General features: G+C 42.2%; 2 protein-coding genes and 2 long non-coding RNA genes across 4 annotated transcripts; 2 read left to right on the top strand and 2 right to left on the bottom strand.

The window, feature by feature from the left end:
* Positions 1 to 10,545: 10,545 nt before the first annotated feature.
* LOC105018891 (angiopoietin-1) lies at positions 10,546 to 29,878 on the top strand. Its single transcript, XM_010884686.4, has 10 exons — positions 10,546 to 11,292; positions 16,734 to 16,889; positions 17,134 to 17,255; positions 17,351 to 17,592; positions 18,332 to 18,477; positions 19,148 to 19,249; positions 20,324 to 20,490; positions 23,876 to 24,006; positions 24,331 to 24,512; positions 29,792 to 29,878. The coding sequence occupies exons 1-9, from the start codon at positions 10,861 to 10,863 to the stop codon at positions 24,489 to 24,491; spliced, it is 1,659 nt and encodes a 552-aa protein (XP_010882988.2). The 5' UTR covers positions 10,546 to 10,860; the 3' UTR covers positions 24,492 to 24,512; positions 29,792 to 29,878.
* Positions 27,606 to 32,174, bottom strand: cmtm8b (CKLF-like MARVEL transmembrane domain containing 8b). The gene is made up of 4 exons (XM_010884687.4): positions 31,726 to 32,174; positions 29,779 to 29,949; positions 29,358 to 29,477; positions 27,606 to 29,118 (listed from the first exon to the last, which is right to left on the bottom strand). The coding sequence occupies exons 1-4, from the start codon at positions 31,858 to 31,860 to the stop codon at positions 29,032 to 29,034; spliced, it is 513 nt and encodes a 170-aa protein (XP_010882989.1). The 5' UTR covers positions 31,861 to 32,174; the 3' UTR covers positions 27,606 to 29,031.
* Positions 32,175 to 33,111: 937 nt separating this feature from the next.
* On the bottom strand, positions 33,112 to 36,395 carry LOC105018890. Its single transcript, XR_828611.2, has 3 exons — positions 36,282 to 36,395; positions 34,745 to 34,809; positions 33,112 to 33,220 (listed from the first exon to the last, which is right to left on the bottom strand). It is a non-coding gene; the product is annotated as an uncharacterized LOC105018890 (long non-coding RNA).
* A 12,144-nt stretch (positions 36,396 to 48,539) lies between these two features.
* Positions 48,540 to 54,720, top strand: LOC117593473. Its single transcript, XR_004574884.1, has 3 exons — positions 48,540 to 49,167; positions 49,894 to 50,255; positions 54,253 to 54,720. It is a non-coding gene; the product is annotated as an uncharacterized LOC117593473 (long non-coding RNA).
* The last annotated feature ends 2,326 nt before the right edge of the window (positions 54,721 to 57,046 follow it).

Below are 57,046 nucleotides of genomic sequence, written 5' to 3'. Positions count from 1 at the left end.
GTGCATTGTCCTGTGGGTGGATAGTCCTCTAGTGGACGGAATGAAGATCAGCTCTGGGAATGGGCCTAACAGAGTCTACAGAGGGTTATCGACGGGCAGGCAATAAAACACCTGAGGTTGTTTAGTTTAGTGTTGCTGTGCCACAGGTGTTGACGGATGTTTACGTGGTATCTGACCTTTTGGTTTCTCACCACCACCACCACCATCAGATGTTCCTTTCTTGGTCCAGGAAATGGTACATCCAGCCACAAAGTTTGTGAAATACTCTGAAATACTAATTTCACAAACAGCGACTGCATATTTTTTCCAAAGAAACCGGGTTGTTTAAACCCTCATTGCGTCTTGACCGAAATCCATGGTACATGAGACTGTATACCACAGGTATGACAAAGCTTATTTTCTGCCTTTGTATTTGTGTTGGAAACCAGTTTATAATAGCTATAAGGTAGCTTAGGGATTTGTGAGATGTGGTCAATAGGGGCTGTATCCAGGCACTCCATGTTGCCAAGGAACAGCTCTTTGCTGTGGTATATTGGCCATACACCACACCCCTTTTTGTCTTATTACTGAGTTTTAATAAAGACATGAAATCCTTGAAATGTAGGGACACGATTTGGTGAAACAGTTGGTCCTGCACGAGTGAACTTAACTCCATAGCAACAACAATAGTTGTGTTTGAATAGGAGGCAAACATTCTATTTGCAAAGTTCAACCACACAAAAGAGGTACAGAAGTCAACTGACAGATCATTTTCCCCTTCCCCAGAGTATCATGTATAACACTTTACAGAGGAGATTCTGGCCTGGAGGCTAAACTGATCTAAACTGATCTTCTGTTTTGACATTGTGAAAAGAGAGAAAAGGGAAACAAATGATTAAACACGAAGAAGTCAGTCTATGATGATTAAGATCCAAAGCTGCGTCTTATTCTCTAGATCAGAGACTCCTGAGAATGAAAACCAGAAGAACGTAACCATGCAAAGCAGGAAATGAAATGAGGAATAGATGAAAATCCTTCTTTGGGTAATTGAGAAAAAAAATTACATCTCAGTGAAAATGTTTGGTTCAGTCCCCTTAAGCACTAGATTATTCAGCTCATGCAGTTTAGCAGATACTTTTATCCCAAGCCACTAATGCGTGCATACATTTTACCCACGTAACCCGTGTTCCTGGGAATGAAACCCACTATCCTGGCAACGACCACACCTGATGTCAGTATAAGCATTGGATTTGAAACCCACTAAACTGTTGACTGACTGGCACTGGGAGCTACAGTAGAGGTACAGATTTAGTTACTTTGATGCCCTGTCAAGACCTGGCATGCATAGCTGTGTGGTTTCCAGAAGGGGTTATTTTTCCGGCCCACAAAGTGGGTGGGAAAAGAACCAGTAATCTACCAGGACTTGCCCTGGGTCCTATGGAAAGACGTCAGCGCTTGGATATTTCCCTAAGCCATACGGAATTATGTCAGAGCTTGGATCTTTTCCTAGGCCATATGGAATAATGTCGGTGCTTAGATCTTTTTTTAGGTCCTATGGAAATGTTGTCAGAGCTGGAATCATCCCCTAAGGCCTGTTGATTGATGTCAGAGCTTGGATCTTTCCATTGACCTTATGGAATGATGTCAGAATTTGGATCTTTCCGTAGGTCCTATGGAATGATGTCAGAATGATGTCAGAGCTGGGATCTGTTTCAATCCTTTCAACTGAATTGGATATTGAATTAATTATTTCTTTGAGTGCAAATTCATGTATGAATTGCCTGCAATTTAAATATAATTGCTACATTTATAAATGTAAATGTGTGCTTCTGTCATGCTGGACATGAAGAAACGTAAACAGAATAAGGAACAAGTTTATACAGTTTATGATAACCGAATTCAATTATTTAGCACCTGCTTTTTGCAGCTCTAAGTAATGAGGGAAAAAATATATTTTGCCCTTTATGTTTCCGTGATTTAAGTTGAATATTACATGTTGGGTCTTGTTGATTTGTGTTAAATGTAGACAGGCCACAGGAACACGCTTGACAACCCCTTCCTCCAAACGAAAGGAGTCGCTCCGTTTATGCACTGCTTCTCTTGGAAGCAAACTCTCTGAAAGGGTTGCATAATTCATGCCCAAACATACCTCAGACCACTGACGTAGGAATCCCAATACTAGAATAGACGTTGTTTATGATTGGATACTCGGTCAACCATTTTGGTCATGGACTGGGAGTGCCGTGAAGAGTGGAATGCTTCAATGAATAATAAGAATAGTAATACATGTGTTAATTTGCTCTCTTTTATGATAACAATAGAAATCTAATTACTCTAAAATCAGTGGGTGAAATTATGAGCTGAAGTGGTCTGGGAGTGATACACCTTTGAGATGGGGGACTAGGATTATGTCAAATATTGTGGTTGAAAGCTTGTTTTAAAAGTGACTACTGACCATCTGTGATTACTGTGAGTCAGGGAGAGCAGACCATGGGAGTGGTGCCAGGCACCAGAAGGCTTGATGCTCCACGCTTCTGGGATTTGGGGACACAGCAGGAAGTAAAAGGTTGCTTGCTGATTCAGATGAGGTCGCATATGTAGGGGGCTTAATCCATTTAAGGCCTTAAAAACCGACATTTTGAAATACATCCTGTAGTTGACTGGTAGCATGTACTACTATTTTAGGTTGACAATAATGTTAGCAATTATTTCTGCTACAGTATATCACATGACTATTATTTTCCTATGTAAAGGAAATTAAGAAATAGATCAGTCCTGCATGGCGTTCCAGTTCGACTGGTTAGCATTTCTCCCTGACCAAAATGGTTGCCACTCTGGAACTTTGAGGCATCATGACATAGCCTCTCTAGCATCTTTTTGCCAAAGACAACGAAAGACAAGACCTCAAAAATGATCTCTAAGATGATGCAACCTGATGCAAGCCAGAAACAATGTCATTACCTAATGTTTACTTACATAACATCACTGACATTTTAATTAGAGGTTGTTCTAATATTTATGTTTCCCTGATTCTATAGTTGGGTCAAAAAGCACTTTTGTAATGAAAGATACTTTGACAGTAGAATCCATTGTTCCTTCATAGACAGGGAGTTCTTTTTTCAAGAATGATTTTGGCCTTAACAGTGCTATTTATCTTGATTCCGAGGTCACATAATGGAATTCAGCAGCGTGAAGTATATGATGGAGTCTGTGTGTGGAGAGACAGAGGTTTCATATGGAATGTTTATAATGGAGTTTTCATGTACTTACCGAGGATTCTAGTTCCAGCACCCACACAGCCCACGATGATGCAGACCTTGGAAGTAGCCGGACCTCTTTGCTTTGCTTTTGGCCCGGAGGTGTGTTTAGCAAGAAGACGCTGCTTTACTTTACATCTGATACAGCAAAGGAACCATTAACACCAAAGCTGTGGTGAGCCGAAGTAAGAGATGAGGTTGTCCCAAGGCCGATAGATAAGACTGCTTTATAAACAACCGGTTATGGCAACTCAACAGTATTAACACAATTCATGAGTGTGTCCCAAATGTCACCTTGTATTCTTCATGGTGCACTAGTTTTGACTAGGGCAACTATAGTGAGGTGGCCAAAAGTATTGGGCAGCAATGAAAACAGGTCGCCGTTTTGGGGGCGCACGTAACGTGAACTTCGTAAAATCTCTTTGGGTACTCTACAGAAGGATCAGACAGCGTGACTTGTCTGTGTTTCTGTCAGTTACTGTAATTCAGTCAGTTGGCTTTGATGCAGTAGCCTATAAACGGCGTCCGCCTCAGCAACCAGTTAATACTGAGCAACGTTTCTGTGACTGTCAACCTCAATTGTACTTGTCTCTACGGTTGCTGTCTCTATGCTGTTAGTGTATATTTAGTACTGTATATAGAAGTATGATCAGGGTAGTAATGTATCCAAAATGGCACTGAGCTCGCTACATAGTGCGGAAGGGTAAGGTCATTGACCACACCACCTTGCATTCTCGGATTAATGGTGGTGAATCCAAATAGAGCATTTTGGGACCGAGTACTGGTCAGGCAGGTATTGAGTGGATCAGCAAGCACGATGAGATGTGACGTGTTGTTGGCTGGATTTAAAAGTAGGCTTTTGCTCTTTCAGGGCTCCTGAGCAGACAGATTGGAAAGCCATCGATATAGATTAATTGCCCTAAAGCCATGCTAGGGCCAGGACCAGCAAGCTAAGCTAAAAGTACCAATAGCACATCTAGGCCTGGGAAATGGAAAATAGTGAAAAAGAGAAATAGAGGGAGAGATTAAGAGAGAGAGAAAGTCTACAGCCAACCATGACTACTGATGACATTGCTGTGTAGTTCAGGGTTAGAGCTGTTTCCACGGAGCCGGGCCTGCTAACACCCTGTCATGTAGTTTGTAGCAGAGTCATTCAGTATAGATGTCTCTGGTTTGTAGTTCATCTCTGTCTATAAGCTGTAATTCCTAAAATTACAGCTCTTTTCAGCCGAAAAAGGAGAATCAGTTTCACATAGACTGATGGGTAATATCTTTCATTGTGTAGATGATAAACATTTCCTCAAACTGAAACTTTGTGGTTTCTGTGGTTTTCTATCATTTCACGTTTTGCAATGTCTGCCAAGAGGTTTAACGAGAATGTTTTTTCGGAAAGTTTAAAAAAACTTTTCTGCAACAGGTTGGCTTGATTTTGCTCATGTAAGCAAAATTTCAAATGCGACTGGAATTTGTGCCAATAGGACATATTTCTGTAGATAATCCATCTAAATGTTATTGTTCTTTGATGTCTCTGTGTTTTTGTTACACTTCCTCTTTGCATTACATTTCCAAACCAACATTCTTTAAGATAAATATGTTATATCATGTTCAGTCATTTCACAATGTATTTATAATTACTTATGTTTTATAGGTACATATAAGTACATTAGGTTCCCTGAAAACCAGATTAAATTTGGGGGTTATAATGACTTTATCCTGTCAGAAATACCAATGCCTATACATTGGCTTTGCATGAATCACCTTTATGCAAATATCACGTAAAATCTTTAGACTGTCTTCAGCTGAAGCATTTTATATGTTAATATGCTCTGACTCATCTTTTTCCTCCTCACTCATTCTCTGCATTTTCCTTCCCACCTTTGGAATTAAATATTCATCATCACTCTTTTCCATGCACTTTTTCCTCAAAATGTTTTTTATTCGTTCAGGATTGGAGGGGGTCTCTTTTGTGATTGCAAATGTGTACATTCATGTTTTTTTTTCCTTGCTCCTCTAATAATTGTAAATGCACTTATGTTTTAACCGTTTATCAGCCTCTTCCTATTAGATCCAGTCTCTCTCTGTGAATTCCCTTTAACTAAACAGTCCTCTTTCTTCATCATTACAATATAATATATAGGGATTGCATTGCCATCTAGTGTACATGTACAATATTGACCTTAATCTTACCTTCCATTGGTTGACTGTGACCCTACTTTTTAATCTTTATTAATCTTTTCAGACTGACTGTGCATTCTCTAGATTTACCAGCACAGGTGATTTTTGATACAGAGATTACTTTTGAGTCCCAAATCCGAAATATCGCTTTTTATTGCTTAGGAAATATTGCCTAAGTGCATCTGTTTCTCTGCCATGGCAATTCTAACAGCCTAATGCATGCTTTTAGTAGCAGGTTTGTTCATTGCAATGCTCTCTTGTCTGGTTTTCATCCAAAAAAAAACCAAATTACAATTAACCTGAACTGTTACAGCTTTTGTGCTGAAAAGTTCCATCAGGAAGGCACCTACACAAAAAATACAATGTTCCTGCTTTGATTGCCTGCTAGTTTTATATTTTTATTTTTATTAGGTCTTCACTTTTGAAACACTGTGTGACCGTGCAAACAACTATGTGGAGGAGCCTGGTTAGAACCACATTAGAGCCAGGTTAGAGCCAGGTTAGAGCCAGGTTAGTGCCAGGTTAGTGCCAGGTTAGAGCCAGGTTAGAGCCAGGTTAGTGCCAGGTTAGAGCCAGGTTAGAGCCAGGTTAGTGCCAGGTTAGTGCCAGGTTAGAGCCAGGTTAGAGCCAGGTTAGAGCCACATTAGAGCCACATTAGAGCCAGGTTAGTGCCAGGTTAGAGCCAGTTTAGTGCCAGGTTAGAGCCAGGTTAGTGCCAGGTTAGTGCCAGGTTAGTGCCAGGTTAGAGCCAGGTTAGAGCCAGGTTAGTGCCAGGTTAGAGCCAGGTTAGAGCCAGGTTTGTGCCAGGTTAGTACCAGATTAGAGCCAGGTTAGTGCCAGGTTAGAGCCAGGTTAGTACCAGGTTAGTGCCAGGTTAGAGCCAGATTAGAGCCAGGTTAGTGCCAGGTTAGAGTCAGGTTAGTGCCAGGTTAGAGCCACATTAGAGCCAGGTTAGAGCCAGGTTTGTGCCAGGTTAGTACCAGATTTGAGCCAGGTTAGTGCCAGGTTAGAGCCAGGTTAGTGCCAGGTTGGTGCCAGGTTAGAGCCACGTTAGAGCCACATTAGAGCCAGGTTAGTGCCAGGTTAGTGCCAGGTTAGAGCCGCATTAAAGCCAGGTTAATGCCAGGTTAGAGTCAGGTTAGAGCCAGATTAGAGCCAGATTAGAGCCAGGTTAGTGCCAGGTTAGAGTCAGGTTAGTGCCAGGTTAGAGCCACATTAGAGCCAGGTTTGTGCCAGGTTAGTACCAGATTAGAGCCAGGTTAGAGCCAGGTTAGAGCCACGTTAGAGCCACATTAGAGCCAGGTTAAGTGCCAGATTAGAGCCAGTTTAGTGCCAGGTTAGAGCCAGGTTAGTGCCAGGTTAGTGCCAGGTTAGTGCCAGGTTAGAGCCAGGTTAGAGCCAGGTTAGTGCCAGGTTAGAGCCAGGTTAGAGCCAGGTTTGTGCCAGGTTAGTACCAGATTAGAGCCAGGTTAGTGCCAGGTTAGAGCCAGGTTAGTACCAGGTTAGTGCCAGGTTAGAGCCAGATTAGAGCCAGGTTAGTGCCAGGTTAGAGTCAGGTTAGTGCCAGGTTAGAGCCACATTAGAGCCAGGTTTGTGCCAGGTTAGTACCAGATTAGAGCCAGGTTAGAGCCAGGTTAGAGCCACGTTAGAGCCACATTAGAGCCAGGTTAAGTGCCAGATTAGAGCCAGGTTAGAGCCAGATTAGAGCCAGGTTAGAGCTTCACCGAGTACGGCTAGAACCAAAAAGGCCCAAATCAAAACAGGTTAGAGCTTCCTTCAGACACTATGATTCTGTCCATTGGACAAGCCTGCTGGAGAATATCAGGGCCTCATACACTGTTGTCACCTTCTAGTTGAAAGTTATTCCATTTTAATGGGTGGCGTTTTTGGTGTTTATATTTGTCCTTATATTTGTCTGTTTGCTACCCTCTTCAACCACCTTTTGACGTCATAAAGAACCTTGCTTTGTAAAGCACCTCAAAATGTATTTCTTGTAAATATGTTATGTAAATAAAGTTTGACTTGATTTGATTCATTGCAACTTCTCCCTTAATGTCTAGCTTGTCTTTTTTGTGTGCTTGCCTTGTTGCTTCTAGTGATCTCTCAGTTTGATTGCTAGACCTTGGAGAGCCCTATAGATGCATTCTGCTAAGGGGGAGATAAGAACCAACCAGTGTTTTCTCTTCCTTAGCACCTTTCTACAGAATGAGATACACTGTTTGACCTCCACATGACTGGTGACTTCAATCACAAACAGTTCTTTCCAAATCCATCCGTGAATCGGTCCATGTGTGATTCAGCCATAGCAACACGCACACAAGCACCCTTTCCAAAACAAACACAAACAACAACAAAAACACCCTGGTTGCCATGCCAGGAGGCCATAGGACCAATTGTTGGTGATGTGTGGTGTTCTGAACCGGCACACCTTATTCACCACACTCCTAATAATAAGCCTGGATTAGTGTGTCCATGACAACGAGTAACAGTGCAGGGCTGCCTTTCTTCACATACAGTCGATCTGCGTCGGATCTCCATGGATCCCAGTGTTTACAGCCCAGAATTTACAGTTGTGCTCAAACATTTGCAATACTCTTGGAGAACTGGTAATATATATACACCATTTGTAAAGAAAACATGAGTGAGCAGGCAAAACACATGTATTTTATTTCTTATGTGATTCACATTCAGCTGTGGGTCATAACAGAATTGCACAATCATAAAACAAAACATGGCAACAAAGAAAAACATTAACTGACCCCTGTTCAAAAGTCTGCATACCCTTAGTTCTTAATACTGTGTATTGCCCACTTTAGCATCAATGACAGCGTGCACTCGTTTGTAATAGTGGTCTATGAGGCCCCAAATTCTTGCAGATGGTATAGTTGCCCATTCTTCTTGGCAAAATGCCTCCAGGTCATGCAAAGTCTTTGGTTGTCTTGCCCTAACTGTACATTTGAGATCTCCCCAGAGTGGCTCGATGATATTAAGGTCAGGAGACTGTGATGGCCACTCCAGAACCTTCACCTTTTTCTGCTGTAACCACTGGAGGGTCAACTTGGCCTTGTGCTTAGGGTCATTGTCGTGCTGGAAAGTCCAAGAGTGTCCCATGTGCAGCTTTCGTGCAGAAGAATGCAAATTGTCTGCCAGTATTTTCTAATAATATGCTGCATTCATCTTGCCATTCATTTTCACAAGATTCCGCTGCCTTTACAGCTCACACACCCCCAAAACATCAGTGAGCCACCACCATGCTTCACAGTGGGGATGGTATTCTGTTCACTATAGGCCTTGTTGACCCCTCTCCATACATAGTGTTTATGGTTGTGACCATAAGGCTCTATTTTGGTCTTGTCACTCTAAATAGCAGTGTGCCAGAGGTTGTGATGCGTGTCAAGGTGTTGTCAGGCATATTGTAACCAGGCTTTTTTGTGGCATTGGCCCAGTAAAGGCTTCTTTCTGGCAACTCAACCAGGCAGATCATTTTTGTTCAAGTATCGTCGTATTGTGCTCCTTGAAACAACCACACCGTCTTTTTCCAGAGCAGCCTGTATTTATCCTGGGGTTACCTGTGGGAAATCTTTCTTGGTCTACCTGATCTTGGCTTGGTATCAAGAGATCCCCAAATGTTCCACTTCTTAATAAGTGATTGAACAGCACTGACTGGCATTTGGATAACTTTTTAAATCCTTTCCATTACCTTATTACACAGGTCTTTTGACAGTTATTTTCTGCTCCCCATGGCTCAGTATCTAGCCTGCTCAGTGCATCCACGTGAGATTTAACAAACTCATTGACTATTTATACACAGACACTAATTGCAATTTAAAAAGCCACAAGTGTGGGAAAGTCAACTTCAATTGCTATGTTCACCTGTGTGTGTCAGTTTGTGTGTCTGTAACAAGGCCAAACTTTTGATCAGGGCCATTTGGGTGATTTCTGTTATCATTATGATTTAAAAAAGAAGCCAAACAACTATGTGATAATAAATGGCTTCATATGATCTCTATCCTTAAATTAAAAAGTTATTTTTTTGCATGATCAGTCAAATTTTCAAAATCAATGACAAAATTTGACATTTTCTGTCAGGGTATGCAAACTTATGAGCACAACTGTACCCCGCCACCTTAAGTGTTTCCATCACTGTCACTCAGTGGAAAGGTGTGATGACCAAGCAGCCCTGACCAAACAGGTGTCTGGACTGTTGTACGAGCTAGACACGTGTGAACTGAGTGTGACCCCTGGAGCCCAGCTCCACATTTAACTTTGGCACAAGCGTCTCAGTGACACAATGTCAAACTAGGCTGGGAGATAGAAGAGCCTCCCTGAGACTCTCCTGTGACTGTCTGATTGATGGGAGAGGAGCAGAGCGGCGTCTAGGGAGCCAAATAGGTGAAAGAGCAGCATTCTGACAACAAGCCCAGCATGGGGTGTCCCATTCTGCCCCATGGCTTCAGTTTGTTCCCTACACCTCCTCTTCAGTCTAGCAGAGGAGAAGGGGGTGTTTTTTACACAAACAAAGTTAGTGTTTTTCACCAGCGATTGTGTTTTCTGTCATGTCATCTGCTGCAGCCATAAGAATGCTATGACACATTTGCCAATTTATATCCTAAAAATAAAATGTGAACCTGTCTGATGAAAGCTGGGCAAAAATGTATTGGACTAAAACTAGGCTATCATGAAACCAAAAACTTTTAAACTTTTAAAGATGGTACTTGCCACCTTCTCTTAGGTGACCCAGGCTCGTCCCTCTTCTATACTGTACTTTAAAACTGAGTCTATAATCTATTGGAGACATTTGCATTGCAATGCAGCACAACTGGATATGATCGCATAATTCAATTAAGATTAAATCGTGGCGTAGGACATGTTGTAGCCTTTCTGTAGATGTCTGGATCCCATAGTCTGTGTGGTTGGCATATACTGTATATGGACCTAGCATTCATTCCATCTCTGTCTCTATGTCCCGCTCTCTCGCTCACTCACACCACCAACCCCATACACTTCCTCATTCGCATTCCATTCCAGCAGTCCCTCAGTATGGGAGGCCCAGGGCTCGTCCAGAGTTGGACCTTCCTCCAGCGTGCAGCCCCCCCCCCCCCCCCGTTAAAGCACTCTGAGCCCAGCTCTCAGACACAGACAGACAGGCAGAGTAGAACTGCACTCAATACGGACAGAAAGGGATACAACACAGATCATACTGACTGACATTCATGCACTGATTTGCTGATTTGTTTCTGGACCAGCTAGCAATAACCAGTGACAGCTGGCGGTGAATAGGGATGACTTCCACACTGAGGTTTCAGTGGACCGGTCTTCCTTTCCGCCAGACGGGAAGCTGTCATCTTTTTGGATCCACGGTCTGACTGACGTCTGGAAGACAGAACACAAGGCCAACAGCCAGTTCATGTGAAAGTTGTTTCAGAGGCCCGTTAGCCTGTCCGCTGCCATGCCGAGGGACTCCCGGCCCTGCCGGCTACGCTGCCACATGCTCTGTCTGGTTCTGACTGTCGTTCTCCTGCCAGGCCGCTTGTCTCTGGAAGAGTTGCCCAGGGGCTCCGAAGACGTGTCTGGAAGTGGCTCCGTGAGTGACCGCGCCGACACCAACCCACGCCAGTACATCTCTATCCAGCGCGGACCCTGCACCTACACCTTCCTCCTGCCCGAGAATGCTGGTGGGGACCGGCCGTGCTGGTCAGAGGCAGAGGAGGTCGGCAGCGCCAGCAGCAGCCAGGCCCAGAGCCAGTACCACGGAAACACTCTACAGGGAGATGCCTCCCCGGTAGAGCCCAACCCGCCAGAACAGGTCCGAGGGATTTCCAGCCGAAGGATCCAAAACCTGGAGCAGGTCGTGGACAACTATACCCTGTGGATTCAGCAGGTAAGGCTCAGCGGACTGAACAAACAGTTCTGTAGTAGCTGATGTAAAGCCTGAAATGTAGGGAGACATTTCAGACTGAATGGATCCTTATCAAATGGAAAATGCATTAGACAGGCATGTTGTGTCCCACAGCTGCGCGGAGGTCAACCTGCTCTCTGCTTTTAATTATATGAAAACACAGAATGCTCTCTTGCATTTAGATCACATTACCCAAAGTTGCGATCAAAGTTGTATAATATACACTGGACATGAGTGGAACGTCTGGCCAAGCTGTGTGTACTGTCATAACATAAATCTTTATCTTTCTGTAATAATTCCAGTAAGTGCACACTATCAGGATTCCACCACTGAACCACTGAAATTACAGCTACACACATTTGGCTCTGTCCAAACTAGACCTGTTTCTGCTATGGGAAACATATGGCAAAGTAGCAGTACAATTTAAAGTACCTCCTTCTGGTTTATCGTTGCTTTACGTAAAGCCCATCTCCGTTCTCCACACCCATACGGTACTGAATAGTGGGGAGGATCTGTAGTTTGAATTATTCAATACCGGACATCTGTACTTGACATGCACACAAACATAACATAAACATAAACGCAACTTTAAGGATGAAAAAATTACTCAATCTTACACAATAAGAAAATACCCCCCCCCCGCTCATGATTCATTAAAACACTGAGATTTCTAAAGAGTGAGACACTTTGATTTTGCATTGAGTGAGTGTGAGTGCATGTGAGCGTAAACACAGAGGCTGTGATGCAGGCCAAGGGCTGACAGATTGATGGCAAAGCATTGTTTTTGAACTGGGTTATGGTAAAACATGACTGACTGGCTGTGACTCTTGGTCACCAGGCTGTGATGCATGAGTGTGACTGGCTGTGACCCTTGGTAACCAGGCTGTGATGCATGAGTGTGACTGGCTGTGTGGTCTGACTCTGAACCCATTGGATCAGTGTGGCCCCATTCAAGGCTGGGAGTGGACTGGGACGGGAACATACAGGGATAGGCTCTGTATTCTGCCTGTCTGATTGTCTGTCTCCCTCACCATCTTTCTCTGACCCACCGGTAATTTGGCCAGCAGTGTTCAAATTGCATATCAGAGAGGCTGCTGTCAAAAGAATTAGGGAGGCAGCAAAAAATGCACTTGAAAAGGGTATGAGCTGTTCAAACAATAAAAAATGTGCGGGCAATTCCTTCAACCTCATGTCTTGGTTTTTGCTCTGACATTTGCTGTAAGCTGTGGGACCTTGTATAGACAGGGTATGTGCCTTTCCAAATCATCTCCAATCCATCTCTGACCTCCAATAGACTCCAGACAAGTTGTAGGAAAATCTCAAGGATGATCAGTGGAAGGAAAATGCACCTGAGCAGAGTTTTGTGTCATAGCAGGGTCTGAATGTTTTTTTGGTTGTTTATTTTGTAATAAATGTGCAAAAAAACCTACCTGTTTTATTTGGTCATTATGGGGTATTGTGTGTAGATTTTTTTATTTATTTGATCTATTTTGAATAAGACTGTAACATAATTTATTTTTGAAAACATGAAGGGGTCTGAATGTTTACCACTGTGTAAGGCCAGTAAACACAAAAGGACAACCTATTCTGGGGTTCCGTTGACAGAAGTGATGAATCAAAACCATGTGGTTTTACATGATGACATGCCTATTTCTGTCATTTTTAACTACTTTAACTAAACGAACGATAAGTTTGTTAATGTTTTGGCACCAATAGAAGTGTGTTCTTGATATATACAGTGAGGGAAAACTTTTTTTGATCCCCTGCTGATTTTGTATGTTTGCCCACTGACAAAGAAAGGATCAGTCTATAATTTTAATGGTAGGTTTATTTGAACAGTGAGAGAGAATAACAACAACAAAAATCCAGAAAAACGCATGTCAAATATATATAAATTGATTTGCATTTTAATGAGTGAAATATGTATTTGATCCCCTGTCAATCCCAGGTGTCTTTTATACAGGTAATGACCTGAGATTAGGAGCACACTCTTAAAGGGAGTGCTCCTTATCTCAGCTTGTTACCTGTACGAAAGACACCTGTCCACAGAAGCAATCAATCAATCAGACTCCAAACTCTCCACCATGGCCAACACCAAAGAGCTGTCCAAGGATGTCAGGGACAAGATTGTAGACCTACACAAGGCTGGAATGGGCTACAAGACCATCACCAAGCATGCATTCAAATTCATTCAAATGTATTTATAAAGCCCTTTTTACAACAGCAGTAGTCACAAAGTGCTTTACAGAGACACCCGGCCTTAAACCCCAAGGAGCAAACAACAGTAGTGTTGGATTTCAGTGGCTAGGAAAAACTTTTAGGAAGAAACCTAGAGAGGACCCAGGCTCAGAGAGGTGACCAGTCCTCTTCTGGCTAAGCAGCTTGGTGAGAAGGTGACAACAGTTGTTGCGATTATTCGCAAATGGAAGAAACATAAAAGAACTGTCAATCTCCCTCGGTCATTGCAACTCACCTTGTGGAGTTGCAATGATCATGAGAATGGTGAGGAATCAGCCCAGAACTACACGGGAGGATCTTGTCAATGATCTCAAGGCAGCAAGAAAACAATTAGTAACACACTACGCCATGAAGAACTGAAATCCTGCAGCGCCCGCAAGGTCCCCCTGCTCAAGAAAGCACATGTACAGGCTCGTCTGAAGTTTGCCAATGAACATCAGAATTATGGGTGAAAGTGTTATGGTCAGATGAAACCAAAATCGAGCTCTTTGGCATCAACTCAACTCGCCGTGTTTGGAGGAGGTGGAATGCTGCCTATAACCCCAAGAACACCATCCCTACCGTCAAACATGGAGGTGGAAACATTATGCTTTGGGGACAGGACAACATCACCGCATCAAAGGGATGATGGACATGTACCGTCAAATCTTGGGTGACAACCTCCTTCCCTCAGCCAGGACATTCAAAATAAGTCGTGGATGGGTATTCCAGCATGACAATGACCCAAAACACACCAAGGCAACAAAGGAGTGACTCAAGAAGCGCATTAAGGTCCTGGAATGGCCTAGTCAGTCTCTATAGACATTATCCCATAGAAAATCTGTGGAGGGAGCTGAAGGTTCAAGCCAAACATCAGCCTCGAATCCTTAATGACTTGGAGAAGATCTGCAAAGAGGAGTGGGACAAAATCCCTCCTGAGATGTGTGCAAACCTGGTAGCCAACTACAAGAAACGTCTGACCTCTGTGATTGCCAACAAGGGTTTTGCCACCAAGTACTAAGTCATGTTTTGCAGAGGGGTCGAATACTTATTTCACTCATTAAAATGCAAATCAATTTATATATTTTTTTACATGCGTTTTTCTGGATTTTGTTGTTGTTATTCTGTCTCTCACTGTTCAAATAAACCTACCATTAAAATGTAGACTGATAATTTTTGTCAGTGGACAAATGTACAAAATCAGCAGGGAATCAAATATTTTTTTCCCTCAAGGTAGTTTGGGAAAAAGTAAGAGACCACTGCACCGTTTTCTTTCCTTTCCAAAAATGTATTTTTGAGTGAGGAACAGAAGGGTTAAAATTAAGAGGCCATTGCAAATTGAACGCTTCTGTTCCTCACTCAAAACTTTCCTTTTCAAATTTTTGGAAAGGAAAGGAAAAGGTGCAGTGGTCTAAATTTTTTCTGGAGCTATATGTATTCAACACGACACAATGGTCACATTAAGGACATTTTTGTAATTCATTTTAGATGGCCGATTTACAAATAACAGCTGGTTTCCAAAAGGTAATTTTAGTGTGCCAGAAGTATTTGGACAGTTGGCTTCCCAGTTGCTTTCATTGCATACTTTGCATACTTTTGTCATAACATTTTTTTAGGAAGCACTTTTTGCAGTGTAGTCTTGATTCTAGCCTTTGCATTTGGAGTATGTTGCTGGTGATTGACAACATGAGTAGCACTGATTATTAAAGCAGTGGCAAACAAGTTGATAGACCAAGAAAGACCAAGAAAGCAAAACTTTCAGACGGATCAGGAACACTCTCCAGGAGGTTGGGGTGGATGTGGCAGCCTCTCCCACCAGCAGAGGACTTACATTGTATGGACTGCAAGGTGCCTAAAAACAGGAAGGACTAAAAAGTACCTAAAAAAGAATATGAAATTCTATAAAAGGCATGTATGGCTGCCACTGGAACTGGCCCACATGTTTTCATTGATTATGTAGCCGCTGACAGCAGCAGGATGAATTCTGGTGTACAAAAACACGTTGTCTATTCAGATCCAATCAAATATCAGACTCACAGTCTGCACTTTAACTACGTAGGCATTATATCATTTCAAAGTGCCGGGAAAAAAATGCGTCGCTGTCTAAATACTTCTGGTTATCTTGTGTAGACGGCTGCAACTTGTCTGGAATTGTTTGATTTATTAAGGAAAGGGTCACTATAGTAAGAAAACTGACAAGTTACACATGTTCTCCTGCTCAGTGTTTATGCTGTGCAATAGCCTTTCCTGTCCTTAACGTCTGCATTGACATTTACACGTAAATATACTCTGATCTTACAGATTAATGTAATCCATTTTGTTCCTGCCTCATTCTATTAGCCAGCTATGAAAATGTCTTCAGCCTTTGTAAAAATGTGCTCTGACTACACAGCAGCAGAGATAAACACTCTGACAACTGCACTTTTAGGCCACCCCTAGGCTTTCCTCAGTTAAACATCTTAGTATTCTTACTTGGAAAATGCAGGGTGATCGGTAATGTTAGGACACACGCCAATTAAGATTGCTAGATCAAATCCCCAATTCGGCCAGGTGAGAAATCTGTTATTCTCCAATTGCTCCTAGAAATTGCTGTGTCTGGATAAGACTTTCTGCTAAATGAATAAAATGTACAAATATAGGCAGCTTCCTGGGTTAGAAGGACCGAAATGAATCACTGAATAACCCAGAGATAGCACCTTACTAAGAAAGACTTCTACTCTCCCTAATCATCAACAGGATAGCGAACTAGATGTGGATAATGTAATTGGCAGCCAAGCACTGTCGAGATTACAGATTAAAAATGCATAGAACAGATTGGTTGAATAACATGGAATGACTGAACTCAGCCACCCTGAAAGATCTTGTTGACCAGGGACCAAAGAAGGTTTTAGGGAGGACTATATCAACGCGGTAAATCAAAATCACTGAAGGGAATGGATATCCGGAATATTCCCATTATGGGACCATACAACTTTATTTTACGGGTTCCTCTAAACTTTTCAGCAAAGATTTGCACCGAATTTCTCAAGCATTGTCTCTTTACCTTTTCCAATATATCGATGTTGTTTTTCAGGACAAGTCTATTTAAAAACAATTAAAGAGGAAATGTGCTTTTTATCATTGGGGCCCTTATTTTACCTTTTCGTACCCAATATGATTTCCTAGTTGTAAACATGCCTTCTAACACATTGCTATGTTTGTGTCAGATCGAAAGCTTTGTGAAGGACAGTCTGAAGGGGGAGATGACTCAGCTACAACAGAGTGCTATCCACAACCACAGCGTAGCCATCTTGGATCTGGGAATCAACATCCTAACAAAGACTGCCCAGCATACGCAGAAACTCACCGACATAGAGACCCAGGTGCAGTTGTGAAAGGACTACTAAGCGCATCAAAGTGCAAGTAATGACATCATGTAAAGATGACATCTAGTCAGGGAACTCCAGTACTCACACATTTCTTGCGTTTAGAAACTACTGGAAACTACTGGATTCTTGATAACAAGATCACTGGACTCTTGATAAGATGAATGAATCTATAAAGTACATTAAATTAGAGCAACTCTAAATACTAGGTGAACATGATAGACAATGACTGTTTCCTCAGATGTTAAATCAGACCTTGAGGCTTGAGATTCAGCTCCTGGAGAACTCTCTTTCCACCAACAAACTGGAGAACCAGCTGCTCATTCAGACAACAGAGATCAGCAGCCTTCACCACAACAACGAGTAATATTAACATGCGCTGCTTTCTTCCCTTGGGAGACTGTGTTTTGACTGGTCGGCAGACTGAACAACTGATTGTTTGTTTGTTTACTGACCAGGCTCTTGGAGCAGAAGCTGCAGGCGATGGAGTCCCGGCACCACGAGGAGCTGGTCTCCATACAGGAAGAGAGGAGAAGCCTGCAGCAACTGGTGAACAGACAGAGCGGCGTGATCACAGAGCTGCAGACCCATCTGGACCAGGCCACTGGCAACAACAGCATACTGCTCAACCAGCAACAGCAGCTCACCGACACTGTCAATAATCTCCTGAAGCTCTGCTCCAATCACAGAGCATCTGGAGGTACTGTCCAAACAGAAATCTAATATATGGCCATATATGGCCATGTACATTAAAAGACTTATATTATATTACCAATTTCAATTTGACATTTCCAAGTTCTTGTATATTTTGACATATATGTACACATGTTTACAAATAAATGCTCATATAAGACAGATAAGTTACATACATACAGTATATTGCCATATATTACATTTCTGTATGGATGGATGGAGGTTGCGGCCAATGTGTGCTTTCTTTTTACTGATAGTACAGTATATATCAGGCATGAATATCATAGCATGGATAGGAGTGGTCCTGGGAAGAGGGTTGGCCTTTTACATAGCTACGAATAGGGTTTAATACAACAGAGGGATTATTCATGCATTTGTTTTTTCATTTGGTATGTCACCTGGGACTCAAATGTTCAAATGGTATAAAATAAACTATTAAAAAACACAGAGATCAGGGATAAATAGAAACTAAAGTATAAGCTGAACACTGAATACAACTTATGACTTAAGATTTTATAGGGAATTCTGCTGAACATCAATAAAAGTGTCTCAGGATTCCAATTTAAATAAAAATCTTCCTCAGACTAAAACATGTACGCCTATTAAGAACATATAGATGATGCATACTAGAAGATAAAAACTTGACAGAAACTGTCAGAGCTGTTTGTAGCACTGAATTTTGGGTGCATTCAAATGGGAGCCTAGCTGTTAAAGTTTTTCTCTTGTGCCATTATCTGTTGAAACAGTGGTCCCAAACACCAATGTTGCCTTCAAGCAGAGAGATTCATCGCATGAAGAGAGAAAGTATCGGGACTGCGCTGACATTTTTCAAGCTGGCTTCAACATCAGTGGAGTTTATACTATTCACATCAACCCACAGGAGACCAAGAAGGTTGGTGAAACTTGACTCGTAACATTTAAATAAATATTACCAAGAATATTTATACACCATTAGCATTTTATTTTTAGAGGCTTACATTAGATGATCTATGCAAGCATGCAGAACAGACATAATTTATATTTTTTGTTACTGTAACCTACTTTAGTTTCCTTGCAAGTGAAGTGGCAGTAATTATTACACAGCTATCCAAAAACCACTTGCCAAAACATTCAATAGCAATCGTTAGGAATGTGTCAGGTACTGGCTGGCTGACTGACACACTGGAGCCAGAGCTGGAAATACATTTGGCTGCCTTCTTCAGCACAGCCACACGGCAGATGTCCCCTTCTCGGTAGTCTCCTGCCAGGTCCAGATGGCTGACCGGCCCCGTGCTCCTTTCTACTATCAGCGGTGCTATTGTCAGTGTCAGTGGATCCTCCATAGCTAAAACTGGACCCCCGGACTTGGAACTCGCTTCACATCTTCGGCCTGAGTGGGGGAGGGGGGGGCATAAAAACAGACACAGAAGAGCTCATGGCCTTGGGTCTGGGGTGGGTTATTTTACACTTAACAGTCTGTACTGTCATGATATGTGCTGTCTGTGGGAGTTTACCGTGTAGGTAACTGTGTGTAAGTGGACTCAGCGAATAAAGGCCGTTCTGATTCAGACTGATCCCTGTAGGTTTACTGCAACATGCAGACAGCTGACGGTGGGTGGACAGTCATCCAGAGGAGAAGAGATGGAACCACGGACTTCCAGAGAACGTGGACGGAGTACAAGACGGTAAGGGTGTCCAGGGACGCTTCCATGGCACACACGCGTCCTCTGAAACGTTCTCTCAGCGTTCACGCAGCCCCATTTTTTACAGTGCTTGCGAACAGCATAACATTCCACACTAAATTGTCCACGACGAGGGCTTTTTGCATCCCTAGGAAACTTGGTTGCATTTGGGACTTATCCACTCGGTTGGCACTTCCAGACATATTAAGCTGTAACAGAGGCTCAACCCCTAGGCAGAGACTTGTTAGCGAAAGATGGCAGCCCTCCAGTCAGGGGATCGGAGGTCTGGCGTGTATCCTGGCAAAGACAATGACATCCAGCAGGTTCCCTCTTGACCTCCCTCATGACAATGCTCATGCTCCATAATCCTTCTGTTGGGATTATTTCATCTTGACACTAATGGCTTTTGATTGAACACTTCTAATAGTAAACAGTTAGAGAAAGATTAATTGGTTTAAAATGAATTGCAGTGTTTAAGATTACCATTACAATTTGTATCTATTGTAAACTCTATAGTATCTGGTAAAGCAAAGGTTCCCAACCTGTTCAATTCCCAACCTGTCAGAAGGAACCCCTTTTCCAGGGTTGTAGAAATTCTTTAAATTCTCAATGCTCAAGACCTGTGTTGTCAAAGTGTGTGCATAATTATATAATTCATATTGCCAAATGCTTTTATTTTTTTGCAAGAATAATGAGTATGAGCATAGAGCCACGGACTACAGGTTTGTAAACCACTGAGGTGAGGAATTAAGATCCATTCCTTTCTCATTATTAAAATCCCCTGAGGAGACTAATGGTGCTCCCCTAGGGATCAACACTGTTTCATCGGAAGATTTGTCAGCTTGTCCCTGTAGAAGAGCCTCCGATGACATTGACCTTTTTCTAACTGTTTGAAATGGCTCAGAATGATGCTGTGTGAAAGACTAGCAATCGTGTCCGGGGGGTGGGGGGTTTAGTTTAAAATCCAACCGCCTCAACAGAAACAAGAAATAGACTCCTACAATACTAGCTTAATTAGCTACTAATATTAAACTTCCATATATAACGACCTGTCTGTTTTTTGACGCTGTGTCACAGGGCTTTGGCAGTCTTATCGGAGAGCACTGGCTGGGGAATGAGTTTGTGTTCCTGTTGACCAACCAGAGGCCCTATATCCTGAGGGTTGAGCTGACCGACTGGGACGAACAGCAGGCCTTTTCCCAGTACGGCCGCTTCCGCATCGCAAGTGAAAAACAGAATTACAGGTATGATACGAGCAAAGTGTATTGGGCCCGTATTCTGAAAGCATCTAATACTGTGCATGGAATCAGTTCTCCTGTCAAAATTTTTATCATGGATCCCTTTTGAATATGGGCCCCTATCTCAGCAGTGTGTCCAAAAGGGAAAAAGGGAAAAAGACACTGTATTGTACCTAAAATACAGTTTTTATAAACAGCTGCAGTGCTGTTGGAGTAGGAATATACGACTGTGGTTATCTTTTTACTGGCACGAGGAAATGCTGTTGACATCACATTTTTAATGAAGTGTGAACTTCGAATGAGATGTTGGACTTTCATCCATCACTGATAATGACATGCTAGGTTTTGTATTTCCGTCACATGATGAGACACTAGGGACTCATAATTTGTAATCAATAAATATCGTTTTTTCAGTCCACTTGAGTTTGTTCGTAAGTTCATTCTTTGTAACAAGAACATACAGAACATTTGACATTCTGGAATGGAATCAATTTTTGTTTTGTTTTATTCTTATTTTCATTGCCATTCTGTAGAACGTTTCGTGGATATGATCCAAAACAAATGATTGTCGCAGGTTCTCAGGGAAGGAGAGGGTCTGCCTCATTTCACAATGCCATTACTAACAAAATAAAATGTACGATCGTAAAGGGAATTACCATATTTTACTTCCTTGGATTGATGACCAGGAAGCTTTGTTTGCATTCTGTTTTTGTAAAAGGGAGTACTTACAAAAAGAATGACCTTTTTTTTTTTTTTGTCAGTTTCTACATTTACGTAATTTATCAGACAACTCTTATCCAAAGCAACTTACAGGGGCAATTGGGATTGCTTGCTCCAGGACCCAATGACAGAATTTCACATTGACTCCTCTGGGAATCGAACCAGTGACATTTTAATAAGTAACCATGGGCTATCTGCCATTTCAGACGTTGCTTGTTTGCTAACCTGTTAAATGAATGGAAAGGTGTAGATATAGAGACACATACTGAGTGGCAGAGTAAACACTGTATGTCATGGAAAATGGAAAACTTCATATTCAGGAAGTCTGCCATCAGTTGAGAATCTGAATTATGACCATTATTTTAAACAATGTAAAATGTATAGTGTAAGGTCACAGCCTCCAAAAGAGAAGTTATGCTATGGAATGAAGCTTTAGGCCTGCAGGTAATTTAGACTTGTCACGTAATGTAATCAAGCCTTGTTCAGTAGTAGGTCTAATGGAAGGCAGCTTGGCTCTATAAACACCACTGTATAGAGGTTTTTGAGCGCTCATCGCTATTCACAGCATGTGTTGTTTGAGGTCCTACTAAACTTGCAAAAGAAGCCTTTATTCCGCGGTTCAGGTAGCCCATTTTATATACATTTCAATGGAGATATGCGATCAGAGGCTTTTATGTTACGAGGCTTGTGGTAAAAACTGCTGTAAATAGATCTCACATCGTCAGCCGCGTTGCATGATATCCTACACGGCTGACTGTGTGAGGTGACGACAAATGAATTTCAGAAGCTCCGCGGCTCTGGAGTGCAGTTCATACAAGTATTCAAACTTACTATAAGACATACCACATGCACTTTTATAGACCTACATTTGTGCACAGGTCATATAATGGATCTGCTTAAGCAGCCTACTGTATTTAATAAATAAATTAGCCTAAACATGCCCAATTTAGCGGAAAACAAGATAACGCATTTTAGAGAAAAATGCGTAGAGCGTCCTTACAACAGACCAATTGTCTACGTTTTAAATTATTGATAACTTTCTAATAAATGCAACATAGGCTAATCCATGTATTTGACCGGGCGAACTATAAAAAAAGCATGTGAAAAGTAAACGTAAACTTTTGGATCCCGAGGGTGATTTGGATGGGAAGTTCAGGGACACAGGTCGGCTCAGATAGGCCTATAGGCTACATTTCAGATCCGATAAAGACCTCTGAAATGAGGCTAACATATTGGCTTCCACATTATAGTTACTCAGTGGATTGTGACATCGGAAAAGTGTCAAGCATTGGTGAAGAAAGAGTTTCCATTCCGACTTCACAGGGGCAGTGATTCACTTTTTGAATGAACCTTCTAGAGCAGTGATTCAGTACACCCAGTTCACTGAAATGATTTGTTCAAAAAGAACGAATCAGTCATAAATCGCGCATCACTACTTCATATCTGCAAACCCCCAGGAGGGCTCTTCTGAAAATGTGGCTCGTGCTACCTCGGAGGTAGCGTCTCGAGCTATCGATATCTGCTAGTTTACAACAAAATATTATCTAGCATCTTAAGTCTTGTTCAAAGAGTCTTGGAAAATGTTACATAATGTAAACAAACTCTTGACACGTTGTTGATAGTATTTAGCACCAGGGAAGCAGCTTTCCTGCCAGGGACCCACACAGAAAACATACTTATTGTATCATGATACACACCATGTACAACTTTGTGCAAAACAAAACAATATGCATTTAACATGACATACCCCACATTACCTCATTACCCCCCACCAGCTTAGTAATTCAGTGGTATGTGTGTGTGTGTCCCAGAATGTGTGTCTCCTTCTAGTGCCAGGTGTTGGTTTTATCACTCTCTTATCAGAATTTACTGCCGGCTTGGGTCACAAGGAGTGGAAAATAGGTTTAATGTGGTCATGTCTCTGTAGGCAAAAGAGCACTTTCTGTCCTCACTCATCCACTTGGGACTGTAGTGAGATCTGGTGGTACTGTGTGTCTAGAAAGGTATTCATGAGGGTCTGGGCTGTGTGTTAACTGACTTAATTAACCGTTTGGTACTTTCAAAATGTCCATACCTCTCATAGAGACCAGGGTTGATGCCATCAATCTCTACACCACTAGAACAAGGGCCCAGACACCTGGTGAACATAACAGCCGGAATCCCCATTAATGATCCGCGTGAAATTCACATATAGATGTGTCAAATACATGGCCGCTTGATTAACCTGGAGAGACCATGAAGGGAGAGAGAGTCCAATAGGATCACAGTAAAGTATGCACCATACACAGCTCAGCAAATAAATCATGTCCTTATAAACCAGGATGTTTGAAATTAAAACGAGTATACAATGTCTCAGAAATTCAAAGCCTACTTTGGGAGGTACATATTGTATACAATAGGACAATTTCCTCAAGAACATGACCCAAGTGTACTCTGGCAGCTAATGAACCCATTCCTTCTCATAAGCCTCTACCGTAGGCCTACAAAATCTCGCCAATTACCCCGGTTTTTTGTTGAATGTGCTCTCACAGTCCAATTAGAAATACACTGATTTATTGTACTTTCCAATGCACTCGTGGTCCAGCCTTTTACAGAGGCAAACACTGGTGTTATTAGGGCATAATTATTATGCTGTGCTTTCTTTCCGTGTCCTCCTGTTGGCCTGAGTCAGGCTCTTCCTGAAGAGTCACAGTGGAACTGGAGGCAAGCCGAGCAGCATGGTGGTCAGCGGAGCAGACTTCAGTACCAAGGACATGGACAACGACAACTGCATCTGCAAATGTGCTCTCATTCTCACCGGGGGTAAGTCCAAATGAAACTCTCAGCCACGCTCTATATGGACTCCTGTTTGTGTTGAAATAAATAAAACCAGACTGGACAGGTAAGAGTAGTATACACCCATCTCAAGCAAGGCTAATGTAAAAAAAAGTAATTCCAGTTATTTAACCTATCCATGAGTCTGCTCAACTTGGACAACATCATCCAGAGATTGTTCGGAGGCAAACATGACAGACCATTGGAAGTTATATATGGTTGGCAGTGGGTTTTTCCTCTGAAACTATTTACTGTAAAGTAATGAACCCACCTGAATGTTCTATTTCTTTCTGCCTTGTCCTCTGACTTCAGGTTGGTGGTTTGACGCCTGTGGACCATCAAACCTGAACGGGATGTACTACAGCTACGATCAGAGCGCGGGCAAACTGAACGGGATCAAGTGGCACTACTTCAAGGGTTCCAGTTACTCCCTTCGTGCTACCACCATGATGATACGACCCGCGGATCTCTGAGACCGTCCCTCCGATGCCTGGGTACGTTGTCCAGACACACGCTGCATCGCTAGCCAAGATTTCGTTTAGCCGTCTATATAAACGACTCTGGTAGAAACTGTCAGTAAACTTCCCGGAATTCCACTGATGCAAAATGTGTTTGACAAGGTGAGATAATTGTTTGTGCTTTTGACTGGAGAAAAAGGAGCCATGTAATCCGGCTTTCTGTGAGGAACTGTGACTCTGACATTCTGGTGCTTATATTTCCTCTTGAAAAACATTGATTTTGTGTTCATGCATGATACATTATGCTTGAACCGCTAGATCTGCAATGAAACTGTAGACCTTGGTTAAATTAAGAGGACCTGAAAGGAATACTAGGTGCTTTGGAGTGACTTTACTTTGTCTCTTTCAATTGTATCTGTTGTGTTTTTCTTGATTTGTATGGGCAAGGCATTCCTTTGGAATCTGTTGTAACATTGTAAATGCAGGAAATATGTTGTTTTTTTCTTTTTGCATTTTTTTTTAAAAACACCATGAAAATATATAGATAAGCCCACAGATATATGTTCCCTACATAGTGAAATTGTGTTTAAATCTGTGGTGTGTGAGAGAGATCCAGGTCTATGTATAAACGTCAGGACCAGAAGTCCCCACGAAGGAAACTGGTCAGGACCAGATGTTCCCAAAGTGTTAAGTGTTAGAATAGGGGTTACAGGTTAGGGAACCTTTGATTTCTGAGTTTCCATTCCCCACAAGGATAGAAAATAAATGTGTGTGTGTGTGTACGTTTGTATGTGTGTGTGAGGGATTGTTTCTGACACAAGTGAAGTGTACTGCGTTTTAAATAGGGTTTCTATGTCTTTCAATTATTTAATATTCATTTGAATAGAGATACAGTATATAATGTGTGTCTTTTATTTAATGTACACAACCCCTAAATTTGAGGGATTTTGCAGCATCTCCTGCAGCCTATGTTGAACTCACTATTTCAATATGCACACTAAAAGCAATACCAAGATTCTTTAAAATAATATATAAATTAATCAACCTGGATACGGCAACAATTTTCTAAACAGTGTACAGTAATGTACAGTAAACCCCAGAGGGTTTTGGGAACGTTGTAAGTACAAAAACATGTAGTAGGGCTTACCAGACAGGGTACAATTCCATGTGAATTGAAGGGATAGTTTGACTTTGATTCATATTTGGTTGTAATTCCACTTACCCTTAGTTGTTCTTGAAGGCCCATGGAGTCATTTTTCACAACAAGCCATAATTCACCTCTGTCCCTAACTGGAATTAGCATTATTAGCATCGCCCAATTTCATAAACTGAAACTGTGTGTCCCGAGCCACAAAAGCTGCATTGCAAGCCAAAACAAACAAAAAAAAATACCTCATACTTAATTCAGTAATCTTTTGAGCTAACATCCATTTTTTTGAATGTACACTGATGAAACAGCCCGGCAGAATTTGATGACTTCAAACTGACACTATGCAAACTATTTTATGTAGCCACCACACATCGGTCATTCGATGATGATGTCAACCATAGGTAGCGACTGCTAAGTGGTTGTTAGCAAAGTTACATTGACAATTCCACTTCCTGAAAAAAACTGGGATTGATAACATTTGTAAATAGAACTGACCAGTAAACATAAGAAGTATCAGTTTGGTAGAAAATGAAATTCATACAGTGAAAATGAAAGCATTATTTCCAGGAATATAACATTGACAAGTATTTTGGAGTAGATTTCTGCTTGCAATGCAGTGCCACAAAAACCTAACCTCCAAGAGTAAGATTTTTTGGAAAGATGATTATGCTATTGTTTATGCCAAAGACACAGCAGGATGGCTTTCCAAGGGGTGTTGCATGTTTCTGACTTATATCTGCTTGAAAATCAGAGACAAAGTTTGAATATGTCTGTGGTTCACAACTACATGTACTGAGCTTGGGAGATCTTGTTAAAACAATGGACATACTGTATATTTCTTAAGTTTATCAAACTATGATGAAAATTATTCCACAGTTCTCATGACCGACACAAATGATTTCACAGCTGTTATGATGGACACAAATGATTTCACGGCTGTCATGACTGCCACAAATGATTTCACAGCTGTCATGACTGCCACAAATGATTTCACAGCTGTCATGACTGCCACAAATGATTTCACAGCTGCCATGACTGCCACAAATGATTTCACAGCTGTCATGACTGCCACAAATGATTTCACAGCTGCCATGACTGCCACAAATGATTTCACAGCTGTCATGACTGCCACAAATGATTTCACAGCTGCCATGACTGCCACAAATGATTTCACAGCTGTCATGACTGCCACAAATGATTTCACAGCTGCCATGACTGCCACAAATGATTTCACAGCTGTCATGACTGCCACAAATGATTTCACAGCTGTCATGACTGCCACAAATGATTTCACAGCTGTCATGACTGCCACAAATGATTTCACAGCTGTCATGACTGCCACAAATGATTTCTCACCTGTCATGACTGCCACAAATGATTACACAGCTGCCATGACTGCCACAAATGATTTCACAGCTGCCATGACTGCCACAAATGATTACACAGCTGCCATGACTGCCACAAATGATTTCACAGCTGTCATGACTGCCACAAATGATTTCACAGCTGTCATGACTGCCACAAATGATTTCACAGCTGCCATGACTGCCACAAATGATTTCACAGCTGTCATGACTGCCACAAATGATTTCTCACCTGTCATGACTGCCACAAATGATTACACAGCTGCCATGACTGCCACAAATGATTACACAGCTGCCATGACTGCCACAAATGATTTCACAGCTGTCACAACTGCCACAGATGATTCTAACTCTATAGGGTGTGACAACACACACAATCACATTTCAAGTTTTATTCGTCATATAAACAGGATACACAAGTTATGGACCATTCATCCAAATAATTACAGTGGCGTGAGCCTTTTCCAGAACTTTATTTCACTTTGAAAATGTGAAGAAGACCGTGCTGATCGGTCTACTTCTTAGAATGTGCTAGGGGGTGTGTAGACCTCCACAGTGTGAATAATGTAAATGATCGCCTGTGTTGTTTTAGTCATGTAAGAACTGCACTGGTATTCATCTGTGCCGAGGCAGGCCAGGGACCAGCCCTTTGCTTCTTCTGATGAGGGACACAGCACAGCCCCAGAGTGTGGGAGAGCAACACGTACATCAAGGGTGAACATTGACCGTGTCCAGGCAAACGCCACTGACCCACTACACTGCCCCATCATTATTCATTCAACGTGAGGGTGTCTGGGAGAGATAGTGTAACGCTGCTGTTTGCCGAGGTCGGAGGGGAGAAGCCTGAGCCACTAGACAGCTCTGGAAATATTATAATGTGAAAATAAGTTCATTGCTCACCAACATATTGAGTTACTTCCAGGAAATCAATGAAAATCAATCATCTTTCGGGGGAGCTGCTGGATCGGCTCACTTTTTTGCGGCAGTGATGAGTGATTTTAGTTTAGGTGGATTTGGTACATTTTATTTTATTATTATTCAGTTTTGGACTTCAGTACATACATGATGGCAACAATGCATAACTCTGTAGTTCAGTGAGTAACAAACATTTTGTTATAATGATGGCAGAGCCGACTAGTTCAATGTCAGTCCATCATATTCTCTGACTCTAACTCTGTCTGTATAAATGTGCCTGGTCAAAACAACCAATGTGAAAAGCCTCCTCAGCTGCTTCCAGTCAAAGTACATATTGACCAGTTCTCTTGTGCTCTGCCACCACATGGGTAAAGAGCAGGTGACAAGGCCGACTTCAGAACAAACCAGCAGTCTGGTCTTTACCTGCTGAAGGTGTGCTAATCTCTCCGTAGTTATGTATGAAATATAATATGTAGACATGCAGTAGTTGAACTACAGGCAGTGCTTTGTGTTTATTCTGTCCAGAATCCCTAAATCCTCTTTGTCCCAACATGTTGTTCCCTCATGGAAAACCTGGGCAGCATTTCAAATCATGTACTAAAACTGAGGTTTTTTAATTACATTTTCATTCAGGTTAACTGCTTATAATCTAATATATCATGTGTGTGCAGTCATTCTTCAGGAATAATCTAAATGGTAGTTGAATGTAATGTTCTTCATAAGCAACGCTTATAAGTGTTGTATATTAGCACCATCTAGTGTGTGGCACAATGTTACTGTCCAATCCATTTGAATGTTATTGGACCAGAAAAGCTTTGATCTACCGCTTCCGAACATTAGCATAGGCACTTCTTTTCATTTTGATAGAAATACTGTTTCGAATAATGTTTTTTAAAATGTAATGAGTGTGAAAATATATATATATATATTTATGTCACAGAACTTAAGGTTCTGTCATTCAAACAGATGAAACACACCACAACTTCAGGAGAAAACTGAAAGAAAACTAAATGGAAATGTATTCCAAAGGGAAAAAGCGGTTGTTGAACTTATCCATCTGTAGTTTTCCAGAGCCGTCATAGGTTGCGTAAACTTACACACTATAGATGTCTTTTCTTTTTGGTTTTTATTGTTCCTCCTCCCTTAATCTCCATGACTTAAAACTGAAATACGTACTTCCAGCATAGCAGAGTGTGACCAGCAAGGCAAAGCACTGAGGAAAAAAACACACAGACGGAAATATTCAAATTCAGTCCAAAAGGGCATAATAGAATAGTACATTCATAATTTGAAATGGTACACAGAAGTATCAAAACCTCTCTTATCTATAATTACATTTGACCTTTTACTGTTGTTTAATCTAACATCACTTTATTATCAGTATGTATGGTATATTCTCCCAGCTGGTGTGATTTGGGTGTCTGTCTGGGCGGTCTGAACTGATTTTCCTACCGTGGATGCTGTCCAGCAGTTGTAGTTGTAGCGGCCCCTAGCATCCTTACTGATTGAAGCCGCATCCACCCCTGTGGCGACCGCGTACATGACCGCGGCACTGCCGTTGAAGCACAGGCCCTGTGGATTGACACCGGCACGGTCACTGTCTGGCACAGAGCCCGAAGGAACATCCACTCAACAGGACATCCTTTAATCACATTCTGCAAACACACGGTCGGGAGCGCTCTTCTCTCGCTTGTAAAACCCGCCTATTCATTCCCTTCCTTCTGAGTCACAGACGTAGTCCACAGTACGTGTGGATTAGAAACCCATGTAAAACGAGCCAAACATGCCCTGACATTTGAATGGGCAACATACAGAAGTTAAAGGTGCTAAAATAATGTATGCTATGATCCTGCATAGTACAGTGTTTTCATACCACTGTTTTCCAGGAGACCTGGGGGATCCTTTTGACCATGGTGAGGTAGATGATGAAGAAGATGACAGTCAGGACCCAGTACAAGATGGCCACAAATATGACCCACCCAAAGGCAGGCACCCGGAAGTACTCCGTCCCTGCTATCAGTGTCCATACAATCAGACCAAACACCTGAGCGGATAAGGAACAGCACAGGGACAAGCTACGTTATCGTGCATTCAAATGCATTTCCTGTACACGGTTTGATGGCACATGGTAGACAGACATTACAAGTTAACAGTAAACATCCTGTCCGATCCCTCCCTCTGTGCACCAATTGAGATTTGACACATTTCTGTTGATTACTGTTCCATCCCCTCAGGCCAATCAGTGTGGAAACCAAAACAACAAATGCTGGATCTCTGTAGCAACGCGCATCATTCACCCAAATGTCTGAGGTATCACATGTGAATAACAGATTTCAGTCGATTACCATATATTGCATAGTAAATACGTGGTATATCTTAATATGATGGCACTTTTTGTGAGGATAGCTGTGGTTGTGAAAAACATTTAATGTGTGTAGTTTACAACGCTGCATCCAACAGTCTATTAAATATTCACCCCACAAAGACTTTTTCCAAATTGTTGTGCTATTATCTGAAATTAAAATGTGTTCAGTCTGGATGCACTTCCTTTAACACCAGACACACATTGATAGTGCAAAATATTGTTTTAATGTGAATCAACTGGTAATTAGACATAGAAATACTGAAATGTGTAGGTTGTGAAGGTATTCGCAGCCCAGCCTATACTTGGTAGGACCAACTTTGGCAGTAATAATAGCTGCAGTTCTTTTTGGGTAATCCTTTACCAACTTCACAAGTTTGGTTCCTGCAGTATTTATCTGTCGGTAAAGTAAATGTCAAGTTCTTCATAGAACCATTCCTAAATTCCCATTCATAAAGGGTATATCATGAAATATAATAAAAAGGGTTATAGAAGGATTCTGTATTGACCCAGAGAAAACATTGTAAATACATTATTGCCTGCTACATTTTGTAACCATAGCATTTTCTGCTACATTTTTCATTGCTCTTTACAGAACTTCAGGAAGGTTCCATTAAGAATTGCAAAAGCATGTTTTCTACTGAGTTTTCGCCATTAAGTGTTTTGCTGTGGATGGAAGATAAAGAACACCTATCTGGCAATATGCAGAAAGAAAAGAAATCTGATCTGACACATTGATAATGGTAAATCTATTGATGCAGTTTGTTTAACTGCCAGCTGCTGTAAATAATGGGAAGTGTCCTCTCTTGCACTCCAAACCTCCCTTCCTGTTATTAAAACAAACGAATGTTCATTGGTTGCTTTGTTTCACAGGAAACTAAGATTGTATGGCTGGAGAGGCCAGTTGGAGAGAGAAGAATTCCAGATATTCATTAAAAAAAAATATTTTGATAGCATTATTGTCCAATGGTGAATGAAAAAGAGACAATGAAATTGACACTGATTTTAAACAACTTCGCTTGCTTAAACGTCATTTCAAAGTAGGTTTCTCCAGTTATACCACCTTAATTAAACAATAAAATAATAAAAACCTTTAGTTACCATGTTCCTGCAATGTTTGGTAGGCTATATGTGACTATAACATCAGTGTCAAGCCTTCATCCCATACAACAAAATTGGCCATAAAATTTACATCAAATACACGTTCGCAATGAAGATTTTTATCATGTAAAACACTCTCTCCTTCATCAGAACAAATGGTGCGCCTACGATGGGTATATACTTTCCAATGTGAAACAAAATATGAACAGTACGAGCGGATCACAAATACATAAGGCATAAGCGTAGCTATTTTGAGGCCATAATTTAGGCAACCAAAGGGGGACTATCAACAATTAATTTTCATCAAACGGGGACCCAAATAGTGTGTTACTGTTGAGGTCGAGCTACAGTACTTACTATCTCTGCGACAACGAGGATCCCCGGAGCTGTGCGAATGAATTCCCTGTCGTATGCCAAAGTAGAAGTGGAGAAGTTTTCACTGCAACTGCTGCTAGTAGACGCAGTGCCCGTTTGCGTCGCTGCTCCTTCCATCTTCAGTTCAATACCACAGATTTCCTGCGTTTGGTTTGAATTACAAATCTCACAACGCTCCTCAACGGAAGGTGGGAGATATGGAAATTAGCCTACGTGTTGTTCCTGAGTATCAACAACATTTATTTGGACCTTAAAGTTTGTTCTGAAACAACACGTTTCTTGTTTAAGAAAATTTCTGTAGTCTGTCTAGGCCAACTGTCATTTCAACAAAAAAGATATACCAACTGGACGGCTTAACTAGGCAAATTAGTTAGGCCTACACCATTCACTAATAGCCAACCATGGGTAATGTCGCTCTGTCAAGAGGAAGCTTTCCGTGGTCTTTAGCACATGATAGGCAAAGTGGCTCGCTTACAGCCAGGAAATATTTCCTGTTAACGCTCGTATTGTTAAAGGTTTAGTTTGCATATAAAGGGAGCCGTTTTCAGAAGACCCCCATCAGTAGTTCAAGACTGAAGAGAAACCTAACCAGTCCACTGTGATAATAAAAAACCTATTACGGATTTACTACTGTGGTCATGCTCAAACGGATAACCAGTCCAGATGATTGTCTTTTCTTTTAGAATAGTGTTGCACCTCCTTGGACTGCAGGGTCATGTCCAATAAGTACAGTTGTCCTAATCTTATGTAGCTTTCGTAAATAGGACAGTTGTAGTTTTAATTATTTGATTGCCAGTGTCTACAGTCAGGGGCGTTGGACTGGGGGGAAAAGGGGTACTAAGTATATAGGGCCCTAATGTGTAGGGGGGCCCTCAAAAATGTTTGAATCTTGAATAAAGTGGGGAGGGGCCCTCAGAGACCGCCTATGTACAGGGCCCAGAATTTTGTGCTACATCCATGTCTACAGTTAGTCTCTAAAGAAAATCAATACCAAACGTCCTCGGCGTATGTAGTTGTCCCGTGGTGGTATGTCGGCTCCACCACCAGATGGCAGCACATATCCGGACAAAGATCATTGTTGAAGGCCTCTAATAGGAAAGCCAAGGGTAAATGTGAAAATAAAGAGGCTTAACTGTTAATTGTGATGAGTAAAATCACGACTCTTACCTTTACACCACCTGCCTAATAACATCTACAATTAAATGTAGTATACATTTATTAATACAGCTAATCAATGAAAAGATGAGCATTTAAAATAACCCAGTGACAAACTGATTAGGATTGCATGACCAAAGAATCTTTCACACCGAAAATATATTATTGAAAAACAAGATTTAATTAATAAATGTAAACTTTTGTTTTGCTGTGTTTTATTTTTTCTTCCAGTTCTTGTGATCTTGTTGTGTTTATAATGGCCTTCTTGTTTTTTATTTCCATTTCACCCACATGGTATGGAGGCCAAAGTATCACCAGCGTACTACATAGAACACACAATTTGGGAAATTGAAAAACAAAAATTAATGGAGGTTTGTGGACATTTTCTGCTAGTGCAATATTGTCAGTTTGGTAATGAACAGAAATAAACAGCCATGCATTATTTAGTTTGCAGTCCATTCCCTCATTAAATTATATTAAACATTTCCTCTTAATTGACATTTTAAAATAGAATAGAAAAAAAATTCTACCCAAATATATCCCAGAAATTTCATTGACTTTGCAGGTATATTATATAAATTATATTTCAGTTTAAACAATCACAATATAATAAGTCTATTTATACATCTAATGTATTTATATATATAAACACATTTGATATATATATATATATATATATATATATAATTTATGTTTATATATCTATATATATAAATACATATATATATATATAAATACATATATAAATATATATATATATATACATATATATATTATTTTTTTTATTTACAGCCTGTGAAATTAACACAGTATAGAGATAAAGTCTGTCAACTCCACAGAGGCACTCTAAACGGATTTCAAGAAGATAGCTGGAGACTGACTGATAATAATCACCTGAAGTAAACAGGCTTTGCATTAGTCAATACCTAATCCTCCCTGAGAATCCCTCCTAGATGTGGCACTGTAATAAACAAGTATACCCTCCATTAGATATTGTAATGACTCGCTGTTTTCAGATGAATGCCAGAAAGCCTAGGTGGGGGCACAGAGGTACAGACGTGCTTAAGGGTTTTAAAAGCATTTTTTGAAGCGGTCTTCTGATTTCCTACAGCTCAATGGTTTTATCTCAGCCTGGCATAACACAAGAGACATTGTGATGATGTCTATATTGAGTTTTTCACATATATTAGTGCGTAATGTAGATGCTCAGGGTGTATGTATTTATAAATTCTGTATAAACAGTGTGTCTTGTAATTGTACAACCAAAGCACTTTCAGTACCATTGTGCGGACAGTAATTAAGTGTTTCCTTAAACATTACTGTGGAAAATAACTCGGATGTGTCATTTAACATAATAACAAGCCTGTGCCTGTCATTCTGTCTGGTGCATTGTTTTACATTTTGTCTTATTTAACATTTGTTTGTGTAAGGCTGTACCAGTGTCTTTCAGGACGTTGAATGTGAATGCCAGTGGTCTGTCATAGGTGTCACATTAAGGAAAAGGCATCATGTTTACATGCTTTTTCTGCACCTTTCAGCCATGGAAATTATAATCATGGAACAATAAAGTCCATGGGGCATAATTGAAAAAGGAAATGAAACTAGCGGAATTGTCTTTTATCGAGTGAGGGAGATATTTTATGGTCTCTGGAGCGATTGATTTGAAAGAACAGGATGGAGAGAATTGCATTAAGATGTGTGATTAAGATGTCTCATCTCTGATTGGTCTGAAATCACTTTTATTTCCTTCTTCTCCGCTGTCAAGTTCCTCTAAGGGACCAAGTCAGCTTATAGGAAGAAGTATTAAAGGGACGAGAAATCAGCCAACACTGAAGAAATTATATACCTCACTGCCTTCAGACCCACTCGGATGTTCACAGTCCCTCCTAGAGAAATCCTCTCACCCCTGCACTGAAAACAAACATGAACAAACAGGTTTCAGTCAGTTTTATCAAGTTCAAGTATTCTGAACCAAAATCTATAGGATGCAAGACGGGGCAATCAGCCGTTAAAACAATAATATAGTATGTTTCAAGCGTAGCCACTGTTTAGGAAAAAGTGGAGGGCTGAGTTGGAGAAATGTAGCTAACAACATTAAAATCATAATGGTCGTCTGAATCAGATTTTGAAGCTATACAGTGTTTGTTTATTTATTTTATTTTTTACAGTGAATTAAAGTAGTATGCCATGGCTCATAATGAGGTATAACCATTGATCTCAGCTCATAAGGAAGACGTTTAATTTTTCAAGAATCAATGGCTGTATTTAATATATTTATAAGGGAAAAACTTGATGGTGTTTGACAAATATTGCTGCAACTGTAACAATATGATATGTTATAGTTTGGTTTTTGCTTTGGTCTGGTGATTTCATTTGCCTTTGTTTGTCAGCTGGCAGGCATAAAGCCACCTACAGGACCTTGTCCCTCACCCAGCCTGCAGTGTTTACCATTCACTACTCACAAGAGTAAACAAGCCTAACAGCTTACAGGCAAATTGTGGGGCTGCAGCCAATGATTAATTAGTGTGTGTGTGTGTGTGTGTGTATGCACCATACACATTAAAATACCCAAGTTAGTCTTTCACATCTTAAACAGATTTTGGGGCAAATTAGCAGTCTTATATCATGACAACTTTAGGATCTGTTATTAAATAACATTGTTTTATGCAAGGTTTGGTTTACCTGGCACCAAAACATATGTATATATATTTTTTTTTTTAAATACATATTACAAGCCATGAAGATGCTTGTCAAGCAACTCCATAGTTCGCTATGATCTAGAGAGAAACATTTAGAAAAGTCAGGTTGAAGTCAGGGCTTTATGGACTAACTGAACTCTAGCATGATGGATTGTTTCTGGGGACTATTCCGTGCTGTGTTATTGTATTAAACCCAGTCATAATGTCTCCCTCTCCAAGGGAAAGGCAAATGCTAAACCAGAAAATAATAGCAGCCTACTTAATACTGAGCCGTCCCGAAACACAAAGAGGTATTAAGGAATCCAGCTGAGGTGATGTGGAAACATAGTTGCTTTTTAGCCCCAGGGGATCATATTGTATGAAACAGAACTATTAGAATTGCATGTGTGTTTGTGAGATACATTTGCTAGTTCCCGATGTGCCATTTGCTAGTTCCTGATGTGCCATTTGCTAGTTCCCGATGTGCCATTTGCTAGTTCCCGATGTGCCATTGACTAGTTCCCGATGTGCCATTGGCTAGTTCCTGATGTGCCATTTGCTAGTTCCTGATGTGCCTGATGTGTCAGTGCATCTCGTCATACGGCCACGTTAACCACACCCGTCGTTGATTGCTAGTAGCCAGAGCACTGCGCCTGGCGGTGGACGGTTTTTACCCTGCCTGTGCAGCTCCATCTCGCCACTCACCTCTTCATAGCCCCGCCCTACTGTGGATTCATATCGGTTCGCCCCGCTGCCTAGGCACAGACTCTTTCCTGTGACTCTGGTCACTTGTCAGCCGGCCAAGATGCTTAGCTCTAATTGGCCGGTGGGGTTTCCTTCTGGAAAGAAGACATTATTACAAGCAACGTTCCTCCCCCACCCCGCCCATCATCCCCCCCCCCACCCCGCCCATCAGTTCCCCCACCCCACCCTACAATCATTCCTCCCCCACCCCACCCATCAGTCCCCCCACCCCACCCTACAATCATTCCTCCCCCACCCCACCCACCATTCCTCCTACACCCCACCCATAATCTCTCCCCCACCCTACCCATCAGTCCCCCCATCCCATCTATCATTTCTCCCCACCCCACCCATTAGACCTCCCCACCCAACCAGCAGTGGAGGGCAGACATACACACATACACAGGCATATATGCACAAACACACACACACACACACACAAGCCAAACTCCACCCCTACTAGCCACAAACTCTACACAACTTCCACCAACCCCCTACAGACGCAAGCACACACACCCACACAGGCTCCCTGAAACACCCTAGCCAAACTCCACCCCTACCAACCCAACAACCACCTCTACCACAAACCCAGTGACATCACTTCTAAAAAAAGACCTGTATTTTCCATGGAATGGACCCAGGTTCATATATCAACAATATCGTAATGACAATATAGACACCCACCTATACGTTGCCACTTATTTTCGGAGGGTGTAGTTGAATAGTTGAATCAGAGCAAATCTAATCAGCATTCCTGAAACAGCATCTGAGTTAAAAAATAGATCCACAGTCTTACTGCAGTGCAAGGCACCCTACTGCGCTACCTGTCAGAGCCAATACATCCTCCTCTAGCACACTAACACAAGTCTTCTCTCCTCACTCTTAATTCATTATACCAGCATATGGACTCTGGCTCTGCCAATGTTTTCAGGTTGTTAGCTAATTCAAATAGTTTAGGTTTTTGTTTCAATAAAAAAAATATTGTAGGTCGTTACTATATGAGTGGTTTTTGTATTTGTGTGTAATATTTCATTTAGTTTCTGTAATGAGTAATCGTTTTTATCTGACCACTTTCGTTAATACTGTCTGACCTTGTACATTTTTATTTCAACAATTTATTGAAACTTGAATCTTGCACCTTTGTTTTAAAAATAGGATAAATAATGGCTGATCTTTTTTTAGAATCTGAATCTAGTAACCATCAAGTGGAATGAACTGTGGCTATATTATTCATTGTTTGGCTGGAGATTTTATCGTTTTCAGGGGATATATTCCCTCCATGTTATGAAGCGAGAATCATTTGCATTTTTTCTCTGAGTGTGAAGTATCAAAGCTGGGCCCCTGCTGAGCTGAGAATGGAGTGAGCTGGCATAGGCATGAATTTTTCAGCAGCCCTCTCCCTTTCTCTCTCTATTTCCTTTCTCTCCCTCCTCTCTCTCTCTCTCTCTCTCTCTCTTTTCCTTTCTCTCCCTCCTCTCTCTCTCTTTTCCTGTCGGTTCAGTCGATACGCTGCTCAGACGAGAAGCTCATGGCTGCATAAGAACTAGACAGAGTGCAGCCCCTGAATTCAAGGAGCTACCGGAGAAATGGCCCCTGAATTAAAACTGTAAAAACAAATAAATATATTTCAGGGTACCCTTTTTTTCACCCCTCTGACTGTTCGATGGGACCGTCCATGTTAGACAGGGAGTTTCAGGCATCTGTATCATTCTGAAGCTCAAGGTTATATCAATATATATTACCGGTCAAAAATGAATGGGTTAGTGTGTCCAAACTTGTGACTGGTACTGTATTTCATCTTTATATATACATATGTATAGATCTTGAAAAAAAAAAACACAGTAAATATAAAGAAATATATATATACATTTGCTTTCTGAATTGTATATATACAATATCTCACAGGAGTACACCCCTCAAACTTTTGCTAATATTTGATTATATCTTTTCATGTGACAACACAAATGACACTTTGCTACAATTTAAAGTAGTGAGTGTACAGCTTGTAGAACAGTGTACATTGGCTGTCCCCTCAAAATATACTGGCCACACAAAATATACTGGCCACACAAAATATTTTTTAAAAAATACTTTGGGCCCAATTTGGACATTTTCACTTAGGGGTGTACTCACTTTTGTTGCCAGCGGTTTAGACATTAATGGCTGTGTGTTGTGTTATTTTGAGGGGACAGCAAATTTACACTGTTATACAAGCTGTACACTCACTACTTTACATTGTAGCAAAGTGTCATATTCTCAGTGTTGTCACATGAAAAGACAATCAAATAATTGCAAAAATGTGAGGGGTGTACTCACTTCAGTGAGACACTGTATATATATACATATATATATACAATGTAGCCACATATATATATTATGTTTCTTCACTTTGATTGTATGCTTTAGGAGATATATCCCCACTGAATGTATAATGACCACATAATAGCTAGTTGTAAATGGTAGCTCACTGAGGCCATCTCCTTCCAACAAGAATGGCAAATGACACACTGTGTATAAAAAAGGTTTTTACACAGGTACAGAATAAAGTGAAAAGGTTTGTAGGTGTCTGAAGCAGCAGTGAATATATGCTTTAAGGTGGACATACAGCATGGAGGACAAGGTCGTCTCTCTGCCTTCAGTCCGCCGGTCCTCTGACCTCACATTCCAACCCGAGACTGGCCAAGATAGTGTAGGGTAGTCTTTGACTAGTTTAGTCCTCTATCATAAAATTATTTTGTATTTTTATTTTATGTTGTGTTTCTATTCTGTTATCACAGTCATACGTCCGCTGCTAGGTTAATCTACAGCAGGATCAGCTTTACCTGTGTACATACCGCTTCTTTATTTTGCATCCCGGGGGGGGACAGCTTGCACCCTGGCCCGGCGCCGATTAACCTTCCACATGTGGTGTCAGTCAGAGGTCTGGACACACCTAATCACTTGAGGTGTGTCCAAACCTGTGCCTGGTACTGTGCATGCTGACCATATTTTTGTGATTCCATCACATTTTCATATACAATGACTGCTGTATCCACTGAACTTCCAACTTAAATATTTCCTTTTTCTTTCCAGCAGCTACACCTAAACCCCCGAGGCTGTCTGTAAGCTACAGCTACTTAGTGTGATATATTGCATGACATGTTACTGGCCCTAAAATTTCATCCAAAGATGCTGGGTTGTTTATGTGTTTGTTTGTTTGTTTGTTCCGGAGCGAGGCAGGCTGTCTCCCTTGGGTATCATGGTGTAGAAATCCATTTTGTTGATGGACAGTTTAATGATTATTTTAATGAAGGTGGTCCTGAGAGCACTTTTATTGCTATTTGTTTTACGGAAGAAAAAAAAAAACAACAGCTCTGCTGTTATTACCATGCTAAATACGAGCCATATCAAGATGCTAGGTCTCTGCGCACAGTGCAACTGTTACATTTATAATATGACATTGTGGTTTAAGATATGAATTATTAGTGAGATTGTGTCAAAAGTCATTTATCTTCCAGGTATAACTTTGCCTTTTCCGTTTATGGAAGATGAGTTGCGGCGGGAGGCTCTGAGACGTGATTTTTCCAACCACATGCGTCCCTCTGTGAGCGGAGGAAAAATAGCTGGAAAGGTCAGTTAAGTAGATCTGTGAAGTGTGCGCGTGCGCGCGCGAGCATTTGCATATGTGTGTGCGCGTGGGCTGTCGGAGGTGTGCGTGTGTGTTTGTGTGTGTAACAGAAACCATTACGTGAGAGACGACAGGACATGGATAGCTCCTCTGTATGGTGGATCCCTACCCAACCAGCCCTATCTCTCATTATGAACTTCTAATAGGGTAAACGCACACAATCTCCTCCCTGCACCCCGAGACAAATTCATGCCCCAATCTGCCCCCATCAGTGCATCACATTTTGGATTGATGGGGCGACCGTGGAAGTGAAGCATGTATCAGAGCACAGTAGATACAGACCTTTTGAGTACGTCCCAAATGCAAACCTACTCAGTGCGCTGCTCTTGATAGGGGCCCGGGGGTCTAAAGTAGTGCACTGTTTTGGGAAAAGCGTGGCACCTTGGGACACAGCCTCGAACCGTGTCATTGCTCCACCTCTGTCCAGGTGTCTGTCACTTGAAGGCCTGTGTGTATTTCCGAGGCCGAGTGGATCAAAGTGTTGATAATGGGCTGTCTCAGTGTTTTATGACAGTAATGGCCGGTCCTGCTCCGTCACAGAGTCTGGTCCGGCTGCAGGATCTGTCCGGCTCAGATAACACACATCAGATAGACAGGGCTGATGGGGAGCTGGCCCAGTGATGGCCCCTCGCGCCGACACGCAGCACACCAGCGAACACGACCACCTGCAGATGTGCACACAAACATGATGGGCATGCACACACGTGCACCGTCCACACACAGACACACACACACACACACACAAACAATGGCCCCAAGCCCTTCTTTCACGACAAATTTGAAAAGGTCAGTGCTTCTTATTTGTTACCCATGCACAGGCAATGTTGTTACGGAAAATACCCACTTGAAAAGGTTGAATTTCATAGCCGATACCTGCCTGTATGTTGTGTGGTAAACCACGTTTTCATGATGCGACTGGGTCTATTTACATGAATGGTTAAAGCCGAATGGAGAGATCCAAATTCTAGTGGCTCTGAACCAATGTGTCCGGGGGTTTTGAAGATAATGGAAAGGATAATAATTGCAACCTTTACGGTAGATACCAGGGCATGTGGGGAACATCGTCAAAGTTGACAGGGTATTGATGGTGGATTTCCTCCATCTGGGCTTTCTGATGTGGATGATTAGGTTGCCTGGGACACAGGCGTCATGGAATGTGTTTGGGAATGCTGAGCAGGCAAGAAACAAGGATTTTCATAATTGAGGTCATTATTTGAATCAAAATGTAGTGTCATTTGTCACCTAATTCTTGCTACACGTTGTAATGTCGAGTTATTGGTCCAAATGAAATGTCATCACAATTATAGAAAGGAGGAATCTGGCAGGAACCTGACTGCAATTTCCAATTTCTGAACAGCAGAAATGTCAAGTTAAAGGTTTGGTAAAGGCCTTCTCAGTCTCCCTCTCTCCCCCTCTCACTGTCTCTCATTCTGTCTGCTTCTCTGTCTCTCTCTCTCTCTTTGATATTCCATAATGCTGTTATTGACCGTTTGGCCCAAAAAATTATATTTGCTTTGCATATCTGAGATGAAACAGAATATTGACTGCTTGTCCTCCCTTTGTAGGGAGGTGGACGCTGATTAGAATCAATCAAGTTCCCAAGCTAGTTTTTGATGAGTTCAATTACATTTGTATTCATTGATGAAAAGATTACTATTCTCTTCCACTAATTAGGAATTTTGAAAGGTTGAGCTACCGTGTTGACATTGCTTTCCTTCCCAGTCTGACAAACAAATACAGTGTGTTTATCTTTATCTATTTTCCCATTATTAGATTATATCCTTTTTTAAAGGGCAATAAAGTAATGGAATCCACGATAAATATCCTAAATCTAAGACCTGTTACAAAAGTTACAATAACAGTAGACAGCTCCGTTTCGTAGCATGTATCATCCATGCAAAACCCAGGTCACACAGAGATATCCTCTACAGGGGGAAAGCCTTCCACTGTTAACATAAGTCTAGGAGCCCATCATTTCCGTGTTCCCTCAGACACCAGTGACATTGCCTGTTTGATTTCACTGAAAAGGTTTTTCGTTGTTTTATTTCTCTTGAGAAATAGTACTCTGCGTTTCGGATCTGTTTTCTGTTTGTATATGCAGAAAACACGTTCTGGAGAAAGAGTTCACGTTGAGGTTAGGTTAAACATGGTTGTTTCTTTGCAATGACCGATGGTTATCGCGATCGTTAAGGACAGTGCAGTGTTTTCCTGTTCATTTCCCTCATGCGGTCCAACACTTGACCATGGCACTGGGAACCGAGGCACAACAACACTTCAAGTGGAGCGCATATCTCCACATTCCTCCACAGCTGATGTCAAGCTTTTGTCAGCTGAAATTCATTTTCCACGGTCAGAGTTCAGTAAGGTAAAGCAATAATGCTTGCCGTTTCAACAAGATGCCTGGACTGAAATCAAACGCAAAAGAAAAATGCAATTATGCATAAACTTTAATACGTTTTTTTAAGAAACTATTGTTGATGGGTAAAGGCTTAATTGTTCTTCGCTTTACCTTTCACATGTACCGCTGTAGGCACGGAGGGAATTCACAAGTGGGTATATTTCTGTTTAAAAAAAGAGCTGCATTTTAATTGCCTCCAGATAGGCTCCATAAAAACATGAAGCACTTAAGAAACAAAAACAGACACGTAACCTGTCCTGATACATCCAGCCACTTTGCTAATGCCAGGTATTCCCTGAGGCCTGTGTGAGGATGGTTGATGTTGCCATTGTTTTAACTCCCGTTTGACTTCAGATTTGGTGTATGCTTGCCTCCTCGTGCAAACTGTCACCACCAATGACTCCTACGGCTCGGAGAGTTGTCATTAGTGCCAGAATCCACTTCTGAAAGTCTGTTAGTAATTAGTCGTTGTTGTGATGCTGGCAGCCTAATCCCTTACGGTGAGTACGAATCCCAAACTCATGCTGAAACTCAAAGCGTTTGCATATCTTCTGTGCACATTTAGCAGAAAGTCTTCCTTGGTATTACCTCCCTAAGTGTTTTCCCTAAGCTGTCCTTCCTCACGGAGTGTTGTCTGATTAGCTAGCTGCTCTGTTGCTCACTATAACGTGGAGCTGAATTGAATAAGCAGTCTATACAGTTCTGTTTAATTATTGAGATTAGGCCATGTCCAGTATGTTTAGGATCTAAAGCCCTGAGGCACGTAGCCTTACAATGACCATTAGAAAATCAACACGTTACCCTGGGTACGTCCCAAATGGCATGGTATTCCCTATTTTTCTACACTACCTTTGACAAGGGCACATTTGCTAGGGTACAATATTCCCAATTATTGCCCCACCTTTGACCTAGTCTCTGTATCATTTGATATCTCAGAGGAGATTATTTAGCAGACCCTTTATATCCATAGCAATTTACAGTAGTAAGCGCACACATTTCCTAAGTGGCCCCATGTGGGAATCGAACCCACAACCCTGGCGTAGCAAGCACCATGCTCTACCACTACCAGCTAAGCGGTAGCGTTAATAATGGACAAAGCGCATTACAATATTTTATGTATAACTATATAACCAGTCTGGCCTTTTCCGATCTTCCATCCTGCTCTTTCAGTCACAAGGAGTAAACATTTGTTATTGTGTGTGTTCAAACGCTATTGTAATGGAGTCCACAGCCAGGTTGATGTCTTAACGCACCTGGCAGACATGAAAAATCAATGTCTCCCTCATTCACCTGCTGTAACAATTAGTGCAGTGTTGGGAGAATCACAACACGATTCCCATCGACCCGAGGAGCGACTGAAGTGGAGGAATCACGACAGGGATCTGGACTGAGTCGGAGTGACAACAAGCGTAACTTTCATTAGCATCTCCTCCGCCGCATCAGGCCTGAAGAGCACTGTCACCTGGGCTTGATTGAACCCAGGCAGCCATTGATTTCCAATACAGACTACTGGGCGATTTGATTGTTCCCACTATAGCTGACAGTCAGCTATAATTCTTAATAGATTTCAGTCAAATGGAGAGACTGGTAAATAAGTTAATATACTAGCTCTGTGTTGGTCTGTGTGGAAAGTTACTGTGCAATGCCAGGCTGTTTCTATGTAATCAACTAGAGAGACTGATAAGAGGGATAGTATGGGCTTGTACTGTACTTGAATGAAAATGATTATGGTGTTTTGCAGTTCTTTTATGAAGGGGTATGTTTTTCATCACTGAGGGGTCCACTTACAGCAAATCAAATGACTGCTAGGGTAATAGCTTCTCTGTCCCTCCACTGGTGTTAAATGTAATTTCTCCATCTCTATTACTGTGAAGTAAGCCTTTTACCTGCCATGGTAAGTCCTTCTCTCCCCTCACATTGTAATTTACTTCCTGACTGTGACAGGCGAAATGGAACTTTCAAAGCTCAGTGTATTTCAAATAGAACACTGTGGCAACAACATAATCTTCCAAACCACATTTCATAATATATCCCTTTCTTCGCCCAAGCAAGTTTATATAGAGAGTTTATATAAGAGTTCAAATATCTCCATGTTTTCATCTATCAAATTCGCCACTGGGGTCCACATAAAGTCTGGAATAGTGTATTACAATGGGGAGGAGAGAGAGAAGAGTGCATGCCAACAAAGTTACAGAACAATGTGGGGAGCTAATTCAGATGATTACATTTAACCCATTACGTCACGTGTGGTGATACTTGCGTACTCAAAGATAAGGTGCATAAGTTGGTGTTCATTATATGAGATGAGACATGTGGTGTATTCACACTTGGTGTCAGGCGCTTACCAGGTACAGTGATCAGATTGCAGCTCAAACTGTTTTTTAAAGGAGAATGGAGTGACGAGTGTCAGGTTTTTTGCAGTCTTATGGAGTCCATTGCGCTGGTCGGCTCCAAAGAACTGAAAATAACGAGAGCCAAAGGAGAGTCCTGTAGCCAAGCTGGTCCCAGTGATTCTGGTGTCATGTGTGCAGCGAAGGGCCAGTTTACCAGAGAGTAAATATCCCTTTACCAGATCACGTGGAAAGTGTTGTCAGGGGCCCTGGTGACAAACCAGATGACGTTGTGGTTACGGTTGGTGGCAACACTGGATTCCATCCACCAAAGGACTGGTAAGATGGTCATTTTATACAAAAGTATGTCTTGCATTATGGGGGAAGGAGGCTTTGATTTCAGGCTGATTGTGAATATCATGGGCCTAGAAAGGGATCTGACGAGATATGGAGATCCTTGTAGGTGTGGACACACCAAGTCAAATGGAGGTCCATAAATACCGCTGTGTGAAACTGCTGGTTGCCTGTGGCGTTCATGCTGTGTGGCTGAAGTACACCCAGGGCCTGCTCTGATGCCCGACAGGGAGAGTAAGGCGGGACTCAAAATGAGTTGTCCGTTTGTTTGCCAGGCGTTAGATGGCTTCCAAAGTAACTTTCTTTGGGGTTCTTCGTCGCCTCCTTTGAGCAGAGGAATGATAGACACAGCTTTCCCATCCAGGGGAATTTCTGAACTTAGTAGTGAGTGGTTTAACAGTCCGGCGATGGGGGCTGCAATTAGTGCACTACTTTTCACTTTAGAAGGAAAGCAGGAGAGCGGGGAGGTTAGAGGAGACTAGAGAAGGGGGTTAGAGGAGAGAAAGAGCGTCTCCTCTCTCGACAGCTGATGCTCCCCTTGTCTCTGAGCCATAGAATGTTCCAGAAGCGTTCCACACAGGTGGGACTCCCAGCGATTCCTTGCCAAGTTTTTCCAACCCTAGGTCCAACCCTCATCCCCATGTGTGAGGCTGGCTCCACATCCGTGCCAGACCTGGCAGCGCTTCGCTCCTCTCTGATGCCGGAGGGAGGGCCTGGTTGTGCTCGTGCAACGATGTGTGTCAAACTCAGGAGACGGAGTGTGAGTGTGCGTTTTAGTTTTGGAATTTCAATAAGCCACTCGGGGCTGGAGTGTGGTATATGGGGCAGAGGCTTACACTGGGAGGCGTTGGCTGGGGTAAACCAGGGGGGTGGGTCGTCATGATTCATTAATGCCAGTGACTTTGGTACGTAGGTAGATACAAACAAACACACTCTGAATTATAATACAATAATATAGTGACATGCTCAAAGACTAAGTAGTTGGGGGGGAGGGGGGTGAAAAACGATTATGTTGCCACAGTAACATGTTCTAACTGTATAACTGACTTGGTAAACACAACGTTTCCACAGGAACGGGTGATATGTGAGGGATATCGTTCAGGAAATCATTTGGATCTTTTTGTAGGTGATGTGTTGCACTCGTAAATGTCCCAGGTTTATGGGCTACATGAAGAAATTGTTTCAATTACAGGTATGAATACATTGAAATGTATGAATGCACAAACTGCTATCAAATATTTGGCATATATTTCTCAGGCTTTGAAGCCTCCATATCTTTGTTTCTGGTCATTTCCCATCATGGCTCTGTTAGTGTAGGGAGTCAGAAGGGGTGGCAATTCAGTGTAGCTGGGTGGTGATGTGAAAATAACCGTTCCCAGTGTCAGCTGCCCAAATGACACCCTTCTCCCAAAAAAGTGCTCAACGTTTGACTTGAGCCCATACGGTGCTGGTAAAAGCAGTGCACTTACAGGAAATAGGTTGCCATTTGGAATTCCATTTCAGTGATCTGAGGTTACTGCTTGGCCATGTTGGTTCCGCCCTATCCTCTTTACGCCCACAGGAACCTGTCATCGCCAGACACAGGAACCTGTCATCACCAGACACACAATTATTTCTGTCTACTCATTTTACTCAGGTTGCAACAGGCCTCTCTGAGAAAATCTGCACTTTATATGTATTTCCTACAAATGTACATTTACAATTGGCTGAGTAAATAACTTTCTACCGGTATTGGTTTGCCTTTTGCACTGTGCTGTGTACTAACATTTCCCTCAAGACATTCATTTTCTCATCATAACCCTTCCCTTCAACAAGGCCATATGAATGCCTACTCTTGAGCACTTAAAATTAAAAACACTGACATCCGTTGTCAGCAGCGATGATGAATAGGTCTTGCCTCAGCGAATATGATTCAGCAGGGCCTGCTGATTTTCCCGTAGCATTTCAAAATCCACCACTGCTCGTCACGGAGGGTGTTTCATTTGGCGGTATGTTGTCCCGGGCAAACTGTGCTGATACAACGAGAAGACTTCCTCCTCGTTTAACTTTAAAACAAAGAGGATTCAAATGTTAGCACTTCATTGTGAGATGTGTGACCACAGAGGCAGGCACACTGTGGAGGAGAACATTGTGTATATCCCTTGTAATCTTATCTCTTGTCGATGTGTATCTATCAGACAGTACGAAGGGGAACTGCAGAGCCAGATGGGAGATATCATTTAGTGAAAGTCCTGACTCTTCCATTCTTTTCAGGGCCTCTGACTACGCTATAGTCTCTCTCTAATGAGTCTTGGATGAGTGGGGACACATGCCTGTTGGAAAAGAAGTCCGTAAGCCATTTTCCTTGGATTCCTGTTTAAAACAAGACCAGCATGTCCTTTACACTGTCATTGAAGAGCGATCTGATTTGTCAAAAGGGGAATGAGTAGGGAGGACGGAGAAACGTACAAGTGATTAAAGATGTCTCAAACATCTTGACGCAGCAGTTTGTATCTTGCCATTAAGAGCCTCAGTGGTCTTTAGTCAATAGGCTATAAGCTGTACCGACACTGAACCAAACTATTATTGTTAGAGTGTAAATCTGTGATTAAATCAGTGTAATTTGTTCATCATTTCTTAGACTAAATCTTATATTAAATGTGCGTGGGTTCATTACATTTGCTCTGTGAAGTGTACTAAAACTCACAGGATAAACCATAAAAAATTAATTCGGAAATCACATGCAGATCACGACAAAACAAGTCTAGTGACAAAACAAACCGAACCCCATGCTAATGCCCTATCATTAACAGGCATGGCACATGATTACAATAATAGTAAAACACAGGAATGACAAGTAAAGAATACTAAATAAAAATTATATTTAAATGCTGATAACTATTATGGGATCATACATCTGGATCCAATTTCTCTTTAAACAAGAAGGTCTACCAGATATGGCAGAATTTCCCTGCAGATCCTCCATTCATGACAAGAGTCATCTGAAGTGCAGCAACATCAGTCTGTTTGCCAGGTACTCAGTCACCGTCATTATCTATAATTAAACCTTGCCTCCATTTCACAAAACAAATGAACAAAATGGTGAGGATTTGTTGAATAGGCATACATTACCTAAGTGCTAAACACGCCTCCCTCCGGAAGAAATATCTGTCAGAAGCGACTGTCCTACACTTAGCTGGAGGACCGGGCTTCCTCAGAGACCAGCTGGCAGGGCAAGTGTCACAAATGATGGCCTTTCCCCTAGGGCACTACACTTGTCTAGAGCTGGGCAAATGTACCATGCTAAATAAAGAATTGTGTGGCGTTTATCCCGCGTCTGGCACAGCAGGACCTGAAGGTCCAGGGTGATACAACAAGATGAAGTGTCTCCGAACCATCTAATGCCACTCAATGAGCAAAACATCTCCAGTCAGTTAGTTGACATGCATTCATTAGACCCTCCCTAATTGAATAAACATACTAGATGGCGGGTTTGAACCCGAAGCCTCTGCAGCTATATAAAAAAGTCAAAGGAAACATGTGGAGTGGAGCTGAATGGGTGTGGAGATAGAGTGTGAGCAGAACACCCAGGCTTTGAATGCTGATGCAGGATGTTCAGTTAACAACATCAGTTTTCAGATAAACAGTTTGACCGAATCCCTTATTTACATCGGAACAGAACAGAGGCACTGTAGCAACATACTTGTCTCCCCTCTGCGCCGCTCTGTCAGCCGTTAACGGAGCGCTGTGCTGGGGAGGACGCGGGGGGGCGGGACCACAACCCCCCCCCATCACGGACGGGTGGGCAGGCAGGAGGACGAGGCGGAGGTCATCCACCGCCCTGCAGCAAGATCATTTACATGCATTTTGGAGTGGACCCTGAACGCAGCGCGGTTTCACTTCTCTCACAGCGGGACGTCATTTACATAATTGATGAAGTATGATAATAACAAAAGCTCACTCAGGTTTTTTTTTTTTTGGTCTACAAAACGCATTTATCTAGGGATCAGGGTCCTGGCAGTACGGGTCTACCAGGCGCAGTGCTAGCTGGGTGGATGACACTTTGGTGCCAGATATGGAACCTGCGTCTTCTGGAATAACAAGACTTTTTGACTTTGTGTAAGTGAGGTTGAGCCTCTTGAATACTTTATTATACATACATAGAACATACTTCATTTTACACACACACACACACACACACACAACACACGGCACACAGCACACACAACACAACACACAACACACACACACACACTCACAAGTTTGTATGGCCATCCTCATGGGGACCAGAAAATATAAATTACATGCTCCCTTGCCCATAATCTTAACCTTAATCTAACCCTTACCCTAACCTAACCCTAACATTAACCTAACCCTTACCCTAACCTAACCCTAACATTAACCTAACCCTTACCCTAACCTAACCCTAACATTAACCTCAATGAAGTAACATTTATGCCTAAACTTTACTTAGATGTAATGTCTAACCTTAACCCTAAACTTAACCAACAATGCCTGGACCTTAAAGAAGTTTGACCCTAAACCTAAACCCTGAGCCAGAAATTGACTTTTGCCTCATGGGGACCGGCAAGTTTTTTTTCTGGATTTAATATATTCATGGGGACCCCATGAGTCCCCATGAGTATAGTTATACCTAAAACATACACACAAACACACACACACGCACGTACACTCACACGTACACTCACACAGTACATTAAACATCCTGCCCAACGAAAAACAAAGACAGCTAGCATATGGTCCTCGCGAAGGACCTGTGTGGATGCGTCCGAGTCTTTAAGAACAACACCGCTCTCTCCCTTTCCCCGTCTTTCTCCTACACAGGCGCCCGCGCACCCCCCTTTCCCTCTCCATCGGTGGTTTACTTTTTGCCTGGCACGGCGTGACAGTGTGCCGTGTGTCTCCTCATAGGCCTTGGCCTGGCATATGCTCTGTGAGCCGTTGGCCTGCCGCCACATGCAACAGCGCTGCCCTGCGCTCCAGCGTAGCTCCCAGCCACCTGTGCTCTCTCTACAGAGCCCAAGCGGGGGGCCGCCGCCGGGAGCCCCACCGGACCCATCACACCTGTGACTGCCGGGAAACAAGTCGCTGTGGCGCAGCCGGGCCATTCACAGCGCTGGTCCCACACAACAACAACAGTCTTAATTATAATTCCAGCGCCACTCCTGGACTAAATCGACATTGAGGTTCGTTCCACGTACTGAAGATTATTCATACGCTCGGAAGCACTGCATGTGTGTGTGTGTGTGTGTGTGTGTGCGTGCGCGCAGAGAACAGAACTGCGTGGCCTCAACAGTAGAAGGTCAGATAGCAGCAGTCAGAACATGAAGACAGGGTGTGAATTCATATGCAGCTTATGGGCTGTGAAATGTGTTTCAATGAGAACAGCTAGGCTGCTACATACAGTATGTCACAAAAGTGAGTACACCCCTCACATTTTTGCAAATCTTTTTATGTGCCAACACTGAGGAAATGACACTTTGCTACAATGTAATGTTGCGAGTGTACAGCTTGTATAACAGTGTAAATTTGCTGTCCCCTCAAAATAACAACACACAGCCATTAATGTCTAAACCGCTGGCAACAAAAGTGAGTACTAAGTGAAAATGTCCAAATTGGGCCCAATTAGCCATTTTCCCTCCCCGGTGTCATGTGACTCGTTAGTGTTACAAGGTCTCAGGTGTGAATGGGGAGCAGGTGTGTTCAATTTGGTGTCATCGCTCTCACACTCCCTCAAACTGGTCACTGGAAGTCCAACATGGCACCTCATGGCAAAGAACTGTCTGAGGATCTGAAAAAAAGTATTGTTGCTCTACATGAAGATGGCATAGGCTATAAGAAGATTGCCAAGACCCTGAAACTGAGCACGGTAGCCAAGACCATACAGCGGTTTAACAGGACAAGTTTCACTCAGAACAGGCCTCGCCATGGTCGACCAAAGAAGTTGAGTGCACATTTTCACTTAGGGGTGTACTCACTTTTGTTGGCAGTGGTTTGGACATTAATGGCTGTGTGTTGCGTTATTTTAAGAGGACAGCAAATGTACACTGTTCTACAAGCTGTACACTCACTACTTTACATTGTAGCAAAGTGTCATTTCTTCAGTGTTGTCACATGAAAATATATAATCAAATATTTCCAAAAATGTGAGGGCTGTACTCACTTCTGTGAGACACTGTACATACCCCCTGAACTGGCGTCCACCGTGTAAGTTTCATCCCACTGACTAAACGTGCGTTTTGTGCCGCCACAACGGTTGCTTTAACTCAGCGGGAGCCACAGCCTTTTATAGGATAATATGAAACACCTGTTGCATTGACGCCACGTACATTTAACTGAATGGGGCCCCGGTGAAAAGTAGTGCCCTGTTTCCCTGGGGTATTTTGCTTTCAGATTTGGGATGTTTCATTGGACCGAGACAGTGGGCACAGACAGAGAGCTGGACGCTGTGTACCGGATTCATGCTCATCGGAGGCAGCGGTTCAGACCATTGGACCGACCTAGACCATAGAAGTCGTCCACTATAAATGGTACAGGACTCCGCCGGGATACACCCCACAGTCAATGCAGGGTTTTTACGAGTGGGATTGCAACGGCGCAGAGCAACACGCAGCCTCAGGTTAGAAGTCTATCAGCAGTCAGCAGGCTGACCTTTCTCAGCACCGCTCACAGGAAATGACAGCCCACCACCGTACACATGGGACCCGATTCCCTTTATAGTCCAGGGGGTTTGTCGAAAGCAGTCCACTAAATAGGGAATATGGTGCCATTTGGGATGATAGCGTTTTAATCTTCCAAGAGACTGTTCACATGTCTCTGTTTGGTTATGAAATTGTGTACACATGCACTGTATGTACAGTCTCAACATGTGGTAGTGAATGGGTCGGTGTTTTTACAAATGGACTTTCTGACCAATTGTTACCTTTCCAAGATGATTTTATTTATTTATATCCACCTTTATTAAAGGAGGTCAGTGATCACGTTCCTGCTGATGACGCTGCCACGTGGAGCTCAGGGTTAGGTTTGCCAATATTGCCCCGGCGCTGAGCAGCATAGATCTGATAGGCCCACTCTGTCTGGTCCTTATCAGGCCTGCCCATCTGGTACAGGGAGAACAGGGATGAGTGAGCTGCAGGTTTGCGTGCAAACGGAGAAGCCCAACAGAAGCCAAAGGGAAGAGGAGCTCTGATTGTTATCCTTTCTACAGCAGCTGTGAGGGTTGCCTCCCTGTCTATCTGCTTGCCTCCCTCCCTGTCTATCTGCTTGTCTCCCTCTATGTCTATCTGTCTGCCTCCCTTCATGTCTGTCTGTCTGCCTGCCTGTCATTTATGCTTGTTTACCTGTCTGCCTGTCTGTCTGTCTGTCTGCCTGCCTCCACTCACTGCTCGCTGAATCCTAATGTCTGTTGATTTTGAAGGTGAGTATTGAAGATAGTATGTTTCACCCTCTAAAATCCCTTCAGAGGAAATGCTTTTTCGTTACACTTGATTTTGTTTTTGTTTTTCTGTCAAGGTTAGCCGTGTCAAAATGAAACCAATGAGCACTCTGCCTCAAGGGTTCCATTCATTTTGATCAAGAGGTGCCTCATCTGAGGTCCGTGATTTGGGCTGGCTTGGCACACCTGACCCCACACGTCCCCCGTCCCCAGACCACACCACCAAGCCTGATAACATGTTCCGCTTGACTGCCTCCATCCCTCCTCAGGTGTCTCTACATTCAACCCCCCCCCCCCCCCCCCCCCCCCCCCCCCCCAAACACCCTCAACCTGACCCTGTCCAAATATTGCCAATCCAGGGATAGCGGGGTTTAGGATGGGCGGATCAGATGGTGAATGGTTCTCCGGGTTTTGAAGATGGATGGAAACCTTCGAGGTGACGCTGGGGTGTGGGAACAGCATCACAGGTCAGACTGACGTCAGGAGGAAGGCGTTAGCATCCCGGATGCATAATGACCCATCTGTTTGGATTAGAGGTCAGCTGGTCCCTGGACAGTAATACTGTACTGTAGGTCTGTGTCTCTGGCCACTCCAGGATTCCCACCTGGTCTCATAGTGTTCTGCAGCAGACCTGTGTTCAAATGCTAATACGTGACTTTCAAATAGTTCAGAGGCAGTGTCTTTGAGAGTTCCAGCAGTCTGAGGTCCTATAGTCTTCACGTGTACTGGTGAAGCATGGGTACAAATCCGGTCCCATGCTCTATTAGCAAAATGTGCACTTCCCTTAACATAAAAAAAAAATCATATATATATATTTATATATATATATATATATATATATATTATTTTGCTGTATTTTCATTATTTTTTTATCAATGGTTCTCTGGCTCAACAGAACTAATCGGTCCCAAAATGACAAACCTCAGTCCCTTAGCTTGCAGTTTAATCCACCTCAATCCAATGCTCCAAGTATTTCAAATTGAAAATTCATGCTAAATGAACTCAGGTCTGGGGTGCAGCAGGGCTCCACCCAAGCAGGAGGCAGGTGAGATGATGGGGTTTGACGCTAGACTCAGGTCAACAGATGGCTCTTTCGGACATGTCTGTGTTGTTACTAAGGCCCCAACAGGCATAGTCTGTACTCTAGGGAGTTATCTGATTGTATCATGTAAAGTAGAGGCCTTACAATTTGTTTGCATGTCAAATGATGTGTGAATGGATTGTTTCTCAAATGGGTTGATTTATGTAAAACGCAGGGGGTATATACAATTTGACATAAGTTTCTTCTAATTCTTGGTAATTGAATCTACTCCCTGTAAATATATATGGCAAACCATTGTTCTCCTCCCTTTGCCTGACAGTGATGTCTGAATCTAGGCTCTGGCGGTGGCCTGGACTGTTCTGTTTTTCCATAGGGAATGAGGAGGACGAAGAGGAGGAGGTGCCTAGTGGTCTAGCAAGCTAGGCCAGGCAGCTTGCCAACAGGTTCTCCTACAGGTCATGCTACGCTATGCCCTGGCTGGAAGTTGGAGCCTTCCATTGCTCTCACCAGGGCCCTGGCCTACCAACCTGAACCTCGACATCTGCGCCCCTAGCAGAACGAGACAGCTGGGGCCAGAGTGGGGGGATCACAAACGGCGGAGGCCCGGGGGCGTGTTTGCGTGTGGACTTCCAGTAAATGATTGGCTTGTGTGGAGCTGTGGCAGTTGACGGATGGTCTGTGGCTAACCGGTTTGTGCTAATTACAGGGCTACTCTCAGACTGCTGGGCCCGGCCTGCCTTTGGCCTGCATTCTGGGAAATCTCATCCAAGATGGGACTCTCTTGAAGCTCAAAGGAGAAGAAAATACACCATAAAAGTTGGATTTCTCCACTGCTGCTTCTGAAACTACAGGCTTCATCTCTCTACTCTATTTTAATTATTTACACAGTGATCCATGGAAACAACATTAGTTAAAATTGTGGACCAGTTATTGGTCCTGTGTTATATAGTAGCTAATGCTAATTATAGAGAAAAAAACGTAATTAATTTGACTGTCTCCAGGGTCTCGTTGCTACAGTATATGCATACTGCTAACAAATGACCAGTCACATCCATATCGTTTTACACAGTACTCATTTTGAAAATATTTTGGAAATGATGAAGACATTGCCTCAGGTCAAGCTTACCATGTCACCAACATCACAGATGATAGATTAATGTGTTGCAGGAGGATGCAGGAGGACAAATATTTAAGAAATAAATGTTTTTTTCCAAATGCTGCTTAATGATTTCACTTGAGTTGAGCCTCCAGTTACCTAAAAGCGTGAGTTTCCCCAACACTGGAACAAAGTGGTTAAAAAACTGGCAGGAGGCTGTGAATTAGCTAGCTACATAGCTTGCCTTCAAAAAAGAAGCACAGCCCCAGCTGTATAAACAGTGTGGCGCTAGCAAGCTGCATTCTGCTGAGTGCTTCTGAGGAGATTAGAGCATGGAACTGTCTGCAGCCCTGCAGATTGTCAGCACACGGGGAGAAAGAGGAGAAACGATGCACCAAATGAATTCTCAACATCTGCAGTACAAACCGAGATGTGGCCAATTAGGCTCTGTGAACAGACAGAGCACCATTAGACCAGACCAGTTAAAGCTCACCAGGAGGAAGTAAACACAGGCCAGAAAGGGTAAAGACTGAAATGCTGGGATTCAGTCCAAAGCCTATTATAGTGCAGGGCGCAATATAGGTTACAAACTACTACTACTACTACAACCACAACTACTACTCCTACTACTACTACAACCACTACTACTACTCCTACTACTACTACAACTACTTCAACCACTATTACAACCACTACTACTACTCCTACAACCACTACTACTTATTGCCATCACTGCAACCACCACTACTACCACACAACTAGTACTACTACCATCAATACCTCTACAGCCGCTACCAATACTATGAATACCACCACAACCCCAATTTTGTGCCCAATCTGGGAAAACAGCTCACTCGTAAATTAAAGTCTACACCCAAACCAATTAGTCCCCTCCTTTGTTCAGAAAAGCTGCATAGGAGATATTGGGGGGGGGCTGAGTGAATCAACAATAACCATATTTCAATTCCCTTTTATTTCAACCATACTGGGCATCGCAAATGTGTTTCATGCACCATATACTGACCCCCTCTACACAATCTCATTTGGAATTGAATACACGCATGCCGATACAAAAGTATGCTTATGTGCATGTGAGCACACACACAGAAAGACACGCGCACGCACACACAGACACACACACACACACACACACACATAACAACAACAACAACATGTTGGCACAGATGCTTTCATATTCTCACTTCTGAGCTCTGGGATACAAAGGACAAGGATCTAGTTCAAAAACTAAATCAATGCATTCAATCTATATTTGTGAATAAATCCCAGTGTTTTTTCTTGGTGATGTGGAAATGTGCCATGTCAAAGCCCTGTAGGTTAGGTGCAGAGCTCTCGGGGCGGGGTAAAGCATAGTGGCCTACAGGCATGTGTTTGAAATCTTGGCACAAACCTGCAGGTTGAGGACCGTACAGTCAAGCGAGAGGTCTAATACCATTCAGATTATTTGCATAACATCATACAGGGGAATTCTGATAAGAAAAGAACCAGGTCTCATGATGCTTCTAACATCTTTCTATTTTGGGAATTGAGCAGACAGGATATTTTTACGCCCACTTGATTCAGCACTGTTTTTATTCTGAAAGAAACCTTAAACAGTTGTGATTTGGTCTCTTCTGTACTTACTGTCGTAGGGAGAAAAGGGACTGATTTTGTTTAGGTTGTGATTGTGAATCTTGTTTTGTTCATTCAATCATAATGACATTATTCTGATTGCATCTAAGACTGTGTTACATATAATGCATGGCAATGCAACCTGTTATATATGTTCTTGTCATTTACATTAACACGTTCAACTAAATTGACTGTATTTTGATTGACCAGTGTATCATCACAAATCACTGTGCATTTATATATCAGTCTCTTTGGTCCAGGACATTTGCAGATGAGTGGTTTCATGAATCTATAATGAGATGAAAACCAAAGAGTAGCCTCCCTCCCAGACAGTAACATAATGAGTTACTAAACCCTAGTCACATTATCTGAGTCCCAAATGGCACCTTATTCCCTTTTTGCCACACTCCTTTTGACCACGGCCCATAGGAGTTTGTTCAAAGAAATGCACTTAATTGGGAATACTGTGACAATTGAGAGACAGATGATCTCCATGGTTTGGGGAGGTAATCAGAGCTCTCCTCTGAGCTCAATGTGATTTAAAATGCACAGTTTGGTCTCATCCATCATATATGCTGCACCTGGTTTACCTATTGAACCCCATGTTGAAAAAAATACTTAATTTAGGCAATACATCCATAACATACTATTTTAGGTAGCTTTTAGGATATTTCATGACATTCCTATATGGTGCTAATATAATAATAATTTGTGTAATCATTATTATTATAATATAGATATGTAAAAATATAAAAATAATAATTTGCACATAAGG

This window comes from Esox lucius, chromosome 20, assembly GCF_011004845.1.
Source record: "Esox lucius isolate fEsoLuc1 chromosome 20, fEsoLuc1.pri, whole genome shotgun sequence".
Lineage (NCBI taxonomy): Eukaryota > Metazoa > Chordata > Actinopteri > Esociformes > Esocidae > Esox > Esox lucius.
Note: the sequence above shows the minus strand (reverse complement) of the source record. Positions and strands in the feature narration are given on the sequence as shown.

Bases quoted from the DNA above. Each gene is read 5' to 3' on its own strand.
- LOC105018891 (XM_010884686.4), top strand. From the start codon at position 10,861: ATGCCGAGGGACTCCCGGCCCTGCCGGCTACGCTGCCACATGCTCTGT. The intron at 17,593-18,331 runs GTACTGTCCAAA...CTGTTGAAACAG, and splicing joins CAATCACAGAGCATCTGGAG to TGGTCCCAAACACCAATGTT. The intron at 18,478-19,147 runs GTTGGTGAAACT...TGATCCCTGTAG, and splicing joins ACCCACAGGAGACCAAGAAG to GTTTACTGCAACATGCAGAC.
- cmtm8b (XM_010884687.4), bottom strand. From the start codon at position 31,860: ATGGAAGGAGCAGCGACGCAAACGGGCACTGCGTCTACTAGCAGCAGT. The intron at 29,478-29,778 runs GTATGAAAACAC...GTCAATCCACAG, and splicing joins AGGTCTCCTGGAAAACAGTG to GGCCTGTGCTTCAACGGCAG. The intron at 29,119-29,357 runs GTAGGAAAATCA...TTTTTTCCTCAG, and splicing joins ACTGCTGGACAGCATCCACG to TGCTTTGCCTTGCTGGTCAC.